Source organism: Rhododendron vialii, chromosome 10a (genome assembly GCF_030253575.1).
Source record: "Rhododendron vialii isolate Sample 1 chromosome 10a, ASM3025357v1".
In the NCBI taxonomy this organism is placed as follows: Eukaryota; Viridiplantae; Streptophyta; class Magnoliopsida; order Ericales; family Ericaceae; genus Rhododendron; species Rhododendron vialii.
The window spans coordinates 9165888-9226835 of NC_080566.1; the positions used below are offsets into that span (position 1 = coordinate 9165888).

At 37.8% G+C, this 60948-nt stretch overlaps 6 protein-coding genes and 2 pseudogenes across 10 annotated transcripts in view; 5 read left to right on the forward strand and 3 right to left on the reverse strand.

The window, feature by feature from the left end:
• LOC131302858 (ATP synthase subunit beta, mitochondrial-like) overlaps nt 1-943 on the forward strand; it is a 10066-nt pseudogene extending 9123 nt beyond the window's left edge.
• Nucleotides 1-943, forward strand: part of LOC131302604 (ATP synthase subunit beta, mitochondrial-like) — a 4244-nt gene extending 3301 nt beyond the window's left edge. Inside the window, exons 8-9 of the mRNA XM_058329323.1 lie at nt 63-374; nt 527-943. Of these exons, the coding sequence (XP_058185306.1) occupies nt 63-374; nt 527-637 (423 nt within the window). The 3' untranslated portion in view covers nt 638-943. The remainder of the gene's footprint in view (nt 1-62; nt 375-526) is intronic.
• A 25732-nt stretch (nt 944-26675) lies between these two features.
• LOC131302605 (uncharacterized) lies at nt 26676-28056 on the forward strand. The gene has a single exon (XM_058329324.1). It carries the CDS (start codon nt 27068-27070, stop codon nt 27563-27565), a length of 498 nt encoding a protein of 165 aa, XP_058185307.1. The 5' UTR covers nt 26676-27067; the 3' UTR covers nt 27566-28056.
• Nucleotides 28057-30847: 2791 nt separating this feature from the next.
• LOC131302607 (uncharacterized) lies at nt 30848-39032 on the forward strand. Its single transcript, XM_058329325.1, has 7 exons — nt 30848-31307; nt 32518-32643; nt 35044-35244; nt 35463-35559; nt 37772-37875; nt 38110-38161; nt 38498-39032. Exons 1-7 carry the CDS (start codon nt 31093-31095, stop codon nt 38720-38722), a joined length of 1020 nt encoding a protein of 339 aa, XP_058185308.1. The 5' UTR covers nt 30848-31092; the 3' UTR covers nt 38723-39032.
• LOC131305849 (small nucleolar RNA snoR100) lies at nt 36379-36478 on the forward strand (annotated as a pseudogene).
• Nucleotides 39033-41259: 2227 nt separating the features above from the next.
• Nucleotides 41260-42474, reverse strand: LOC131302608 (uncharacterized). The gene is made up of 2 exons (XM_058329326.1): nt 42115-42474; nt 41260-41637 (listed from the first exon to the last, which is right to left on the reverse strand). The coding sequence occupies exons 1-2, from the start codon at nt 42242-42244 to the stop codon at nt 41387-41389; spliced, it is 381 nt and encodes a 126-aa protein (XP_058185309.1). The 5' UTR covers nt 42245-42474; the 3' UTR covers nt 41260-41386.
• An 8666-nt stretch (nt 42475-51140) lies between these two features.
• LOC131302609 (uncharacterized) lies at nt 51141-52153 on the reverse strand. Its single transcript, XM_058329327.1, has 2 exons — nt 51818-52153; nt 51141-51646 (listed from the first exon to the last, which is right to left on the reverse strand). Exons 1-2 carry the CDS (start codon nt 51939-51941, stop codon nt 51390-51392), a joined length of 381 nt encoding a protein of 126 aa, XP_058185310.1. The 5' UTR covers nt 51942-52153; the 3' UTR covers nt 51141-51389.
• A 3650-nt stretch (nt 52154-55803) lies between these two features.
• On the reverse strand, nt 55804-60639 carry LOC131302611 (uncharacterized). Of its 5 annotated transcripts, none has more exons than XM_058329334.1 (2): nt 60388-60639; nt 55804-56211 (listed from the first exon to the last, which is right to left on the reverse strand). In XM_058329334.1, the coding sequence occupies exons 1-2, from the start codon at nt 60494-60496 to the stop codon at nt 55952-55954; spliced, it is 369 nt and encodes a 122-aa protein (XP_058185317.1). In that variant the 5' UTR covers nt 60497-60639; the 3' UTR covers nt 55804-55951. The 5 variants fall into 5 exon arrangements, with proteins under 5 accessions (XP_058185317.1, XP_058185314.1, XP_058185315.1 ...); XM_058329331.1 differs by lacking the exon at nt 60388-60639 and adding an exon at nt 56792-56921 and having other exon boundaries at nt 55821-56211; XM_058329332.1 differs by lacking the exon at nt 55804-56211 and adding an exon at nt 59367-59733 and having other exon boundaries at nt 60388-60588.
• Nucleotides 60640-60948: the final 309 nt, after the last annotated feature.

The following is a 60948-nucleotide window of genomic DNA, read 5'->3' on the forward strand; positions in this document are numbered from 1 at the left end:
TCGGTGAATCGAAAATGTTATATTCGGCTGTTGGTGAGCTTTGTCCGTTGTTGTTACTGCAGATTTCTGAGCTCGGAATCTATCCTGCCGTTGATCCGTTGGATTCAACATCCCGCATGCTTTCTCCTCATATCCTAGGACAAGAACATTACAACACTGCCCTTGGTGTACAAAAGGTTCTCCAGAATTACAAGAATCTTCAAGATATCATTGCCATTCTGGGAATGGACGAGCTCAGCGAAGATGACAAACTCGTCGTTTCTCGTGCTCGTAAGATGCAGAGGTTCCTGAGCCAGCCATTCCAAGTTGCAGAGGTGTTCACCGGTGCCCCCGGAAAGTACGTGGACTTGAAAGATACTGTCTCAAGTTTCCAGGTAATCTTACTAAACCGCAGGCCATTTAAACATTACTGGAACCGTACCTTTATCGGGTAGAAGCTTCTGTTTCTGGCTATCTATACAACTAATTTCCATTGTTTTGCGATTGGCCTTATGACACGAGAGGTTTTCTGTTCGTATTTGGGCAGGCTGTTTTGGATGGGAAGTACGACGACCTCCCGGAGCAAGCATTTTACATGGTTGGGGGAATTGACGAAGTCCTAGCAAAGGCCGACAAGATTGCCACCGAGAATAAGTGATGATTTTACCCTTTTTTGCCCTCTTTTTTTTACCCTTCCCCAAACCCGCAACGACGGGAGCCTCATGCACCGGGTTTGCCCCTATGCCTCTTTTCCATTATTCTGGTAAGTTATGTACTATGTAGTTCGTAGGGGAGCGATACGAACAGGGTGAGATTATCTTCAGTGTTCTTTTTTATGCTTAGTTTTTCATTGTTTTTTTCCTTGCTATCATGACAGTACAGTACTGGAAGTTTTTCCCCTTTCCAGTTACTTGAATTACTACTGGAGTGGTATTGCTTTCAGTTTTTCCTTCCACATTTTCCCCTTCGCCGACGTACAGATTGCTTAGTTCAACTATTTTGGTGAGATGCCATGTTAGGTAAATGATCATATCAAAATTGAAATTGCTGTTATCAAGTCTGGCTATCGGTTTTCACCCTCTTCTAGTGGTTTTCAATCTTCAACACTAAGCGTCCTGGATTCACCTAAGCTTTAGTAGTAGAAATTGCTGTGTTACCTTACGCAGAAGAATCATATCATCTGTTTCGCAGCAGCTATAAATTATTACCATTCGACGACTTAGATAAGATGTCTGTCGGAGATTAACCCACCATGAGGATAGGAGATCCTAGCTCGACTGAACATTAGACCCTAGGTTCCTTCACACGTTCTTTTGGTTTATCAATTGTCGCCTCACTTGTGACAGACAATCTATGTACATTGATATGTGTGGATAGATTGATACACCATTGCAACGCTCAAAATGAAATGAAAGAACATAGGCAACTTCAAGCGGAAAATGCTGAGATTTTAGTTGGTGGCTTTGCGGTTGAGAAACACAAGTCACAGAGCCTCTTGGTGGTGTTTTTCGTCGAATATTATGAACATATTCCATTGAAGTTTCTTGGCGAGACGATCAAACAGTCCCTCCAATGACTTCCCCGAAGTTATCCTCGACGAATCCCTCTATCATAGCTCCAGAAAGATTTTCTAGACAGTAGAGAGAATAAAGGTAGTAGTATTTTTTGTACCCCAGGTGGTTATAAGCCAACTTCTCGATTCTCCCAATCCGAAAATACCCATTTTCTTAGCTTGGTTCAAAAGCTTAACGAACTTTAAAAATATGTTCAAGCGGTAGGTTATTCAACAAACCGATGTGGAATGAACTTTTAACGAGCAAACACAATTATGGATTTAACACCCTATCACAAAGATTAAGTGGAGTTTTCTGAAACATATTAGGTACTCCTCTGTCCGCTTTTGTTTTGTCTCTTTTTGTTGGAAAACATGCATTTTGTACACAATAGAAATTATATTTTCATAGATTTATTCCTCTAAAAATAATACATCAATGAAAATAGCTTAATAATATCTTTTCATCAGTGTAAGTTTTCGAATAAGAAAAGATTCATGAGAAATTCTTTTTATTGGTCAAACAGAAGGGAGAGGAATGAAAGAAAACATCACGTACCCCCATGAATTTGACGTAAAGTTTAAATATTAATAGCAACAACTAATATACTGACTTTCGCCGAGGTCTTATAATCTCTGAGCACGGTTCCTAATAAATTATTATTTTTATTTATCTAACTCCACTCATTACTTTGAAAAACCTCCTCCAAAAGTTTAAAACCCAGACCGAACCGGGCCAATGTTTTCCATTAATGAAAAGAAGCTGTCAATAGATGTTTCTTCTTGGTTTGTACATTTGAATTTGAAGCATACTTTCCAGCCCCAAATTGACTGCCAACTCTAAGGTCTTCCAGCTTTATATATATAATAATATCGCCACATAAATACACTTGCGATTTGTATATGGAAGCATCTAGAAGTACGTTACGGCGTCAACACGTACATAGTTCATACGGGGATTAAGAGTCAAATGATGGAAAAAAACCAATTCAATAAATCATAATCTCAACCTATAACATGGAAAAAAGTATATAAAACCTCAACGACTCCAAATACTCTTCAGGACTGGGGACCATTTCTGTATATTATGCGATACCACATGTTGGGAAGGTTCGCGTTCTATAATCCTTATTGGTTGAGCATGCATACATGCCCTCAGGGTGGAGGTGTAGGGGGAATACAGCACATGCTGCCCCCGTTTAATTTTTAAAAAAAAATTATACGTCAAGGGAAGTTAATTAAATACTTATTGATATTTGAATAATTTGATTTTTACCCAAATATGAGAAAACAATAATTAAGAAAATAAATGGTCCGAATCGTAACGATATTCAGTATCTCAAAGAGTTCCATTTGAAAACTATTACTCCCTTCATCCCTAAATAAGTGTTTAGTTGCACTTTTTTATATTATTTTTAAATTAATAATATATTTCAATTTATACTGTTTTTTATAATTTTTAAAACTTTGTCTAATTGAATCAATTGAGATTAACAAGATCTATATTGCATATAAAAAAGCAATATATATTTTTTAAGAAAATAAATGGTCTGAATCGTAACGATATTCAGTATCTCAAAGAGTTCCATTTGAAAACTACTACTCTCTTCATCCCTAAATAAGTGTTTAGTTGCACTTTTTTATATTATTTTTAAATTAATAATATATTTCAATTTATACCGTTTTTTATAATTTTTAAAACTTTGTCTAATAGAATCAATTGAGATTAACAAGATCCATATTGCATATAAAAAGGCAATATACTTTAAAAGATATAAATATTTTTTTAAAATATCTGAAATAGTAACATGGACATTTATAAAGAGACGAAGGAAGTACATGATAGTTGGACCCAGGGGCGGAGGTATGTAAGGGCCCGGGGGGGCCCTGGCTCTCCGAGCGGCCTAGTTTTAAAATTTTTTATTTTATATATACTTGATTTTAAATATTATTGATAATTATTCGTGTATAGTTACTTATAATCTTAATAATTTTGCTTCGATTTGATAAAAGACTGGTTATTTTACATTCTCATTTCTCAATTTCAGTTTAAATAACCTAAAAAATCAATTCAATGTACAAATGTAATGAACTGAAAAATAAAAATCTTATGATATAATAATTATAAGTTCTGATAAAAAATATATGTCACTGGTTCTCCCGGTAACAAAATTCTGGCTCCGCCACTGGTTAGACCAATCCTCTAATTTATTCTTTTTCGACAAAAACCAAAACCCACTACGTAGCCTACCTCTACGTATGTATAACTTTTTTCTTCGTACTTTAAACGAACAACTTGCAACAAACACAACTCCGTAGTAAACTTCCATGGAAGAGCCCTGTCCCTATCCAAATCCTGCCTTCTCCAATGCATATATGGCCTGAGTTTAACCAATTTGATTGCAGAGAGTTGGCAGAGTCCTCCTCGCGGGGAGAGTTCGGACCCACCGTCGAAAGTTTTGACTTCAGAGGATCTGTCATCATCATTCTCCTCTCAGAAACAAACTTTCGTAATTTAGGGGTTATAGGAAAATATCCAGAAAAACAGGGGAGAATGTGAAAGCTACTCGAAACTGTGGCACAAATAATGATCTGGTGACGCGCCACAGAATATGATGATGAAGCTTGCTCATTTCCAGCCCACCACCGAGCCTCTATTTTGGGCAAATTTCACTGACCTCCCCTGAGGTTTCTGAAATAACACTGTCCTCCCCTCCTTTACCTGAAAATACCAAGGAACCCCCCTCTCCTTTAATTAGACGTTAGAAAACGGATGGAAAAGATTATTTCTCTCTCCACCCACTACTAAAACTAAACTAAACTCCCAACCAAATAAAACCATGTCATTGTACTATAATTTTTACAATACCTATACTATTCTCACCAGACTCTTTACCCCTCTTATTTATAAAATATAAAATACAAACATCACTATACTTTGTACCCGTTTCACTTTGAAATTTTGTCCTTATTTAAAAGGATTCACATTTGTTAATCTTCTATCAAATTTTTATGAATTATTAGTTCGTCTCGATAAGAGGAATTGAAAAAGTAAAAAATTAAGATTTTTTCCAAATATTTTGAGAAATTCAATATTTTGGGTAAAAATAATAATTTTTTGCTCTTTTAATTCCTCTTGTTGAGATAAGCCAATAATCCACAAAAATTTAACGCAAAACTTGCAAAATACGAAAAAATTCAAATATGAACAAAAATCAAAAAGCCTAAAAATCCTACAAACAAACCCCGTAAAAATCAAAAAGCCTAAAAATCCCACCAACAAACCCGTACCCTCCATTGCCAATAGTTTGTTTTTTGGTTTTTACAGGATTTGTTTGTGAAATTTTTAGGCTTTTTAGTTTTTATTCATATTCGAATTTTTTTCATGCGGACTTGTTTGTGGGATTTTTAGGCTTTTTTATTTTTGTCTATATTTGAATTTTTTTTGTATTTACTAGTTTTGTGTTAATTTTTGTGGATCATTGGTTTGTCTCAACGAGAGGAATTAAAAGAATATAAAATTATTACTTTTATCCAAAATATTGAATTTCTCAAAATATTTGGTAAAAGTCTTAATTTTTTACTTTTTCAATTCCTCTTATCGAGACGAACGAATAATTCAAAAAAGTTTGATAGAAAATTAGCAAATGTGAAACCTTTTAAATAAGGACAAAATCTCAAAGTGAAACGGGTACAAAGTGTAGTGATTTTTATATTTTATATTTTATAAATAAGAGGGGTAAAGAGTTTGGTGAGGGTAGTATAGGTATTGTAAAAAATACAGTACAATGACATCGGTTTTGTTTGGTTGGGAATTTAGTTTAGTTTTAGTAGTGGGTGGAGAGAGAAATAATCTTTTCCATCCGTTTTCTAACGTCCAATTAACAGAGAGGGGGGTGCCTTGGTATTTTCAGGTAAAGGAGGGGAGGGCAGTGTTATTTCAGAAACCTCAGGGGAGGTTTCTGTTCGTGTCAGAAACCTCAGGGGAGGTCAGTGAAATTTGCCCCTCTTTTTTCTTTTTTTTTTTGGCCCCAATAAATAATTAAACAAATCACGACAGATTACTTATAGGTGCAAATTTTTCATTTTTTTGTTGACGGTAGGAGGTGTCTGGATCAACTTATGCACATCTTAACTAATTACATCCCCAGTCCAATCATAGGCATAATACCGTCTATGCTGAGACTAGAGAATTTACAAGAATTATTTTAGATACTTTATTGGGGCATAACTATAAGGCTCTATTCTCTTAAGATTCTTATTTTTTAAATATTTATTTTTCGTTTTATGAGACAAGTCATTCTCTCATAATACATTTTCTTTAATTCATAATATATTTTCCTTGGCGGAACGGGGCCTAAGAATCGAATTCTAGTCAATTATGTAAGGAGTAACGTAATCCATCAACTAACCAGACTAATTATGGGGATTAATTAGGTCCAAATTCATGTACATGTGCACCGTACGTCCACGTAAAAGGCGCAAGAATGTTGGCAACGCAAGAATGAACAGTGTTTTTTTAGCATAATAATAAATAAATAAAAAGGGCTTGGTTTACATGTAAATTGCTATTCCTCTTACACACCCCCGGCCCCCCCTTTCCCAGATTTACCCCCCCCCCCCCCCCCCCCCCCCCTTTTTTTTCTTTCTTTCTTTACCGTTTGTTCTTTTCTTTTTCTTTTTTCCTTTTATTTTCAGTTTGGTTTTTTTTTTTTCCTTTTCTTTCTTTTCAGTTTGAATTTTTTTTCTCTTTAATAATAGGTTCAAGTTTAATTCTAGACTTTGTAAAGTAATTGAGAGAAAAAAAAGTATTTCAATTGATTATGTTTATCCGACTGTTTTATTTTTATTTTTTTTCCTTTATAGATTAAAAAATATAGTTATGAAAATAAATATTTTAATTTTCAATCCGTTTGAACTAATGCAAAGATGTTATTTTTCTGATCATTTCATCCTAAATGGTCGTAATAAATTTTTGCTCCAAGGCCTTTCAATGAACACCCTAAGAGAGTCCTTAAATTAAATAATGAATCTTAGGATGCTCGTTGAAAGGCCGTAAAGCAAAAAATTCATTAAGATTACAATTAGTGTTTGGGAACTAATTACGAAATGTATTTTGCAAACGACATACTAATTCAGAATACAAATGTTATATTTAGGATTACTTTTTTTTAACTATAGTACAATTTAATAAATTTGTTAACCATTATTTAGCATAGATCCTCTTAACTGATTCAGTAGTATGTTGCTTCAAATTACGTTTCTACTCCATATGATTGCAAATGGCTGGTTTCTATTTTTTTTTTAAACTAAAACGGAAACGTTTTAGGGGCTTCGTAGGGGCTACTGTACCAATGGGGACAGCAAAGTTCTCGGGCCCTCCTACTTTTTAATTTTTTATTTATTTAATTACTTATATCTTATTTATTTAATTTCTATAAATACACCATTTGTATATTTAAAAATATAATTCAAGAATTAAGTGCTTTAATTTTCAATTCAGTTAAATCAGAGCAAAGATCATTTTATTATTATTATTTTATTTTAAATGGTTATAATGAATTTTTTGGTTTAAGGCTTTTCAACAAACACCGCTCATTATTTAGTTTCAAGACTCTCTTAGGGTGTCCATTGAAAGGCTTTGAAGCCAAAAATTTATTATGACCATTTAGGATGAAATGATCAGAAAAACAACATCTTTGCATTGGTTCAAACGGATTGAAAATTGAAATACTTATTTTCGTAACTATATTTTTTAATCTATAAAGGACAAAAAAATAAAAATAAAACAGTTGGATAAACATAATCAATTGAAACACTTTTTTTTCTCTCAATTACTTTACAAAGTTTAGAATTAGACTTGAACCTATTATTAAGGAGAAAAAAAAATTCAAACCGGAAAGAAAGAAAATAAAATAAAATGAAAAAAAAAAAACCAAACCAGAAATAAAAAGAAAAAAAAAAGAAAAGAACAAACGGTAATAGGTGGAATAGCAGGTCTCGGTTTACATTAGAGAGAAATGAACAATGATTTTGGCCACTTAAGTTGTTTCATTCACACTCCATTCCACGTACTACAAGTTTAGTTGATAGGGCTCCACACGGATTGAACATAGGAATCAATTACAGCAATATATAAAGTGCCTTCATAATTAACGAATTGGGAGTTTACTTTTTGACTTTTCATTTTCAATTTTTTGGCTTTTTGAATTATAGTCAGTGTAACGCCCCCAAATTTTGGAAACGTTAAATAGGCAATTTTATTGAAAAACTAAATAGAGTCTGGCTCAATATTACAACATAATTCTCCCAAGAGTACTTTATTAAACAAAAGGAGGGTAGACTAGGGTTCCTATCTACTACTCCGCCTCTTCTTCCATTCTAGCCAGCTCCTCGGCTCCGAAAGCTTCCAAGGTATAATGTTCACCCTGTTCGTGAGGTCTGACACATTATACCGGCGTCGCCACCAATATAATATGTCAGGGTCACCAAAGGTAACACCGTGAGCTTACAAAAGCTCAATAGAGTAAACCCTACCCACTAACTCATAAATTACAAACAGTAAATCATATACGACGAATAGTAACAATCACACATCCACATTCACTATTCAAGTATCGTTGGTGTCCATGTTTCTCGGTGTTTCTCCTACGCAACTCATCGTAGACCGTGTCTCCATTTTCACTTTTCATCACCAAATCAACATTTTCAAAAATCCGTTTTTTTTTTTTAACACACCCAACCTCGGTTCCGCCGTTCCGGGTTCCCGAGTATCCTCACAATGGTTCCGCCGTCCCGGGTTCCCATTGGCACACATTTGCATTGGCTCCTCTCCGCGGATAACCAAGCCACACACCCAACCTCGGTTCCGCCGTTCCGGGTTCCCGAGTATCCTCACAATGGTTCCGCCGTCCCGGGTTCCCATTGGCACACATCCACACACACATTTCACATAATGCCATCAAAATCGGTCATTATGTAGTTTCAAAAATATTTCCTCCTTCGAAAACACATTTTCTTGTTAACCACACCCTAGGTGTCATGTTTCTATTTCCTCGATTTCCGTGTCTCGTTTTCATGCATAGACTCCGCGGTAGGACTTTTCGCATACGCAACCATAAATCATTCATTGTAATCTAACAAGATCATCCAATTCTATATTACTAAGCATGCTTGAAAAGATCAAAATATGAATACTTCAAATCAAGCGTTAAAATCTTATCTTTCGAAAATCGTTATATCTTACTTTTTGAGAAATTCAATACAACATATGTTTATTTAAGACAAAGTCATTTATCCAACATGTTCGTACCTCCATTAGTGAGATAAACTTATTGACAATCATGCATTTTAAACGATAAGCTTATTTACTTGAAACCAAACAATAGATAATCTTATCTACGATATTGATACTTTGAATCAAGAACATGCTACTTTCTAACGTAAATTCTATACTATGCGTAGAGTTATTGGACTAGGGTTCTACATATACTTAGGGAAGTGAGTAGAGAAAATCTACATGATCGTAATGTCATTTCAAGATTTTGTAAAACGAGCTTGCTATTTATTCCTAATACTTTAACTTGCCTTATCATAAACAAAAATAACTAAAGTTATACTAGGGAAAATGAGTAGAGATTTATCTACCTTGATCCGAAACTTAGTCGGGGCCGATCAAGCTAGTTGGAAGATTTTCTACGGGCTGTGAAACTTGCAAATCTGGACCGAACTTCGGATGGCAGTAACTCGGTCAATATTTGGCCGAATACGATCGTTCTTGGGTCGAAGTTGAAGTTCTTGAAGTGCTCTACGACTTTCGTGAAGGAAGTTGATCCTAGAAACTACTTTAGGTAGGAGAAAAATGGTGAGAAAGGAGAAGACAGTATGCTGTCTGGAAATAGGAATCCGAGATTTTTACTGAACTTCGGATGCCGATATCTTTGTCATTTCTTCACCGATTTGGATGGTTCTTGGGTCTAACTTGAAGGTTTCGAAGTGTTCTACAACTTTTCCGAAGGGAGTTGGTTCCAAAAACTACTTTAAGCAGGAGAAAAAGGAAGATTTGTGGAGGGCAGTAAGCTGACTGGAACTGGAAATGGTGTTTGGAGAGGAATGTAAGCAAGGAAGTGAAGGGGTGAGTTGAGCTTGGAGTGAGCTTGCTATTTATAGGCACAAGTCTTGACTCCCTCCTCTCTCCATATGGCCGGCCCCCCCCTCTCCTCTCTTTTCCCCATGGATTTGTTCCATAGTCTTGTCATTTCAAGACCTTAGTCAAAGTCCTAGCCTTTCCTCACATGTCAATCCAATAATAGGCCAAATCCTAGGTTATAATGAAGGTTCCATGGCTTGTCAAATCCTAGAATGGGTTGGCTTGTAAGAAAGAATAACATCATTGGCTAGGATCCTACTTAAAGTGGTCTAGTCATGGGTTGTCAAGTGGTAGCTTGTGTAAGTGTCCAAAATTTGCACACACACACACTTCTCCCTCTCTCTCCCCATCCGGCCTCCCCCCTCTCTCTCTCATTCGGATTCTCTCTCTCTCTCTCCCTCTCTCTCTTTGGTACATATATATATATATATGTATATATATATATATATGTGTGTGTGTACATGGATATATATGTGTGTCTTTAGGAAGAAAGTCTAGGATTAATAGGTTTTTAAGGCTAAAATCCTAGGGTTGCATGCATGCATGGCTAGGTTAACTAGTTTTGGAAGTAAAAAGATGATATTACATGGCCCATGATTTTGTATGGTCAAATCAAAGCCTTATTGGCAACTTGATAATCAATGACCAATGGTCAAAATTTTCCCTAGCATATATGGACCAAAGGGTAAGGAAATATTAGGGTTTGAAATGACTTGTCATGGGGTATAATGATTACCCCTAAAGGTCTAAGGGTTCAATTAGGGTTCGGGGAGTGTAACTAGGAGAAATGATAGTTCGGTCTGTTCAACTAGTCGGTTGGAAATTAACTCTACTAGTCAAGTAAGGCTTTTAATCAAAAGAAAGAATTTTAAAAGGACTAAAACTTAATTATGACGAATTAACGGAATTAAAAGAAATACTTAAAGTAATGTCAATTAATAAAAGGAAATAACAATATTTAAATGAAATTTTTATTTAATAAAAATTAGAGTCGTTACAAACTATCCCCCTTAAACAATTTTGTCCTCGAAATTAGGTGCACGCTCGGATTCGAACAGGTGAGGGTAGTTCATCTTCATGGTTTCTTCTCTCTCCCAGGTGGTCTCTTCGGAACCGCGATGCTTCCACAAAACTCGTACCAACTTTACGGTCTTGTTTCGGATTGTCTTCTCGCTTCGATCCTGGATTTCTATTGGTTCTTCTTCGTACGTCGCATCTTCTTCGATGGAGAGGTCTTCCCAATTGAGGACATGCGTAGGCAACGCGAGATACTTGCGGAGCATGGAAACGTGAAACACGTTATGTACTCTATCTAGCTGTGGTGGCAGCGCTAGACGATACGCAACCTTCCCAATTTTCTCCACGATGTCGAAAGGTCCAATATAGCGTGGCGACAACTTTCCCTTTTTTCCAAATCTGATGACTCCTTTCTTTGGTCGGATTTTTAGGAATACATGATCTCCAACTGTGAAGACCAATGGTCGGTTCCTTTTATCTGCATAACTCTTCTGTCGGCTCTGAGCGGTTTGGATTCTTTGCCTGATGGTTTTGATCTTTTCTGTGGTATCCCGTACTAAGTCGGGTCCAATTAATCCCGTTTCCCCAGCATCTGTCCAGCAGACCGGGGATCGACAGGGTCGACCGTATAGAGCTTCGTACGGTGCCATCTCGATACTTGTTTGGTAGCTGTTGTTGTAGGCAAATTCCACCAATGGTAAGTGCTGCTCCCAATTTCCGGAAAAATCCAAGGCGCAGGCTCTCAGCATATCTTCCAACGTCTGAATAGTCCTCTCCGTTTGTCCATCTGTTTGTGGATGGAAGGCAGTGCTAAGCCTCACATCCGTTCCCAATGCCTTCTGCAATCCTTTCCAAAAGTGTGACACAAAACGTGGGTCCCTGTCGGATACAATCGAGATAGGTACCCCATGTAGACGTACAATCTCTCGAATGTATAGCAGGCTCAACTGTTCCACGTTCTCTGTCATCTTAACGGGTAGAAAATGCGCAGATTTGGTGAGTCGATCCACGATCACCCAAATGGCTGTGTTGGACTTGGCGGATCTTGGTAATCCAGTTACGAAGTCCATCGAAATGTGCTCCCACTTCCAAGTCGGTATTGGTAGGGGTTGGAGGTCTCCTCCCGGTTTCTGATGTTCCGCCTTAACTTGCTGACACACTAGGCAGGTTGATACAAATTGAGCTACGTCCTTTTTCATTCCTTCCCACCAGTACGTTCTTCACAGATCATGATACATCTTTGTACCGCCGGGGTGAACTGCGAAGTTCGAATGGTGAGTTTCTCGGAGTACAGCTTCTCGGAGGGTCCCAATGTTAGGCACGAACACCTTTCCCTTGAATCTCAGACTGTTATCTTTTTCGATGGTCCATCCTGGTAGCGCCTTTCCTTCTCGGATTCGATACCTGATGAACTCACAATCCTGTTCAAAGGTTTGGGCTAGGAGAATTTCTCGGTGAAGTGCTGGTTCCGCGATGAGAGCATACAGACGTGCGTTCCCATTTTCGGATGATGGTCGCAGATTGAATTCGTTAAGGGTGTCCACCATCTCCCATTCCTTTATGGCTGTCTTGACCTTCTGTGCCCTATCCTTTCGGCTTAGAGCGTCAGCTACCACATTGGCCTTGCCGGGGTGATACTGGAGTGTAAACTTGTAGTCCTCCAAGTATTCCATCCATCGACGCTGCCTCAGGTTCAACTCCTTCTGAGTGAAAAGGTATTTGAGGCTCTTATGATCGGTGAAGACTTCGAATTTTTCTCCCCACAAATAGTAACGCCAAGATTTGAGGGCGAATACGACTGCAGCCAATTCTAGGTCGTGCGTGGGGTAATTCCTCTCGTGGGGTCGAAGCTGTCGTGATCCGTAGGCTACAACTTTTCCATTTTGCATCAGTACACATCCCAAGCCATCTTTTGACGCATCACAATATACGGTATAATCTACACCTCGCTCGAGAATGATGACTATTGGTGCACTGGTCAGCCTCTTTTTCAGTTCCTGGAAAGACTTCTCGCAGGCTTCATTCCAATCCAGTTTCACTCCTTTCTGAGTTAGCCTAGTCATTGGTTTGGCTAGGGTTGAGAAATCCTGTATGAATCTTCGGTAGTATCCAGCTAATCCTAGGAAGCTCCTGATTTCGAATACCGAGGTCGGCTGTTTCCAATTCAGTACTGCTTCAACCTTACTTTCGTCTACTGCAATCCCGCCTTTGGATACTACGTGTCCCAAGAACTTAACCACTTCCAGCCAAAACTCGCATTTACTTGCCTTGGCATAGAGTTGGTTATCTCGGAGTACTTGTAGTACTATCCGCAGGTGTTTCTCATGCTCCTCCTTGTTGGCGGAGTATATCAAGATGTCATCAATGAACACTACTACGAACTTGTCTAAGTAGGGTTGGAAAATCTTGTTCATGAGACACATGAATACTGCCGGAGCGTTGGTCAATCCGAACGGCATTACTACAAACTCGTAGTGTCCATATCTGGTGCGAAAGGCTGTTTTGGCGACGTCTTCCTCTCGGATCCGTAGCTGATGATAGCCTGATCGAAGATCGATTTTTGAAAAGCAAGTTGCTCCTCTTAATTGATCAAATAGGTCATCGATCCTAGGCAACGGATATCGGTTCTTGATTGTGACTTGGTTTAATTTTCTATAGTCAATACACAGTCGAAGTGTTCCCTCTTTCTTCTTTACGAACAATGCAGGCGCTCCCCATGGTGACGTACTTGGCCTGATAAATCCCTTGTCTAACAATTCCTGCAATTGGGTCTTGAGCTCTTTCAGTTCTGCAGGAGCCATGCGGTATGGTGCCATTGAAATTGGTGTTGTTCCTGGTTGGCGTTCTATAGAGAAGTCTATCTCTCTTTGAGGTGGTAGGCCAGGAAGTTCTTCGGGAAATACATCGGCATATTCGCACACGATGTGTGGTAATCCCAATTCCATTCTGTCGGTTTCGTCCATTTGGAGACTAGCTAGCCATCCAAATAGCTGATTCTGCCACCTAGATCTTCCCGTCGTCGAGCTCGTGGTTTGTCTATCCCCCTTAAAACGGAAACGAGTCCCTTCTGGGGTATAAGCCGTCACTGTCTTCTGGTGGCAGTCTATGACTGCTCGGTGAGCTGATAGCCAGTCCATTCCTAGGATTACGTCGAAATCCGCCATGTCTATCACTCTGAGGTCGCAGGTCAGATGTAAGTTGGCTACTTCTAACTCGCACCCTCTACACACTAGATTGACAGTTATACTCCCCCCCAACGGTGATGTGACTTTCGTACTCGTACTTAGGGGTTCTGTTTCTAGTGCTAAAGCAATTAAGCAAGCAGAAGATATGAATGAATGTGATGCGCCAGAGTCAAACAAGGCTTGCACGCAGGTACTGTACAGTAATAGCGTACCTTGGATCACAGAGGGATCCTGTTCCTGCTCCTCGGTCTGTAGTGCAAAGATCCGCCCTCCAGTACCCTGCGGTGCTCCCACGGGCTGCTTCCCTTTGTTCTGCCCATTCTGTTGCAGTGCTGGGCCTCCAGGGTTTGGTTTCACAAGCCCCGCCTGTCCAGGTTGTTGAGCTCTCTGATTTCCAAAGTTCCCATTCCTTTCTCTCGGAGGCTGGGGGCATTCACGCTTGTAGTGGCCCATGGCCTGGCAGTTGAAGCATTGAACCGATGCTCTGTTTTGGCCGACTCTCTGCGGCTCACCACGCCCTGGTGCAGTAGCCCTCCAAGGTTGGTTGTTCTGAATCGGGGTAAAGGACTTAGTAGGGTAGGGTCCACGGTTGTTGCTGGATGGTTGGGTTCGGATTGGTCCGCCAACGTTGCCTGTCGCCTTCCTCCATCGAGTCTTGAAGTCATTCTCCTCGCTTTCCAGCCGAAGAGCACACTTCACGACATCGGCATAGGTGGGGAAAGCTTGAGCCACCACAGCTCTTCTGGCGGTGGTCAGCCCCCATTCGAACCTTCTTGCTTTCTTGTCCTCGGTTGCGATGGCAGTTTGGGCGTAACGGGATAGTTCCTCGAATTTGGCCGCATACTGGGTAACGGTCAGCGTTCCCTGTTTCAGATTTAGGAACTCTTGTTCCTTGGCCAGACGAAGGGGCGTGGGGAAGTACTTGTCAAGGAACAGAGCTTCAAACTCGGCAAACGTCATGGTGTCGACGTCATGAGTTGCCTCCATCAGATCCCACCAGTATCGGGCTTCTCCCTTTAGCTGGTAGGTGGCCAAGGCCACACGGTCTCCATCCCGGGTGATTGCCAGGGTTCTGAGGATCATCTTGACTTCATTGAGCCATGTCTCGGCGATGACAGGGTTGGTGTCTCCATGGAAAGTCGGGGGTCGTCGCTTGCAGAACTCGTTCATTGCTTGAGTTCTGTTCATTGGTCCGTCGTTATGATTTTGGTTTGGCCGGTTGGCGTTCAGGGCAGTTATGAACGCTTGCATGATCTGGGCTAGGTCGGGGTTGGCGTTTGAGGGTCCTCCGTTTTCGTGTCCTACTCCGTTGCGTGTGTTCACCATCTAGGAGTAAAAATTGAAAAAGGGAGTTTAGTCTACTTTAACATTTTTTTTTTTTTTGCAAATGTATATCTTAGTACAAAGTTAAAAGCAATTTATCCCATAGTGTGCAACGGTACTCTTTTGCTAAAAACAACTTTTTCATAGATAAACAAAAGGTTACATTCAAGAGCATAGAGTTCTACTATAAAGCAAGTAGACTTAAGACAAGATTTCCCTAATACAAGATGAAACGATCCTACAAGGCTTCTACTACACGGCCTTACAGCTTACAAAGCTTTATTCTACTCCGTGGCCTCGATTTCTAGGGTAGATTGATTCCAAAGATTTCTCTCAGCCACATCTTGTAGCTCCTCTCAGCAGCGGTCTCCTCTCTAAGAAGACGCTCACGTTCTTGTGCGAGCAGTTCTTCCATGGTCGGGATAGTTGGTTCCTCCACTGGCTCTGGGTAGTACTGGGAGAGGTTCAGCATTGCAGTCTGCAATTCGGGGTCAGATGTGAAGTAGTCGTATGGTTGTTCGAAGTGCTGTATGGGTGGTGTAGGAACTTGCACAGGTAGTGCAGGAACTTGGGCAGGTGGAGGGTTCTCGGGAGCTGCAACTGATGGGGGTATCTCCCAAGTGATTGGGACCTCATAGAGTTCCATGTCATCCTCCGGTGGGGGTGTTGGTCCCGGGTACTCTGGTGCTAGCAGTGACCGATAGTTGGCCAAGGCTCGTGGGGCGAAAGGTGGGCATCCTCCTTGTGGTCTACTTGACATCTATCAATAAGGAAAATTATATATTAGACTTAACAGTGTATCGAGTAGATGACATATAAATAAGAGAAACAAGTACACATAAGCACATGGTAGAAAAAATATGCGATTTTCATTACTTAGGGAAACGAGTACAACATAGCTGGCTTGTAATAGCCTAATCTTCTTACAGCGTTTCGATTACAACAAAAAAGGCCTAATCCATATGCTAAGCCTTCTAAACAAGTCTAGAAGGTGTCTGGAAATTCAACCTTAATTGCACCTACGTCGGTTTCAAAAGGTGGGGGTGGTACATCTCCCGAGTCAGCGGTTATGTCCATGAAGTCGGGCATGACCCATGCCGGATCCTCCTCTAGAATTTCTAGTTCATTGTCCGATCCCCACTCTATTGGATCCTCCTCACCGGGATCTTCTTCCTCGGGATCCTCCTCAACTTCCTCAATCATGTTGTCGGGGGGTGCTATTGGAGCGGGAGCAAGTGCTACTTCAGCATCGTCTCCCTCAATTAGAAACTCCACGTCATTGGGGGGTGCTATTTGGACAAGGACGGGTATTGCCTCGGTGTCGTCCTCCTCATTTACAGGGAGTATGAGGGTGCCATGCTCCTGGTAGTGATCATAGGTGTAGGGGAAAACATAGGGGAAATAAGGATCCCCTACGAGTTGGTTCGTCATTGATCGCATGGTGCTAGCAAGTTGGTGAGCTTCAGCTAGGAGGTTGATTTCGTAGGGATTCATCTACAAGAAAAAGTTTAACTTCAATTAGTAACATCTTAGGGCAAGGTTTACTAATTCCTAACGAAATACTTTGAATCTTTAGTTCCACATTCGATTCTTGATTTAAGTCATCATCCAATTGTTCGGGAATTCTCAGCTCGGCTGTACTGCCAATTCCGCGCCTTGCTTCAATCCGAAGATTGTTTTGACAGAATTCCACCCAATTTGGGACGGTAAACTTAAACTCAATTCACGTTTGTGCAACGGTCAATCTATCTCATGGTTCTACCCATTCTACCCATGGCCGAGGTTTTGAACCTAAAGCTCTGATACCAAGTTGTAACGCCCCCAAATTTTGGAAACGTTAAATAGGCAATTTTATTGAAAAACTAAATAGAGTCTGGCTCAATATTACAACATAATTCTCCCAAGAGTACTTTATTAAACAAAAGGAGGGTAGACTAGGGTTCCTATCTACTACTCCGCCTCTTCTTCCATTCTAGCCAGCTCCTCGGCTCCGAAAGCTTCCAAGGTATAATGTTCACCCTGTTCGTGAGGTCTGACACATTATACCGGCGTCGCCACCAATATAATATGTCAGGGTCACCAAAGGTAACACCGTGAGCTTACAAAAGCTCAATAGAGTAAACCCTACCCACTAACTCATAAATTACAAACAGTAAATCATATACGACGAATAGTAACAATCACACATCCACATTCACTATTCAAGTATCGTTGGTGTCCATGTTTCTCGGTGTTTCTCCTACGCAACTCATCGTAGACCGTGTCTCCATTTTCACTTTTCATCACCAAATCAACATTTTCAAAAATCCGTTTTTTTTTTTTAACACACCCAACCTCGGTTCCGCCGTTCCGGGTTCCCGAGTATCCTCACAATGGTTCCGCCGTCCCGGGTTCCCATTGGCACACATTTGCATTGGCTCCTCTCCGCGGATAACCAAGCCACACACCCAACCTCGGTTCCGCCGTTCCGGGTTCCCGAGTATCCTCACAATGGTTCCGCCGTCCCGGGTTCCCATTGGCACACATCCACACACACATTTCACATAATGCCATCAAAATCGGTCATTATGTAGTTTCAAAAATATTTCCTCCTTCGAAAACACATTTTCTTGTTAACCACACCCTAGGTGTCATGTTTCTATTTCCTCGATTTCCGTGTCTCGTTTTCATGCATAGACTCCGCGGTAGGACTTTTCGCATACGCAACCATAAATCATTCATTGTAATCTAACAAGATCATCCAATTCTATATTACTAAGCATGCTTGAAAAGATCAAAATATGAATACTTCAAATCAAGCGTTAAAATCTTATCTTTCGAAAATCGTTATATCTTACTTTTTGAGAAATTCAATACAACATATGTTTATTTAAGACAAAGTCATTTATCCAACATGTTCGTACCTCCATTAGTGAGATAAACTTATTGACAATCATGCATTTTAAACGATAAGCTTATTTACTTGAAACCAAACAATAGATAATCTTATCTACGATATTGATACTTTGAATCAAGAACATGCTACTTTCTAACGTAAATTCTATACTATGCGTAGAGTTATTGGACTAGGGTTCTACATATACTTAGGGAAGTGAGTAGAGAAAATCTACATGATCGTAATGTCATTTCAAGATTTTGTAAAACGAGCTTGCTATTTATTCCTAATACTTTAACTTGCCTTATCATAAACAAAAATAACTAAAGTTATACTAGGGAAAATGAGTAGAGATTTATCTACCTTGATCCGAAACTTAGTCGGGGCCGATCAAGCTAGTTGGAAGATTTTCTACGGGCTGTGAAACTTGCAAATCTGGACCGAACTTCGGATGGCAGTAACTCGGTCAATATTTGGCCGAATACGATCGTTCTTGGGTCGAAGTTGAAGTTCTTGAAGTGCTCTACGACTTTCGTGAAGGAAGTTGATCCTAGAAACTACTTTAGGTAGGAGAAAAATGGTGAGAAAGGAGAAGACAGTATGCTGTCTGGAAATAGGAATCCGAGATTTTTACTGAACTTCGGATGCCGATATCTTTGTCATTTCTTCACCGATTTGGATGGTTCTTGGGTCTAACTTGAAGGTTTCGAAGTGTTCTACAACTTTTCCGAAGGGAGTTGGTTCCAAAAACTACTTTAAGCAGGAGAAAAAGGAAGATTTGTGGAGGGCAGTAAGCTGACTGGAACTGGAAATGGTGTTTGGAGAGGAATGTAAGCAAGGAAGTGAAGGGGTGAGTTGAGCTTGGAGTGAGCTTGCTATTTATAGGCACAAGTCTTGACTCCCTCCTCTCTCCATATGGCCGGCCCCCCCCTCTCCTCTCTTTTCCCCATGGATTTGTTCCATAGTCTTGTCATTTCAAGACCTTAGTCAAAGTCCTAGCCTTTCCTCACATGTCAATCCAATAATAGGCCAAATCCTAGGTTATAATGAAGGTTCCATGGCTTGTCAAATCCTAGAATGGGTTGGCTTGTAAGAAAGAATAACATCATTGGCTAGGATCCTACTTAAAGTGGTCTAGTCATGGGTTGTCAAGTGGTAGCTTGTGTAAGTGTCCAAAATTTGCACACACACACACTTCTCCCTCTCTCTCCCCATCCGGCCTCCCCCCTCTCTCTCTCATTCGGATTCTCTCTCTCTCTCTCCCTCTCTCTCTTTGGTACATATATATATATATATATGTATATATATATATATGTGTGTGTGTGTACATGGATATATATGTGTGTCTTTAGGAAGAAAGTCTAGGATTAATAGGTTTTTAAGGCTAAAATCCTAGGGTTGCATGCATGCATGGCTAGGTTAACTAGTTTTGGAAGTAAAAAGATGATATTACATGGCCCATGATTTTGTATGGTCAAATCAAAGCCTTATTGGCAACTTGATAATCAATGACCAATGGTCAAAATTTTCCCTAGCATATATGGACCAAAGGGTAAGGAAATATTAGGGTTTGAAATGACTTGTCATGGGGTATAATGATTACCCCTAAAGGTCTAAGGGTTCAATTAGGGTTCGGGGAGTGTAACTAGGAGAAATGATAGTTCGGTCTGTTCAACTAGTCGGTTGGAAATTAACTCTACTAGTCAAGTAAGGCTTTTAATCAAAAGAAAGAATTTTAAAAGGACTAAAACTTAATTATGACGAATTAACGGAATTAAAAAAAATACTTAAAGTAATGTCAATTAATAAAAGGAAATAACAATATTTAAATGAAATTTTTATTTAATAAAAATTAGAGTCGTTACAGTCAGAATGTATTTTGAATATGATAGAGTGTTTGAAAGATTTGTGCAGAATGTATTTTGAAATTGTAGTAGTGTTTGGTAGATGATTGTTGAAAATGAATTATGGGTTACATTTTGACCATATTGTCCTTTGTCCAATAGGTGTAAACATGCCACTGCCACTTGTGTTTTTTTTTTTTTAATTTATTATTCAATAGTTTAGAATACGTTTTTTTATTAAATTTTTATTTTGATTTTTTTTTTTTTGCCTCTGGCCATTATTTTTGAACAGATAAGGAATAAGAGGAGGGAGGGGCAAAACAGGTAAAATGAAGGGAGGAATGTGGGTATTTTGGTAATTGACCACAAAATGGGAAAAGCCAATAATCCGAAAAACTCCTCCAGGTCTGATTTTGGTTTTTTGCTTCTAAACCCAAAAACCCAAAATCCAATCTCCCACAATCCATTCTCAAAATGGGATGCTAAACACCAAAATGGGAAAATGAGAATCCGAAAATACAAAAATCAAGTTGCCAAACACCCCCTACAATAATATCACCACATAAATACACTTGCGATTTGTATATGGAAGCATCTAGAAGTCCGTTACGGCGTCAACACGTACATAGTCGATACAGGGATTAAGAAAGTCAAACTACATATTTAGAGTCAAATGATGGAAAAAACCAATTCAACAAATCATAATCTCAACCTATAATATGGAAAAAAAGAAAAAAGAAAAAGTAAAGACTCCAATATACAACCTCAACGACTCCAAATATATACTCTCCAAGACTGTGGACCATTTCTGTATATTACGCGATACCACATGTTGGGAAGGTTCGCGTTCTATAATCCTCAATGGCGTAGCCAAGAATTAACGACAGTGGAGGTACTTTTTAAACACACTTCAACAAAAAAAAAATCATAATTAGCAACACCAAAATAATAAAAGAATGCTTATGATAAAAAGAATTTAAAAAAAAAAACTAACACATTTACTAAGGAAGGTAGTAATTTCATAAACTATCAAAACAAATTAATTGTCTGAATTGTCTCAATGGACCAAGTCTAATAACAGTTAGATACACAATAATTAAAATGTTAATATTCAGCAATCTTGATCCAATCAGAAAAATTTGCTTTTCTTTTCAAATTTTATGCTTAAACCTCTATTTCATCACACGTTGTGAGTTTTATCGACAATGACAAGATTACTTTTAAAATTGTGAATAATTAATGAAGTATAATGCATATAACCCATGGTTTAGCCACTTACAAATTTGGACATTATGTATTGAGGAGTTTCAAATGATGAGTGATGACTCTCTTTTTATTCATTAAAAATCTCATTTCGCAAGTGTAGTGGAATTGTTGTAATATTGAAAACAAAAAAGTTGAGAATGAAATATATACAAAATGTATTAAAGTGATTCAACAAAAAACAATTTAAGAAGCCAATTACAGAGAAAAAAAAAATACAAAATCTGAAAAAAAAAAAAAAAAAAAAAAGAGTATTCAGTGGGGGCGAGTGCCCCCGCTCGTCCTCAAGTGGCTCCGCCACTGATAATCCTTATTGGTTGAGCATGCATACATGCCCTTAGGGTGGAGGTGCAGGGGGAATGTAGCACATGCCGCCCCAGTTTTATATAAAAAAATAAAAAATTATACGTCAAGTCGATTAAATACTTAATGATATCTGAATAATTTAATTTTTATCCAAATTTGAGAAACCAATAATTTAGAAAATAAAAGGTCCGGATAATAACAATATTCAATATCTCAAAGACTTCCACGTAAAAACTAATACTCCATCCATCCCTAAAGAAGTGTCCAGTTACACTTTTTCATATTATTTTTAAATCAATTATATTTTTTAATTTATACCTTTTTTATAATTTTCAAAACTTTGTCTAATCAAATCAATTGAGATCAACAAGATCCATAATGCATATAAAAAAATAATATACTTTAAAAGATATAAATAATTTTTTAAAATATCAGGAATAGTAACATGGATATTTTGTTATTTTAAGGAACCAAGGAATAGTACAAGATAGTTGGACCAATCCTCTAATTTATTCTTTTTCAACAAAAAGCAAAACCCACAACGTAGTCTTCTTAGGCCCCGTTTCAAAACGCCTTCTTAAAAAATAAGTATTCATTTCATATTTTCAAACTAAAAATTAATGTAAATAAAAAATAATTTTTTAATTTTTTTTGCACCGTATAAAACAAAATCCATATTGATAGAAAAGTATTTGCGTAAGCACATGATTTTTGAGTTTGAAATGGTTTTCTTAAAAAATAAGTACTTATTTCTCTTTTAGAAACGGGGCCTTATACGCTTAACTTTTTCCTTAACTTTAACGAACAACTTACAACAAATATTATTCCCTCCGTTCTACTTTACTTATTTCAGTTCTATTTTAATTGGATAAAAGAACTAATAATATCTTTAAATTGGTAATAAATTTTATATTCAATATGGATCTTATTTGATAGATTTCGATTTGTTCTAAAATACAATATTTTTGAAATTACCTAAAATATTATACAGTAAATTAAAATATATAATATAATCAATTAAAAAGTGACACAAACTCTAGAAATGACAATTAAATTGGGACGGAAAAAGTTGTAAACTTCCATGAAAGAGCGCTGTCCCTATGAAATCCTGCCTTCTCCAATGCATATATGCCCCGACTAACAATTTGATTGCCAGTAATGCTACACGCACAGCAACTATGCACAAATTTTGTGCACAGATTTTTTGTGGGGCCCACTACGGGTCCCACACAAATAATCCGAGCTGTTCATTAAATGTAAAACATTTTTTTAAGGGCCCTCGCAAAAAATCAGCTTAATCCGATACTCATAGATGCCTGATTCAATCATTTAACTCTTCATTTGAATCTCAGAATAATGAAAAGTTAAATGATTGAATCAAACACTTATAGATATCGGATTGAGCTGATTTTTTGTGGAGGACCTTGAAAAAATGTTTTACATTTAATGAACGGCTCGGATGATTTGTGTGGGACCCGTAGTAGATCCCATAAAAAATCTGTGCACAAAATCTGTGCACAATTGCTGTGCGTGTAGCATTACTGGAAATTGAGCGCTACGGAAGAATAGTAAGCGTAGAATCGCTGAGTGGCTTTCACATTCTCCCCTGTTTATCTGGAGTATTTTTCTATAACGCATTAAATTACGAAGTTTGTTTCTGAAAGGAGAATGATGATGACAGATCTGTTGAAGTCAAAACTTTAGACGGTGGGTCTGAACGGTCTGAACGCTCCCCACGAGGAGAACTCTGCCAACCCTCTGCAATCAAACAGTAATGCTACACGAACAGCTCGGATTATTTGTGTGGAACCCGTAGTGGGCCCCACAAAAAATCTGTGCACAAAATTTGTGCATAGTTGCTGTGCGTGTAGCATTACTGCTCAATTTCATTGTCCGTCTCAATAATTAATAGTTTGGATTAAAATATTCTTCTTAACTCTTCCTTGTAAGAGTCGTTTAAAAATTGAACCTTTCAAAACATTTTTAAAACGATAAAATTGAAAGTGGCGAAGACAATCATGAAACAATGAAACGGAGCGGTGGGTAGACTTTCTCCTACCCACTCAAAACTGTGGCACAAATACTCCGTAATGATCTGGTGACGCGCCAGCTTGCTCATTTCCAGCCCACCACCGTGCCTCTCCTTTAAGGCCACAATAAATAATTAAAGCATATCACGCAGATTACTTAGGAGCAAATTTTTCTTCTTTTTTTCGTGGACTGTCAGAAGTGTCCGGATCAATTTACGCATGCCTCAACTAATCACATCACCAGTCTGGTCAAAGGCATATCTTCTATGCCGGGACTAAAGAATTCACAATAAATTACTTTTATTGGGGCATGACTCTAAGGCTCCGTTCCGCTAAAATTTTTATTTTTTGAATACTTATTTTTCGCTTTACGAGAAAGATCATTTTCTCATAATATATTACATTTAATTCATAATATATTTTCCTTGGTGGAACGAGGCCAAAGAATCAAATTCTGATTAATTGTGTAGAGAGCAACCCATTAACTAACCGGACTAATTATCGGGATTAATTAAGTCCAAATTCATGTACATGTGCACCGTACGTCCACGTAAAAGGGGCAAGAATGTTGGCAACGCCAGAAATGAACAATGTTTTTTTTAGCATAATAAAAAAAATAAAAAAAGGCTTGGTTTACATTAGAGAGGAACAATGACTTTGTTCGTTTTGATACTGTATTTAATTTTATTTTCTAATCATTACTTTATATCTTTCTCTAATCATTACCCTATTTTTTCAATTATTATTTTTATTTCTTTCTCTACTCATTACATCTCTCTTCAATCATTACTCGATTTCTCCCTCTATCCATTATCAAAACTAATGATTTTGGCCACGTAAGTTGTTTGATTCACACTCCATTCCACGTACTACATGTTTAGTTGATAGGCTCCACACGGATTCAACATAGGAATCAAATACAGCAAGATATAAAGTACCTTCATAATTAACGAATTGGTCCTACTAACGTCGGCTCAATAGTAGTACTGTATAATAATATGTTGAAACTTTTTTTTTTTTGAATGCAAGATGTCCGGACCAAATTGCGCAAACTAAAAACTAATTCCTATAGACTCGCCTACAGGCCTAGTGCCAGAATTTTTGATAAGAGGGAGTCAAAAATTTGAACTGTGTCCAATTTACTTTTTCTGATTGCTAATTGAAAGAAACAATTAAATTAACAAGTTAATCAAGATACGCAGTGAGCTTCCACTGAGGGATTTCATAACTTGCTAAGTTAAGGACCTCTATTTTTTTCGATCCGAACCATTCAATGTGATAAGAACATGATTTTATGAGGGTAATCGAGAAATCGACAAAAAATATGATCGGGAAGGATTTGATCCAAACAATTATTCAAAAAAATGCATTTATAGCGTTTTTACAAAAAGCTGCTCAGATCAAGCCCTTTCTGGTCATATTTTTTGCCAATTTCTTGCGGGTACCCTTAAAATCATGTTTAAACACATATTGTGTGTGTGTGTATATATATTTATTTATTTATGACTTTTGTTAATATGTGCCCTAACACGGGGAATAGTGAAATCAGGAAATAGGCTAGCTGAAGGATTGGGCAAAGGGAAAAACTAGTTTTGGTGAGACCAAAATACCCTTTACAAAACCTTCAGGACTCTCTTAGGGTGCTCATTGAAAGGCCTTAGAGCCAAAAATCCATAATGACCATTTAAGATAAAATAATCAGAAAAATAAGATCTTCGCACCGGTTCAAACAGATTAAAAATTGGAATACTTAATTTTTTAACTATATTTTTTAATATGTAAACGATGTGAAAAAATAAGTGCTCTAATTTTCAATCCGTTTAAAACCGATGTGAAGATCATATTTGTCCGATCATTTAATCTGAAATGGTCATAATGGACTTTTGGTTCTAAGGCCTTTCAATGAGCACCCTAAGAGAGCTTTAAAATTAAATAAAGAGTCTTTGGGTGCTCGTTGAAAGGCCTTATAGTCAAAAATTCATTACGACCATCTAGGATAAAATGATCAAAAAAATAAGATATTCACAAGAGTTCAACCGGATTGAAAATTGGAGCACTTAATTTTTAATCATATTTTTCCGTTAGTTTCATTAACAATGTTAACGATTTTACCAATTTGAAACGTAAAACAAACTACAGGGTTTATTTGGTAGCAATTGAAACTAGAGAGACGAAATTGAGGCAACCGTAAAACTAGAGGGACAACAACGAAAATTTGCCTAATAGAAAAGGTGGCAATTTGGTTAACCTACTTAGGGTGTGTTTCAGTTTCTTAAAAAAAGAACTTTTAGAAAAGGAATATAATTTCAAGCTCAAAAATTATGTGTTTACGCAAATAATTTTCCTAGCAATATAAATCTTATTGAGATTTTTTAAACGATGCAAAAAATATTTTTCATTTTTATTATATTTGAGCTTGAAATTATATTCTTTTTGAAAAAAAAGATTTAAAAAGAAAGCGGAATAACACCTTAACATAAATTGATCTTTTCACGAGGGAAAAAGTTAGAATCAAAATGAGGACGCAAAAGCTAGGTTTATGCGTTGTGTGTGCATACATGAGGGTAAAGATAGTAGTTGGTCGAAAATATGTAGTCGTCTTTTTAATCCTTATGCGTAATGATAATTCAAACAGGAAATGCAAAAGTTATTGAGAAAGTTAGAATAGTAAGTGTAAAATATATATATTTTTAAAGATGGAAAAAAAACAGAGGTGCTAGCTTCTTCAAGGTTGATACGGGGAACTGTATTTTTAGAGTGTGTTTCATTAATTAAAATAAATATTTTTTTTGAATTAAATATGATATTGTTAGATAATGATTTGTCTCGTAAAACGAAAAATAAGTATTAATATTTAAAAAATAAAAACCTTAGTAGAGCAAGGCCAAATTATCCCTCAATTTCGAGAATGCATTTCTCCAAATGCATACAAGCCTACCCAAACAGTTGAAAACCTTTGCGGAACGGGACCTTATACCTCAATTTTGGTGCTCCCGGACTATAGAATTATTAGACGTGGTATATACAAGAGGAGACTATTTGCTTTTTCCTCCTCAATTCTTCCTGCTTAACCGGACACAGACGCGGAATCAGCCCCATATTGTCAACCCAGACAAGTCCCTTTATTTTGTCTCACAACATGCATCCAGCTTTCCCCGATTCTTCTCTCTCTCTCCCTCTACTTTTCTCTCCAATTCGAACGAGTCCTCTTTCCCATCCTATTTTATGGAGTATACGCCTTCCCAAACACCCATATCCACTTCCCCCCAAACACATTCGAGTTTCGAACACAAAAACCTCCCTCTCTCTCTCTCTCTCTCTAACCACCATCTGCTCAACCCTCAACTATTATTCTTCTATCCCCGATCAATTCTCTCTCCTCTCAAACTCACCTCCATCTAAACTCCCCAATTCCCATGATTCCAAACAAATTCTCGTAATCTGGTCAGTTTACGCACACCTCGACTAATTTGAAAAGCATAAATCTACCGTCCACTAGCGGGAGATTCTCTCCCTTTGATCAAAGAAAATCTCTCTCTATCTGATGGGAAACTACATCTCCTGCGCCCTCTCAACCCCACAATCCAAACACTCCGCAGCGAGAGTAATCTACCCAACGGGGGAGATCAAGCAGTTCCACGAGTCCACGAACGCGGCCGAAGTCATGATGGAAGCCCCCAACTTCTTCCTCGTCAACGCCAAGTCCCTCCAGATTGGCCGCCGGTTCTCCGCCCTCGGCGCCGACGAGGACCTCGAGCTCTCCTCCGCTTACGTCATGTTCCCGATGAAGAGGCTTGGCTCCGTCGTCACTGCGGCCGACATGGGCACCCTGTTTCTGACGGCGAATTCCAGAAGGGTGGCGGCCGGAAACGTCAGAGTGTTGCCGGAACCGCCGGGGGTGAAGGAGGCGGTGGTGACGCCGAAGCTGAATTTGGACGATATCGAGGAGTTTTCGTCGTTAGAGTTTAAGCACAGGTTGTCTATGTGCAGGTCTAAGAAGCCGTTGCTGGAGACAATAGCAGAAGAGCCAATTTGCTCATGACGATATGTTTTCAGGTGTCCGAGTCAATATACACAGCACCTTAATTAATTTTGAAGACCAATCCCATCGTTTGCGATGATGATATGGTCCGATAAATTATTCAATGTTCTCGGGACATTGCCGCGTGGTGCCCCAAACTCTTCCTTCACTACACATTTGTGTGGTTCTTACAACAAATGTAATGAGCGCACACAAATGCGAGATCGAGAAGAGTTTGGGCACCATCACATGATTCCTTGAGCCATAGAATAATTAATCGGTATGTTCCTATTTTAGTAGTATATACAAAGTGTTCCTAGTTGTATGAGATGTGTTTGTTGTGACGATTCTCTCTTTAGATTATAGTAGTAATTTTTGTTTTTCGAGTGGACATGTGGAGAAACTACCCCCATGAATTGGGAGAAATTGGGAAGAGCAATGCTAGGTACCCCGAAATCATTCTGACCATGTATTTTTTATGTCGCTAATAAAAACTTATTAACAGTCAAAAATATTTTTAAAAGTCTATTCTAGATAATTTCGGAGTATATTTTTTTTTGAATACCTAGCACTTTACAATCGGGCAAGTGTTTGAACGCCCAACAAGAAGGAATGGGCACCTAAATATTGTTATGGTGCTGGTCCTTAGATTGGCAAAAAAGCACAAATACATATTGTATGATAATTGAGGAGGGGGAAGTTTTGAATTTAAGTAAGTAGTTTGAGATTTCCCACATATGGTTCACTGCTTCTCTACCAGATTTGGGAAAGGCCCCCCCCCCCCCCCCCCCCCCCCCCCCAACACACACACAAAATTTCTCTGTATTGAATTTAAGCAAGAGCCAAGATGAACCCCGCTCCTCTATCGTAGTTTATTGTTCATTCAAGATGTTAATTTGCAAGGTAAATGTATCGCGATCACACAACTATTGAGGTTCGACTTGTTTTAATTGACGAGCCCAACAAAATAAGCGTTTCGGCGACAGTTGAGCACAATGCTACTACTCATAATAATCGTAAATAGTCTAGATGCTCGTAAGGAACAAATATTGTACTTTGCAGCCGCGACCCTATGTGTACGTACTGGTACCATTTAGGGTAGAAATCGTTAGATCTAAGTATAATTTTTAGTATCAAACAAATAAACTACTCCTAGAAAGTATGCTCCAAACTTTGACAAACTTGAAACAGAATACACAAAAGTACATAAAATAAAGATAAAAAGAAAAAGAAAAAGAAAAAGAAGCTGTCTCCAGCCCATTTTCTCGTGGTTCGGGCTTTTCGGCCCATTATGCTAGCTCACTGATAATCCAGTCCATTCATCTTTTGTGTTCATGTGAATCATGTGATCATTTAGCCAAAAAAATGGATATCGTTGTGATCATTTTGTGTTCATCGTCTTCTCGAGACTTGTTAATTTTGTCTTTGGACGAGTGTTTCGTTTGCAGATCGGGTTCCTTTAGAGATGATGTTGCTTTAACAGTGATGTCTGTGCCAACAGTGCTCTTACCCTATATGATGTTTTTGGTGTGACAACTTGTGGTGACTTGTCCGCTATGTAGATTTTGGAAAGTTTATTGGTGTGTTCATTTTTTGTTGGAGTCCATCTGATCGTCTGAGTATTTGTTGTCTTTTATCTTTAGCCAGCACTTTTTCTTTTTTGAGACTGCTGATTCTAGGTATGAATCTATGGCAAATTGTAAGTGTCGATGTTTGCTTCAAACTCAATGTTTGAGTTAGAGTGAAAGACATCTATTGCTTTGTGTGTTTCTAGTTTCGCATTTATATGATTAGTTTGGATTTATTCAATGTATTTGTAATAGCTCCGTTATGTAAGTGCTGTTGAGCTATTATTCATATTATCTTTCTCCATTTTGTTAAAAAGAAGAAGAGGGAAAATGACTTTCCAGAACGTGTTTTGATAATTAATACCAGCCAAATGACGGGTATTAATTATCAAAACACGTCCTGGGCCGTCATTTTCCAAAAAAAAAAAAAGTGAAGGAATGATCTGAAAGGCCGAAATGAAACCAAACAGGATCCAACCCCTAAGACCATTTTGGGCTCCAAAAGGCCCAAACAGCAAGGATCTAGTCCGCATGTGAAAACAATCCAACCCCTAAGCTGAAACTAAACAGGATTTGTTTAGAACTTATCGAAAGGAAAAGAGAATTAGTATTAGCGCTCCATTTTTGATACAGGTGCTCCAGTTTGTTCATGAAATTACTAGTAACTTCACGTTGAAAGTGAAACGCTTACATCAAAAAAAAGAGCGCGAATATCAATTTCCAAAGAAAATTACAAAAAAATTATCTTTCTCTCCCATTGTTTAGTTTAGAGAGAAAGAGGAAAGAAAATAGCAAATTCAGGTATCACGCACAGTGAAATTTTCCTCCCTTTTCCCTTCCATTTTCCTTCCACTTTCTTTTCTTTTCCTTTCATTTCTCTCATTTTGCTCAAGTTCCAAACATAGTGTTACATTGTGTTTGAATGTTGGGAAAATAAGAGCAGAAAGAAGTAGGAAATTTGGAGGAAAAAATGTGTTGTTTTTTGGTAGGTTTTACACAAGAAAAATAAAAATTAAGAGAATTACAAGAGAGAAGAGAAATGAAAAAGAAAGGAAAAGCTCATCAGTTACACAGTCCACTAGTACTTCTTCCCTTCCCGAATTCGCTTCAATTTTACGAATTGGGGAAACGATCGGATTTCCAATGTGACACAAAATGATATGCACTAGGGTTTTATTTCAGATCCGAGCGATTTCTTTTGCAACTCCCGATATTTCATTATTCATATAAAAAAATTAGGTTGATTATACACATCAATACTAATTTGGTATAAGAGCATCTTAAAATAGACAAAGATACTACAATCCTACAGTCCTCAAAGAAAAATGAGACCATGTTTTGCTTTGTATGCAGATCACATTATATACATATATATATATCATGACATGAGAGAATTTTGAGGCCTAATTTCCAAAAAAAACTATTTTAACTTTTGTTTTACCTTTATTCAATTATTTTTTTTGTATTTGTTAGTTTGCACCAATTGTAAAAAAATTATAAGTTTTATCATTTTTTTTTAGAAAAAAGCCGAAATAGTCCAAAAAAAAGTAAAAAAAAGTTGAACTTTCTGAGACTTTTTCTTTGATATTTTTAAAAAACTTAGATAATAGTCATAATTTTTTTTACTTTCCCAATTCCTCTCGCCGAGAGATTCAATAATACGCAAAAACTTGGGACAAAACTAACAAACGCAAAATATTTCTGAATAAAACAAAATAGTATAAAAGCCCAAAACACCAAATAACTCTTTTTTTGGAAAAATGGCCCTAAATTCGAATTGGAGCTTCTGTTTCTTTAATTTCTCTTCCTTTAATCCTAAATCCCAATTTCCAAACAATCAATATTGACAAAATAACGAGCCACAGAGGAAGTGCACATGCTCTCTCTCTCTCTCTCTCTGATCTTCCCAAATCCTTCCAAATAAACCATCTCTTCAGGGGTTTCCAGCTCTAGGGTTCTCTCTCTCAGTCTCCCCGAAACATGGCGGCGATCCGTTTGCAGCCGGAAGAGCCTGACGTCTCACAGGCGCGAGCGATAGCCGCAGCCGATCTAATCTCCGACGACGACCGCTCCGTTGCGGCCGACTCCTGGTCCATAAAGAGCGACTACGGTAGCACTCTCGACGACGATCAGCGCCACGCCGACGCCACCGATGCCCTCTCCGTTGCCGCCCTCCGTGCCGCCTCCGATTACAGGTTTGAATACTTGCCAAACATTTCTCGTGCCTTTTCCGATACTGTCTAATATTTGACTTTTTTAGGATATTCAATGGCCCAGGGGTTCTGGACCACACATTGGCGTGGGATCCACCCCAAGTGATTAGGCCCCACACCAACGAGTGGTCGAGATTCGTGTTCAACCTTGCCCAGGGGCATTGAATAATTTCTCCTTTTAAAGTGTTCAAGCATACAACGAAGCAGATGAAGAGGGTTTATGGTTTGGGAAATATAGCTTGTTATGTGGATTTGAGTATTTGACCATATTGTTAGGGCACGTGGGGCTCACTATGGGGTCGGTTTTGTTGATCGGTCCGCTTGATTTGTAGCCTCCGGGATTTAGATCATACGGATTGATCTGGCAAATGTACTTTGTTATTCCATCACATTGTTAGATTTATATGATTTTGCAAATAAGGCCATCGAATTATTTGTTGACAATGTGATTGAATCATTATTTGGGCATGTGGGGTTGACCACGGGGTGGGTTTTGGTGAGGGGTTCGTTTGATTTGTAGCCTCCGGGGTTTAGATCATACGGCTTGATCTGGCAAATGTGGCGTTATTCCTTGACATTGTTAGATTTATATGATTTTGCAAATAGGCCATCGAATTAATTGTTGACAATGTGACTGAATTGTTATTGTATGGTTACTCGATCAAGTGATTTTTTCGTGGATGAATGGAAATGAGGATACGGATCAGTATAATGGAGCCACTGGTGGAGTCCAGGAGTTGATCCGAATGCCTGAAAATTTAGACTTTCGTTGAGGGCGGAAGTTTTTCAGTATATCTTAGGAGTTATGGGCATCCTCTGATAAGAGACTATGCAGTGAGATAAGAGACTTTGAGAAGCTGATTTGTGTTATGTTCAGAATCATGATAACTGTCAATGTCTGATCTGGTAAATGTGATTCGTTTTAGTTATGTTGGGCACCCATGTTCTTGAAAAGGGCCAACTTGATTTATTCTTTGATGGTACTACGAAGAGGTTGATGTAGATGTATGTCTTTAGATAATAGAGGTCATTGAAGATCGCTGAGCTGATGTGAGTTTATGGTGCTTTTGAAAGTAGAAAATTTGAGTAAATACTTGGAAAGTAGTGTTGTTTTTTTGGGTGCTTCGGCATTTGAAAGTAGTGTTGTTATGACATTAATATTGCCCCTTACAATTAAATGTTGTATGAACAGTTCGGACAAGGAGGAGCCAGATGCTGAAGCAGTGACATCAATGTTGGGCTTCCAGAGCTATTGGAATGCAACATACGCGGATGAGTTGTCCAATTTTCGCGTACATGGCCATGCCGGGGAAATTTGGTTAGTTTTAGTTCGACTTGTAAATTCTCTCGTTCTCCATTGTATTTGGATGAAAAGAATGAAATGTATGAAAGCACCACGGCAGCTTCTACGTATCAGTTCTTGTTCTCCATTTTATGTGGTTGAGTCTATGCGGAGAAGGAGACTAGGCCGTGATCTTATTTTGCATGCGTGTTCCACTTCTGCACCATACCTTCAAATATTTTGCCTCCTACTTTGTACGATAGTTGTCACCTAACTAGTGGAAAGGGCCATCCTATATGGCTGTTATAGTTTATACATATACACCTTGGTATATATTTTTTCCCAATTGGTTTTTTTTTTTTGCAAAAGGGGAAGTTATATTGCCTCCTTTCATCATAAATATTGCACAATTAGGCAAAAAATTTGGTTTATTGGTTTTCCTTCTCTAGTCATATTGGGTGTTCTTAAAGATTCCTAGGCATTTAAGAGTTCGGATTCTATATTCCCTTAATCCTTTTATACTTGGGATTAATCACGCTAGTAGTTTCATCCCTGCCAAACTCCAGCTGGAGGCTTCATTATTTGAAGTTAGAAAGTGTGAGGTTGGTGACGTGGTGGAAGGAATCGGTTTACTAATGGTTTGGTGGTTGGTTGTAGTCCTTAAGATTAGGGATCTGAAGGGTTGAGTTAAGTATTTGGGATTTTCATGAATGAGGCTTAAATTTTTTAGGTTCCTTTTAAGTGATTGCTCTTTTGGATCAGTATATGACAGCTGGAAATTCTGCTTATCAAAGGTAAAAAGAAAAAGAACCAAGGTTGCTTAGAATCCCGCACCTATTGTTTGAATGTTAAGTTGAATTTTAAAGACTAATGCTTTGTTTGCTTTACAACTCAAAAAGAATTTTTCAAAAAATTCCCCCTAGATTCCCTTTACTTCCAACATTTCTCTCTCTATCTCTCTCCACTTATTACCCCTACTATTTTTCAAAAAAAAAAATTCAAAAACCAATCCATACAAGGCATAAGTAAAAGAATTTAGAGTTATGGATTAGGATTTGAGTTGAAATACTCAACCTCAACGGAGTAATAGATAATTCCAATATAGCAACAAATTGGATCATAGAGCAGATGAAACCTTAAGGAATTATATTAGCTACATTGAATCAAAAGAAGGCTACTTTGAGCTTATTTGGTACTAAACAGGAAACTTTGCATCCTTAACTATTGAGATGATTTTAGACCCTTTGCGGACCATGTTTCACGTGCCACAAGCTTAGCCCAAATTTTAGAACCGTAGCCCATAACTCTGCTGATGTCAAACATAAATGAAATTACCAACTTAGTGTTTGGCTCATAAAACCTAAATAACAACATTCTAACATTCTAGTAACACATTGCAGAGCCCGTTCCAGAAACCTTATTTTATAAGTACTTATTTTGGAGCTTTGTTCCACAAAATCAAAATAAGCAGCTTATTTTCATATTTTCAAACTCAAAAATAATGTAAATGAAAAATAATTTTTCAATTTTTTTTGCACCGTATTAAAGATCTCAATGAGATCTATCAAACAAGATCCATAGTGATAGAAAAATTATTTGCGTAAACACATGATTTTTGAGCTTGAAATTACCTTTTTAAAAAATAAGTACTTATTCACCCTTTTGTGGAACACACCTTATTATTAGACAAAAAATAAGTTCTTATTCCGGTTCTGGAACGGGCCCTGACTACATTTTGTGCATAGATTAAGTACTCTCTATCCATAAATTTAATGCAAAACAAGATTTCCCTAGTTTCGCAGAGCCCAACTTGAAGTTAGAGATTTGCCTTTTTCGTGTCAGTATGGTATGCATCAGTTGTCTAATGTCTACACTACAAATTTTAGAACATAAATTAAATGGTCTGCAACAAATCTTTAATTTTCTGTGTGTTTGCAGCATACAAGTATCTGATGATTTTCCTTCCGTGAATTTCATTTTGTTTTTCTTCATATTGTATTTCTTTGTCAGATCTATGTAGTATTTCCTTGATATGATATCATGGCTTTGGCAGTATGCAAATTGGAATCTTTTTGTTTCCTTGAAGCAGCCAGATGAAAACACTCTTAGAGTTGCGTGGATCTTCATATAGGATTCGTGGTAATGCTTACATGAATTGTGGTAATATGTTGTTAGTGAATCTCTTCATGTAAATCCCTTGGAAATGTATTGTTGGTAAAAATGTTTAGCTGTAAGGTCACGGTTATGTCTTGTCAGTCGTTCTTATGGTGAATCTATCGTATTAATGTGCTTTAGTGTTGTAAATTTCCATTTTTCCGAGCTAAGTAGTTAAAGAAACTGGGATCATAAAAGGTTTTTGTACTATTATCGTAGTTTTTTCATCCAAGTCTACTTACTTGAAAGTCAACTATTGAATTTTATCCACTGTTTCTGTAGGTTTGGGGCTGAGGTTATGGAGACTGTAGCCTCTTGGACCAAAAGCTTATGCACTGACATTTGTCAAGGCCATTTGCTGAATCCTGTTGATGATGAAGAATTAGGGTCCGTTGAACAGAGTTGTAAAGATTTGATCAGTTGGAGTGTACTTGACATTGGGACTGGAAATGGTCTGCTACTACAAGAACTCGCTAAGCAAGGGTATGCTAAATTTTGTCTGCTGTACTTTTCTTCTGTACAAATTTCAGTTTTCAGAATAGTTAATTCTTAGTAGCTGAGGTTGTTAAGCTCCAAATTTATGTAGTTGGTCATCATTTATGATGCAATATAGGTGATAAGAGAAGCTGATCTTATGGGATGACATAGGACCATCACCTTGGTTAGTTCAAATCATTTAGACTTTTGATTTTTTGTATCAGGTTCAATGATCTTAGTGGAACTGATTACAGTGAAGGAGCAGTTGACCTTGCTCGAAGTCTTGCTGATCGTGATGGATTCACCGATATTAAATTTCTGGTATGACGGAACTTTGAACCACATTGGAATGATGACCTTTCTATATATGTTATGTCTTGAATTTCTTTCCAGGAGTGTTATGTAATCTTGAATTTGAGGTATCGGCAAGTCCACCTTGTTTTTCTATCGGCATTGCACTAAAATGCAGTTGCTCCAATATTAGACTAATCTGGAGTGAGCTTCATCTCATTACAGATAACCTTTAGGCGTGGACAATAGGAAAACCACCCAAAATACAGTTTCAACCCCAGTAAAAGGCTCTGCGAGCAATGTTGGATAAGAATAAATTGATATCAAGTAATGAAGGATAATAAATGACTCCAGCTTAGGAGCTGTGGATAAGGTTTAATTCTTGTTGCAGCTTTTTAAAAAGTGGTTGAATAATTTTTTATCAAGTGAATGTCTAGATTGTCCTTACAAAAGTTTTAAAGAGGCACTCTGGCAACTAAGTGTGATTTTGTCCTTAAGTCTTAACAGCTCCAAACAAATAGAAAATCTGCAAGTTGTAGCTCAAATTTGTATAACTTCTTTAGGTCCTAGAAAAGAAAATTGAGTATAAGAGCAAGTCCACCCATACATGCCAAAATGGCATTGATAAATGGCAGCCCTGACATGCGACACGACACGAACACTTTGACACGTAAATGTCCAAAACTTGGACATGACACGTGGGGGACATGTTCAGGACTATATATGTGTAATTTATTGTATAAATACAAAACAAGAAAACTAGTCTCTATTTACCTTCAAAGTACCATATATACTGTTTTCCTCCCTTATTTGTACATAATTGTTGTGCATATTGATGCTGTGGACTATCAATGAAGGAAGCGTGGTAATGTGCATAGAAATTGAATTGGGTCTCTAGGCTTGTGATGCTAGTGGCTTTGATTTGGGGGCAAGGTTGGCAGCAAAACAAGTATAAGAACGGGGGGGGGGGGTGTTTGGGTGGAGGCGGAGGCGGCACTGTTTAGTGGTATTCTGAGCAGCCACTTTATGCATATTGCCAAAGGTTAGGTGTGTGTCCAATCCTCCCCCGCCCATACCCCCAATGATTGGGGAGTACATGGGTTCTGTTGTTGTTGATCTGTACATAATTGATCAACAATAAGTGTTTGATCACTCAAACATACATTTATAGTTATACTGAATCATCCATCATCTACCACACAAAAGAACACCCTTGCGAGTGTTCATAGAGTGTGCTAAGAGTTTCTGTAGAGTATCCTAGAGTGTTCTCGAGTATCCAAATGAAAAAGTTCAGGAAAAAAAGAAGAAGACATTTCTGATTTGAGTGTCGAAATGTGTCCGGAGAGGGTCTTTGTCCATCAAGTGTCCGACACCGGTGCAGGACCTCCAGTGAAGTGTCCATGCTACATAAGGTATTACATTCTGGGAAACATGAATTGATATTACCAGATTTCTTGCCTCAAATACACGAGACTATAACTCCCCCGTAATTTTTGCTCTTTGAACCTGTTAACTTTGATAATTCCATTGGTGCTTTAGAGTAACTTTGTAGGGAGAAGAAAATGACAAAACTAGATGACAATACTTTGCATTCACAAGATAGTGAAGCTACTCCTTTCTTAGAATACTCATGTAAATAAAATGGGGGAAATTGCTGAAAGGTCCCTCTAAACAGCTTAATCATTAATCAAGGACATTCAAAAGGGACTAGAGGGACACAGGGCTCAGGAAGCAGTCAAACAATAGGCATGGAATCCGCTAGAAAATTCTATCCATGTTAGTGAGTTATTTATGAAATTATAATCTTTATCTATTATAGAAATATACAGTGCATGTAGTATGTACATCATGCGTCATTGTGAGATGGTAAGTAAATCTTGTATATCGACTCTAACAAGAAAACATAAGTAATATACCATGCATGAATAGGATGGCAAGTATACATAACTGCATTATACCTTTCATCCTCCTCTCTCTCGTTTAATTATTATTTTTGAACAGTCTCTTCTGCAATTATTAGTTTCTTAGTCCTAGTCACCCAAGCAGTATTGCACAAGGTGTAAAAAAAGTGTCATTGTGTCTGTCATGTGTTCGAATTAAGATTTTTATTTCTTTCTTATGAATACGCGTCCAAGAAGTGCTGCTCTCAAATGCAGACACGGGAATCATCTTCTTCTAACTGTCCATTCCTTTTCTGATTGCTTTGCGAGTTAATTTTTGTTTAGCCCTGATTTGGTTCCAGGTTGACGATGTTCTTGAGTCAAAATTAGAAAGGAAGTACCAGCTTGTCATGGATAAGGGGACTCTAGATGCGATTGGTCTGCATCCAGATGGCCCTATCAAAAGGTGAGTGCCATCCTGAACTGCATTTGCTCATTCATTCAAAATTTGTGATCCAGAATGCCCACTTCAATAACTGATGTACGCTATCAAGTACTATTTTTTTCTTCTTCACCAGTCCCCTATTTTCCATGTATTCTCAATCAATAGTTTTTTTTTTTGTTTGGCATTTCTGTTCACTGACCTGAACACGTGATCGTTGTGCATTTGTACTGAATGAACTTCATTACTCTTGTTCAGGATCATGTATTGGGATTCCGTCTCGAGGTTGGTGTTGCCTGGTGGAATATTGGTAAGCATCTCCATTGCTCTTGTATCCCCCTACTTTGAATTCAGCCTCTCCTACTTGCCATACTTTTTCGTTGACTTGTGCTTAGAGTTATTTTCTTGTGAAGTCCTACCCTCCTACGTGCTACGATAATAAAGGAAAAAATCATTCAAATGTAATTGTATCTTGTGCATATTGAAGCTTTTTTCTGATTCGTTATATCCTGATTTACTCGTGTTGCCTCCTTGCGAATATGTGTTGAACTTAAATCCAAAATTCTAACTCTTTAAGTATTTCCTGGACAAAATGGCATTTTCCACTGCACTTAGTTATCTTTCATTCTTATTGATTGTATGGCAGGTGATTACATCGTGTAATAGTACAAAAGATGAATTGGTTCTAGAAGTGGATAACTTCAACCAGAGAAGTATCGGTACCTCCCAAGAACCTGGGACGGTCGGGGATCAAGAGGTGGGCAGAGATCCTCCGTTTCGTTACCTCGACCATGTCCGTTCATACCCAACATTCATGTTTGGAGGATCCATAGGATCACGTGTTGCAACTGTAGCATTTCAGAGGAACTGATACCAGTAATTTTCAATTGTGGCTAGGTCATCTCTGTCAAGTGGGGTTTTTGTTGTTGGTGGTTTTAGGTTTTATTTGGGTGCGCATTTGTGGTCAAGGAAGTGGAAGCAACTGATCTTTGAAATGTACGAATCTACTGAAAAATGCTTTCCAAGCCGATCTGTGTAAATTTGACCTTGTTCTGGATTTGAAGTACTGCCCTTGAATCTGGACCCTGAACCATGGTTTATTGCTTGCTTAATTTCCACAGTTCTGTTTCAGAGGATTGGGTTAACATAATGAATGTAATTGTCCTGAGATTTATTGACCAGCAGACTTGCATCCGAATGCAGTATCAATTATTATCTAGGGTTGAGGCTTCTGTTTGAGAGGCATGGATTCATACATTTGCCGAATTTCCAAACCAGACTTGTAATGGTGAAATTTTCTCTTAGCCATCATGTTAACAGTAGAATACATTCACCACCATTCTTGCCATTAGTTCAAGAGTAATTATTCAGCATTCCCGGAACCATTTACGTAGCGAAGTGACATTATCATTCACTTTTGTTGGGTGGCTGAGAGACAAAGAGTGACCTACATTGTGTGATGACGATATTTTATTTGCAAGGAGTATCACATGGCAATGTCACATGGTACTCACAGTTAAATGCCTATAAAACTTAGTTTAGTAGTTGTGTTAATACCGCCTTCGGACTGGATTTTTCTTCCTCATCGAAGTCACATTCCCTAGGCAACAGCAGTCTGTTCTGTGTAGTTTTTCCTTCCATTTGTATTTGAGCATTGAAGGAGGCAACAACAGTTTGTTCTGCGTAGTTTTTCCTTCCATTTGTATTTGTGCATTGAAGTTATGATAGTTGGTAGAGGTGTTATGGACGGTTCATGTTTAACGTCATGTCTAGTCTGTACAAGTTGTTCGTGCATATATCGATGCTAGTTCAAGTTGATTTTTTCAGAAAGTCATTTTGAGCAAGAAGTGCGGGATGAATGGTTTGGATCACTGTTGTAGACCCATCATCGGACCCAAAAAATTAGTAAAATTCTGAGGATGGATTAATGGAGATGAGCTAAGCCCTGCAAAATGGTAAGAGTAGTAGTTGACTGCTGATTTCATGTCTCTGTATTATCAAACATATATGGCGACTTCAGCTCTATATTAAATCATTTTTCTATGCATCTACTGCTGGCATTCAAAGGTTAGCACTCTACTGTGATAGGAATTGATCAACAACTTCAACAGATCACGACAGAAATGCCCTTCCGTTATTACTTTTAGATTAGAATTGTATACAAATTTGTTTCATCAGAAAGTCTTTTCATTAGCTTAATATGAAATTGGTTACATATTCACGTAACAGTGACATTTAGATTAAATCAGGGGCGGTTCTAGGATTCGGTTTAGCGGTGGTGACAAGTACTAGAAAGTTATTATATACATGTACGAAATACTATATGAAATAAAAACATTTATTTCGGTTGAAAATCTATCAGGTTTAGTTTACATTTGTTTTGTGGAGCTATATTATTATCTTTTCTTTTTGAAAGTGGTACCATATATATATATTATCTACTTACACACAAATCTAAGTTAATTTTTTCATTTTCTTTGGCTTCATACCCAATTGATCCAACGATATAACAGAAAAATCCGATTAGGCGTAAAGAAATATGAAAATTAGTGTATTTTTCAAACCCGCGGAGTTTGCTTGAACCGCTCGTACCGGTAAAGCCGGCCATAGATATAATATAGCCGCCCATGAATAAAGTATCAAGGGCACTTGTAGATATTACCCTATCAAAAATAAAAATAAAAAACATATATAAATGTTCAGTTCGGCACTCCTTTGAGGCAACTCTAAGATTTAAGTCCGGTAATTAATACCCAATAAATACATGTGGGTAGAAGGGTCATTTGTACATCGATTTTTTTTTTTTTTCAATTCAAAATACCCTCATGAGGGCAAAGTTATAAGAACAAAAAGATACAATACAAGGTTTCATATTTCAAGCTCCAAACATAATATAGGTGCAGTAGAGTCCACTAAAGATTGATGTGCGATGGCGGTGACAATGCTGCTATCCAACGCATATGTGGAGTCCGATTTATCTATTTCTTCAACCAAAATAGAGCTCCATAAACCGGAGCTAGAATCATCAATAACTCGTTCTTTTCTGAGATAGCTAAGAGCAAGTTTGCTCTTAACTTTTACGAGCGCGCTACTTCGAAACTGCTAAAGTCAAGATCTCGCAAAATATAATAACATGTGACAAGGTGGTGCTCCACTTGATAAGAAAAAATTACTCCCAAAAAATGACTTAAGTCATGCATCTTGGTGCCAAATTGGCAACATGTCACATCATCTAGGCCCAACACTTTTGCATAATAGAAGTGACACGGGTTTGATCTAATGGCCAGTCCGGATTTTGAGGTTGATCTAAAATGACACCAAATCGATGTATCAACAATGTAATTTTTCGACCTTTCGACATAATGTCTTTGGTGAAGTACACCCATAGGTGCAGTTGCTCTAAAATTCTAGTCAACAAGAAGCAATGAAAACCCCTAATATATTAGTAAGGAACTTTCATTCTGAAAGTTATCTATATAGTATATTACAGATAGGAGAAAGGACTGCATGATCTAATGCTTTAAGCCACTTTTCTTCATTGGCATAAATGAGCCAAGAGGGAAAAAAGGCAAAGGCAAAGAGTCCCAGTACCAATGGTGAGGCCAAGAGTTCCAAGAGCCATTCCAGAAATTTCAAAAAACTTGCTAATGTTGTGCTTGGAATGGTAGCCAGTTGCATAATTCCATCCATTTTCACTTCTGAAACACCTTTCCAATCTCTCTTTCATCCTAACTTCTTCTATCCTCTCCCTCAGAATGCTCATATTTGCATCAATACCTGATTTTCCTATAAAAGCAAACAACTATATATAATTAGCAATTTAGCATACTAACCGAAAAAAGTAAAAAATAGACATAGCGAAGAGCCTGCATGGTTTAAATGATCGTATCGGGATAGATATCGGGTGAGATGATCAATTACATAACGACCGTTGGGTTGATAAATCGCGACGTTTTTGGAATTCACAGGACTTCACACCAGATCAAAGGGATACCCATATAAAAAAATAATAGGGAAAGCAGTTGAAAAGCACGTATAACACACAAGAGCATGGAATCACATGGTGCAATTAACCAATGTGGGATACGTTTGTAGTCGCTGCTATTGATCCAACATAACGGAACGACACTCCTCGGGGACATCCGATAAAATTGGAACGACACTACTAATATAAGAGGTCAAAAGTGCCTAGCTAAATATCAACAAATACCATCCATATCAGCCGATATAAACACATTACTTCTCTTTCTTAAATGGACTTACCTTCATCTCTACAGCCCTCAGCTCTTGTTTGCAGGGACGACGGCCGGGTACCGATTTGCTTCCCAGGTGGCATAGCTAGAAGATACCGGAAAGCAGGTAGAGAAGAAGCCATATTACTGTAGCTTCTCATCGAGTTTTGGTGTGATCAAACTCTTCTAACAAATCAAAGTTCTAATAAGAAACAAAATGTTTTGACAACAAATTAAGGTTAGTTTCAACAGATTTTGAGCAATCTGAGGTGGGTTTTGCCAGGTGAGGTTTCTGTCTCGGTTCCTCTAATAAGCCTTGTTGGGTTTTCTTGTTTTGTTTTTACGTTTTGGTAGTGATAAGATCATGGTTTGTTGTCCGTTTTATAAGTGCCAAAGAAGTTTCAACGTTGAACTGGTTACTATAAAATTGGGTTGGCAAAAAAATAAAATAAAAAAGTTCTGGTCCAGTTTGTAGTATCCTCCAGTATGGTCCAATTTCTGGCTTTTACGGGCTCATTCTTGCCCGAGTGTAATTTTGTTCACCCTCCTTAAAAGAGGGTGAACATTACCCTCGCTCTCATTGGTTGAAATGGTGTGAACTCCACCACAAAGTGATGTCATGCTTACCATGCAATACACCTTTTGGTAAGCATGACATCACTTTGTAGAGGAGTTTATATCATTTCAACCAATAGGAAGGAGAGTAATGTTTATCTTCTTAAGTGGAGGATGAACAAAACTCAACTCTGCTTGCCCCCAACAATGATCGGAACGAGTAAAAATTAACTTGATCGGATACCGATAACTATGTCAACAGCTTACGTTTGTTAAAGACAAATGAACCGTTTAAATTGTCATTGTCCATTTTTATAGCCTACATAAGTGAGTTGTTGACATATGGAATGTGTTCGATCACACCAAAGTTTTACAGGGACATACATTTGTGTGAGATCTAAAATATGAACCGTTTCGATCATTGTTGTAGACCTGGGAAGAGCCCAACGACCCGAAACTGGACCGTACTAGAGGACAAAAAATTGGACCAGAACTTGGTCCCCCTATCGACAATCAAATGGAAGATTAAAACAAGTCCAACGAGGGCAAATAGTACTAATAAGTAACAACCAACTAGGTTTAGAAAAATGAGAGGATTTGGTTAGGTGACGTCAGAATATATGTGAATGCAGATTTTCTCAAGTTTTTTTTTTTTCCAATATTGTATACATTAGTGGAAGTTAGTGGGGTGTTAGAGTTAGCTCAGGGGGTCCAAAGATTATCCATAGCCTGGCCCCAAAGCCCGCCCCTCATGGGACTCGAACCGAGGTCTCCACGGAGGGGGAAATGAGACAACCAACTGCACTAAAGGTAGGAGTAGGGAGAAGTTTTTGGGTGCCGAGCGGGTACTACGTGGCGGTACCCATCCGCGATCCGAACCGTCCAAACATGTTTTGGACAGCTCAAATTTATTCCCCCTCTCTCCTCTCTCCCCTCACCCCACACTCTCTCTCCTCTTTTTCTCTATCTAAAATTCGAACAGTTCAAAACACGTTTGGATGGTGAAATTATTAGTGTTTACTATTGAGTACTGTTGTTGTAAATTATTAATCAGTAATAATGTTGTAATGATATATATAGTACGTAAAGGTTTGTAGACTAGGCTAAAAGTCCATGTTAGTCTGGCACCAATTATATGTAGCAGTACTATTTCCTGATGTCATGCATGACGCATCTGGCTGCCTCCTTACGCCTATAAAAGGAGAGCATCACCCCTGTAAATTAATCAAGTTAGAAAGCCCGTCTAGATCGCCGACGGGATACCACGTGTGTGATACCCTACCGGCACCCAAAAATTTCTCAGGAGTAGGACTTTAGCGGTGGAGGAATCTTGGCCGTTCATACAAATTAAACTTTTTTTTTTTTTTATCACTTTGAAATTATAAGCTAATTTGTTTTGTCTAATTAGAAATTGAAGTTTTCCCCATATTTTTAAACCCTTTTTTTGGGGGGCTGTAAAACAAAAAATAGCGTCGGAGGGGCTGTAAAACGAGCAATTCTCAGGACGCACGTGGAACTCAAACAAAGTGGTGGAGCCATGGTTTAGGTTCGGGGGTGGCGTTGTTTAATAAGAATCTGCTAGTATTATCGTATATTTTAGCTAAAATACGAAGAAAAAGATTACGTGTACGGTTGCTAGATTTAGTTTTTGTTAAAACAAAATTAAGAGCTTGGTTCTATTCTCATGTGGTCCATAACGAAAGTCATTTGAGATATTTTTTTTAATCATATGAACCACACATCTTTGAAATAGCTATCTTTTCAATATATGTTTAAAAAATCAAGTGGTTTGGATGCTGGTAATTACCTAATCCTGTAAAATGAACTTCTTTTGAAACCGGGGGTGCCCTATGCTGCAACGCCCCACCAACGAGCTCTGCTCTACTCACACATTGAACGATTTCAAATATGTCTCTATCTGGACATTGTGTTCCATTACTATAAAATTTTAGTATATTTTTTGAACACAAGGAGTTCACTTAAACCCGTCAAACCCCGGTGAAGCCGCTCATGAGAATAGGATATAGCCGCCCAAAAATTAATAAGGGCATTTCTAGATATTACAGTATCCCATAAGAAAAAACACACACATATAAATGTTCAATTCCGCCGTCCTTAGAGGCTACTCTGAGGATTACTTGTATAGGGCATAGGTCAGAAGTGAAAGGCTACACTTAGGTTGTCTGGTAAAAATTTTGAAGTAGATTTTTAGAATAATAATTGAAGAGAGAGATTATATAATACAAAATAAAATGTCTGGATATATAACAATTCAACCACAATTCCTTCACACACACATGGGACCCACACATTAATGTGTGAGAGAGTTGTGGTTGGATTGTTGTGTACATAGTTGGATTGATATACAAACAAGAATGATAGGCCCTCGGAAAAAAGAAGTGTTAGGAACACACGTGGCAATGTCTCATTGTGTAAAGACCTGATACTTTTTTTACAAGAAACAAAAATATTATTTTTGTTAGTTAGTTTATTTAATGTGGAATTTTTTTTTTGCACGACATCACACAAATTTTGTTCCATAATCGATTGTGTGCGTGCGCGCGTCCGACGAGTAAATTCCTTAAGATGTACATGTGTGTACACTTGTGTTACACCGGATCATTTTATCCAAATCCTAACCTAACTCAAACCAAACCCTTCTCCATTTCATATTTTCGGCTGAAGGGAATTAAAGAAAACATTTTTCTCATCCTTCTCTCAATTCTCGACAACTCACCTATGCTATGACTAAGCCTCCACAACTCACCTATGCTATGAACCAACTACCATTTGCTTATCCATTGGTCATTCCACTCCAAAAATCAAAAATTCAAAATGGCCTTATTCGTTTCATATTTTATTTTTGTTTTCTAATTATTATTATTATTATTTTCAATTATTATTCTATTTTTTCAATTATTACTTTGACATCTCTTTATATCTCTCTACTTATTACTCATTTCTCCAATCATTACATTTTTTCTCTCTGCATTCACTATCAAAACTAAAATACCCAAAAATACAAAAACGAACATAACCAATTGCAAAATGAAGTTCCTCTCTTTTCCCATTTTTCTTCCGGAAAAACAGAAGAGGGAGAGAGAGAGCGCAGTAGAGAGAGACAGAGAAATGGCAGAGAGTTGAGAGAGTGATACACTTCCCCCTTCATTTCTTTTCCACCACCGACCATCCTCACCACAACCGGTCACCAACATCACCACCCCACCTCTCACCTTCCGTCACCACCAGCCGGGTCATCCACCAACCGAGCTCCACCGCCTCTCCGACCCGCCACTGACACGCTCCGAACCCCGTTTCGCCGGATAAGAGGTAGTTCGGAACTCACCTCCCTATCTATATATCTCGTTTATATATTGATTTTAATGTTTTGGTATGAAAATAATCAAACCTGACGTCACCGATCAAGCCCGGCCGAAATCCCCTGTTTTCCCGAAGTGAAACAGTAGCCACTGGAAATTTTGAAAACTCGGTTGAAATAATCACAGTTTAAACCCTCGAGTTAGTTTATAAATCCACCCTAGGTTTTAGAATCCAATATTAAGCCCCAAAGTTAATTAGTTTCCGGTTCGATCCTAGTTTTGTCACAAATACGAATTTTTCTAATACTGGAAACACACCGAGGTGATTAAGAGTAAACGTAGATTTTTAGCGTGCAAAAGAAAAGATAAAATAATAGGAATCAAATTATTTTTTGTATAATTTCAATTGCATGATTAGTTCTTTTTATCACATGATTTAATGTTACTCCCTCCGTCCCCTTTTTAATGTCCAATATTTCATTTTGGGCTGTCTCTTAATAAGTGTCCATTTTGTAAAGTTAGTTGGTAAAAGTTGATACATTTTCTATTTTGCCCCTAAAAATAAATTTCATTTTGAAAAGTTAGTGAATAAAAGTGTAATGATGATGTCTCTATAGAGGAAAAGTTGAGGCAAAAGTTGATGTGAAAGGTGTAATGATAATGTTTTCTTAATAAGTTGGAGTTACGAAGAGGAATACTAAAAAAGAGGCGGAGGGAGTATTAGCATGTTAGCATGATGCGTTGAAATGTTGAATTGCTGGTTATTTTATTTTACGAAAATCCTATGTGTACCGACCATTTTTGGACCGAAACCGTACCGACGGCCGCGCGCGGCCGTCTCCGGCCACCGGACGGCCGATCCGAGCCGTCCAAAAATTTTAAAAAAAAAAACCGAGGGGCCCCACGCGGGAATTAACGTCATCCGATGTGTGTAGGGTGCTTGATCTAAACACCCTATTTTTCGTGTATACTAAAATTTTTGGACGGCTCGGATCGGCCGTCCGGTGGCCGGAGACGGCCGCGCGCGGCCGTCGGTACGGTTTCGGTCCAAAAATGGTCGGTACACCTAGCAGTACTCTTTATTTTATCGTACTTGTAGATTGGATAAATAGGTTCCCAAGGTTGGTTGTGAAGTATGGACTTATCACCTTAGACGTTGAAATGGGATTAACTGAAAATGGAATAAAGTGAGAGGCTGTGATTTTGATTCTTGGTATGGAACCTGTGGTAAGGTATTGTTGGAGGTGAATTGGATGATTTGGTTTGGAGTTACGAAACCTTGGGTACGACATAATGGTGATCGACTCTTGAAATGTGGGACAAGACATAAGGATGGTATTGTACTTGTGTCACAACCCAAGATAGAGTGTGTTTGTGCGCATCCGGTGAAGTTTTATCCGAACTTATGGTCACGGATGGAATACCCGGGTATATAACTTAGGTATTTTTTCATCCGGATCTAGAAAAGGGGAGTTAGATCACAACAGTGTCTTGTGCTGGAGGTTATGGATAGGAAAGGATATGCGGATAAGATCCGAGAATTCACATAGGTGGAAAAATAGTAATGAAATAATTAATTGTTATCTTTTTATGTTGTTTTCAATGCATATTTCAATTATATATATCATGTTGCTTGTAAAGTTAAGGGTTTTCGGGTGGATTTTGGCTACTGAGCGTTTTCACTCACGGTATTACGTTGCCCTGGTTTTCAAACGCTAGGTACCGAAGAGGGGACAGAAGTGCCCTATAAGCAGATTGAATTCAATCCTGGTGCGAACGAAGGCAGAGAACCTTGGTTGCCATATGTTTAGTCGCTCTAACAAATGTTTGGTCAACTCTATTTTGAAAGCTAAATGTTTAAATTGGAAATCGTGATAATCTGACTTATTCGAAACTTTAAATTTAATTCGATATGGTTGTAATATTAAGACTTATACTTTTGAATGGCTGACGCAATAAATCGAATTAATCTTTTGGGAAAAATTGTCTTTTATTAATTACTTAACGTTTTCGAAATTCGGGGCATTACACAGTGGCTACTAGATGGCTTGTTAGATTTTAAAAACCAATGAGACTCTGCCACATAGGCATGTTGTATAAAATGTTGTGCACAATGTTGTGTTCCTACACTTTTCCCTTCAGAAAGAGAAGTGCTAGGAACACGACAAAATGTCTATGTGGCAATACTGTCTCTCATTGGCTAATAGATGGCTTGTTAGTTTTTAAATACCAATGAGACTCTGCCCCACATAGACATGTGTAAATGTTGTTCATGATGTTGTGTTCCTACAGTTTTCCAAGGGAAACTCAAGATATCCTCAAAGGGAAATTAAGAAGAAAAGATCTATGGGCCTTGCATAGCAACTACAAAGTTTCATAGTTCAAGATTCGGACAAAATATAGGTGCCACGGGATACGTCCACTAAAGATGGCTGTGTGATGCTGATGGCAATGCTATCCAATGTACATGTGGAGAACCCATTTTTCTATTTCTTTTTTAACCAAAAAAGAACTCCATATATATACTGATCCAACAAAGCCTGTCCATAGTTCTTTTCCCTCCAGCTTGGAAATTTTTTCAGTGCCAAGCGGTACCACGTGGTGTCCATTCGCGCATTCGAGCCATCTATTGCGTGTTTGAATGGCTCAGATTTGGAGAGAGAAAAAGGTGAGAGAGTATTGGGGTGAGAGAAGAGAGAGAGTTTCAATTCGAACCGTCCAAAAATATATTGGATGGCTCAAATGCGCTGAGCGGGTACCACCTAAAATATATCCACTCGATACTGAAAAATCACTCTTCCAGCTTAGCTAAACTAAGATGAGAATAAAGAGAAAATTTTAAAAAAGCCCCTGAGCTTTCTGACAACTCGCAAAAAAACACTTGGACTTTCACTATTAACAAAAAAATATCTAAACTTAGCATTCCGTTAACAATTAGGCCCTTGCCGTCCAATTCCGTCTAGTCCTAACGGATGAAGCTAACAGAAGGCATTAACTTTTTATTTTTTTTACTTTTTACATTCAAAAATTACTTTTGCCTCTTTTTTTTTTTATTAGTAAATAAATATGCAATAAAAAAAATTTTCTTATTATTTATCGAAAATTACTTTAACACCATTTTTTATTTTCAAATTTTACCTTCCCCCCGCCCTCCCTTTTTTTTTATTTATTAGAATCGACTCCACACCACCAATTAACCCCATAAACAACCGCCAAAGCCTTAGCCACAATTTCAAAAATTTGAAAGTACTTTTAACCCCAAACCACCAATCAATCCCATAATCAATTGCCAAAGCTCTAGCTCTAATTTCATTCAGAGTGATGCTACAGGTATCGACTCCGTCGGTACCGAAATCGTAGGGACGGCCGCGCCGGGCCGTCTCCGGCCACCGGACGGCCGATCCGAGCCGTCCAAAAATTCTATAAAAAAAAACATGGGGACCGGCGCGGGAATCAACGGCATCCGAGATGTGTAAGGTGCTTGATCCGAGCACCCTTTTTTTGTGTATATATGTATATTCGCTGGCCCGGGAATCAACGGCATCTGAGGTGTGTAAGGTGCTTGATCCGAGCACCCTTTTTTCGTGTATATATGTATATTCCCGCGAATATACATATATACACGAAAAAAGGGTGCTCGGATCAAGCACCTTACACACCTCGGATGCCGTTGATTCCCACGTAAGCCCCCTCGTTTTTTTTTTATAGAATTTTTGGACAGCTCGGATCGGCCGTCCGGTGGCCGGAGACGGCCCGGCGCGGCCGTCCCTACGATTTCGGTACCGAGGGGATCGGTACCAATATCATTTCTGTTTCATAAATTCAAAATTACTTTTAACCTCCTTTTTTTTAGCATTCCTGTTTTTTATATTTTTTACTTCCAAAATTACTTTTAACTCTTTATTTTTAGTAGAAAATAAATATGAAATAAAGTTCTTTTTTCCTTACTCTTTTCCAAAAATTATTCACCCCCGTTTTTAAACTATTTTCGAAAATTATTTTAACACCCCCTGCTTCCCTGCACCCCGCCCCGTTTTTTTGTTTTTTGTTTTACTTTCAAATTTAACCTTTCCCTCACTCTATCTCCCTCTCTTTTTTTTAGAAGTCATACCACCAATTAACCCCACAACCAACTGATAGAGGAATTTTGGGTTTCTCCAAACTGATTGGTGGAGAGAAGAGGGGGGAAGATTTCATCAGTGGAGAGAGAGAGAGAGAGAGCATTTGAAAGTAAAAATGGGTCTTAAACTCTTTATTATAAATAGTAAAGATTAGAGTTAAAGTAATTTTTGATAAATAGTAAGAAAAAAAACATTATTTCATATTTATTTACTACTAAAAATAAAGAGTTAAAAGTAATTTTGAAAGTAAAAAATATAAAAAACAGGAATGCTAAAAAAAAGGAGGTTAAAAGTAATTTTGAATTTATGAAATTAGAGCTAGAGCTTTGGCAATTGATTGTGGGATTGATTGGTGGTTTGGGGTTAAAGTTCTAAGAGAGAGAGAGAGAGAGAGAGAGAGGGGTAAAATTTGAAAGTAACAAAAAAGATGGTGGTTAAAGTTATTTTTATAAATAGTAAAAAATAGAATTAAAGTAATTTTTGATAAATAGTAAGAAAAAAAGAACTTTATTGCATATTTATTTACCAATAAAAAAAGAAGAAGTTAAAAGTAATTTTTGAATGTAAAAAGTAAAATAAAAATAAAAAGTTAACGCCTTCCGTTTGCTCCATCCGTTAGGACTAGACGGAATTGGATGGCAAGAGCCTAATTGTTAACAGAATGCTAAGTTTAAGTGTTTTTTTTGTTAATAGTGAAAGTCCAGGTATTTTTTTGCGAGTTGTTAGAAAGTTCAGAGGTCTTTTTGAAATTTTCTCGAGAATAAATTCTCAGGGGAGGAAAAGTGGGCTTTTCCTCCAAACCAATACCCTTCTGCCACGTCAGCCAACAGTACAAAACCAAAGCAAACTGTACAAAATCAAGGGGAGAATCACGTTTTGTGCTTTGAAACTTGGGTTAAACCAACGCTTCTTCCACGTCATCAAACAATACATAACCCCTTCTTTCTTTCTTTTCATGGTTATGAATGTCCGAACTAGTTTACGTGTATCTCTACGATTTCCCTCTAACGACAGGTCAGCAACATTTTGAGCCAAAATTGTTATTGATCAACAATACACTTTTTCAACTTTACCTTCTTTAATCTCATACCAATACACTCTAATGTTCTAGTAGTCAACTAAAAGTAATAAAAACTCGAAATCAAATGAATAATACAAGACTACACGAACATTAATTACAATGAGGAAATCGAAACTGATTGTTCAAAATTAAAAGAAGTGATTTTGCCAAGGCCATCAAATTGCACAAACTAGGAACTTAACAAATTTTGAAAGTTATCTACATGATCTAGGCATTAAGCCACTTTTCTTCATTGGCATAAACGAACCAAGAGGGAAAAAAGACACAGACAAAGAGTCCCAGTACCAATGGTGAGGCCAAAAGTTCCAAAAACCATTCCAAAAGTTTCAAAAAACTTGGATGTATCCATCTTGTGCTTGGAATGGTAGCCAGCTGCATAATTCCATCCATTTTCACTTCTGCAACACCTTTCCAATCTCTCTTTCATCCTAACTTCTTTTATCCTCTCCCTTAGAATGCTCATATTTGCATCGATACCCGATTTTCCTGCAAGAGCAAACAACTATAATTAGCATACTAACCAAAAAAGTACAAATTAGATACAATGAGGAGCATGCATGGTTTAAATGATGGTCAAAAGTGCCCAAATATCAACCAATGTTATCCATATCCGGCGATATAAAAGCATTACTTCTCTCTCTAAAATGGAGTTCTTACCTTCATCTCTGAAGCCCTGAGCTCTTATTTGCAGGGACGGTCGAATACTCTGCTTCACTGATGGCACAGCTAGAAGATACTGGAAAGAAGGTAGAGAAGAAGCCATATTACTGTAGTTTCTCATCAAGTTTTTGTGTAATTTTCAGTTTGATTACTTCTAACAAATCAAAGTCTAATGAGAAACAAAACGATTTTGGCAACGACAAGGTTGTACGTTTCAACAGATTTTGAGCAATCTGAGGTGGGTTTTTGTCAGGTTAGGTTTCTGTCATGATTCCTTTAATATAGCATAGTTCGGTTTTCTTCTTTTGTTGTTTTTGGTAGTGCTATGATCATGGTTTGTCTCATGGTCTGTTGTTCTTTTTATAAGTGCCAAAGGAGTTTCAACTTTGAACGGTTACTGTATTTTTGGACAATCTAAAAGCCCTCGACAACCAAATGGAAGATTAAAACAACTAAAAAAGTGCACTTCGGTGTCCCACATAAATTGATCGGAGTCACTTAATTTGTTTAAAATATGTGTTTAAGAGTCTCTGTAAAAAAATCAGCCAATTCGGATATCGGTATGGACTTGATCGATTTTCGTCCTTAAATTCGCAGAGACATAAATTGAATGAATTAACCCAAGTGGTTGGCATAGTGGTCAAGGTTTGAGACTTAGGGGTTAGCTTCTTCTTAAGGTCTCAGGTTTGAAACCTTTCACGTGCTATAAACTCCTTTGGGGCTAGTACATAAGGAACATTTGCTTTGGCTTCTAGTAGGGCCCCGTTGGATGGTAGGTTTATGGTCCCCTGGGTTTAGTAGATGTGTGTGTAACCTGGACCCGATATACTAGGTTATCAAAAAAAAAATTGACTGAATTGATGATTAAGTCCTAACCGGTCGATATTTGAATGAGCTGATTTAAAATTGATTTTTTATATAAACCCTAAAAAATAAGATTTTACAAAAATTAAACGGATTAGATCATTAGTGTGGATTCCGAAATAGATCTCACGCAATCTGGTGTACATTTGTTGCATAGCAAATGGTATATACCCATAGTTGGGCTGGACAATGTAGGAGCCCTTGACAACCAAATATTGGAAGATTAAAACAACTAAACAAGTCCAACTTGGGCAAATAATACTAATAAGAAAAAATCATCTAGGTTTAGAAAAATGGGAGGATTTGGTTAGTGGACGTTAGCATATAAAAATGGATGCAGATTTCCTGAAATTATTATTTTTTTACTATCAACTTTAGTGGTGGAGGAGGAATCTTGGTTGTCCGTACAAATTAAAATTTATTTTTTTCTTTATCAACTTGAAATTTGTTAGAGACTCCCAATTAATGGAAATGGAGGTCATTTAAATATGTTTCTTCTCTTTTGTAAAAGGGCAATAATGGAATTGGTGGCGAGTAAGAAATGTTAAGGAGATTTTCTTCTAGGATTTGGTGTGAGAAAGCAGGGAAAAAGACGTGTAAAGGTTTGTGCTTGTACACAAAAATGCTCTTTATGACGTTCTCAATCACATTAGCTAGAGCATGCCGTTTTCGGTAATTTTTTCAAAAAATACGCACGGGACGTGAAAGCAAGATCGATTGAAGCCAAACGAGGAGGGTGCAATTAATTAAAATCGTAGTAGAACTAAAGCAAGATCGATTGAAGCCAAACGAGGAGGGTGCAATTAATTAAAATCGTAGTAGAACTATTATGGAGCTGTCTCACACGAGAATTGATAACACCTAAAAGAGGAGTTGAACTCGAAATTAAAAGTTTCACCGGTCCTGATTGACAGGTGATTGCAAAGCGTTAGTAACTCCTAGGATACTCGTTTTGGAATCTCAAAATTTTTGGGCATGATTTTCAATAAATTTTCTCTATGTATCTTTTTCCACTCATTACTCTCAAAATCCTCTTTAAAAACCCAAACCGAACAGAGCTATTACCTGAAAGAAAAATTATATCTCCAATGACACATTAAGAATACCCAAAAAAGGGAGGAGGTTCTCATCTATTAGCTCTTGGCTCTTAACTGCAGAAAAAAAAACAGGCCGCGCGCATCAGGAATATGCAAAATATTGAGCGAATGGGAGATAAGTGGCGGTAAGATTGAGCCAATGGAAGACAAGTAGCGGCGACCGTCACTGCAATAGAGTTTAGAAAATTGTATAACTATATGAGTATCTCAGCTATTTTTTTTATTTTATTTTATGGAAACCTCAAATATCAACCTTTTAATATTAAAGCATTTTGAGCTATGAAGTACTGTATAGTACGAGTTATTCCCCGGAGTCATTCCCTTTACTTATTTCATAAAACAAGGTTCCCATTTTCAGAAAAATCGACTTCTCTTACGTAACAGGATTCCAGGAATGGTTGCTATCACAGTTTTTTTATTTATATATATATATATATATATATATAATACCTCTTCATGTTGTCGTCACATTTTAGAACTCAAATACAAAAGGTCAACCTGTATATTCCATATCATAATTTTTTTTTTTGGCAATAAGTTAAGTCTAGGAACACTGCTACCAACCACACCTATAATTAAATATGTGGGACCCACACACATGTGTTTCGATTCTGGTTTCCAAAACAACATAATTTCCAATTTCAATTCTTCGTTTTGGCTATAAAAAAGGAGACCTGTAAATGTTATTGACAATTTTCGGATATGACAAACCGTTGGAGTCTGTATTTAATCCTTTTTCCATTTGGATATGTTTATTTTTTCTAGACTAGATACTCCGTTCGTTGGTTCAAGAGTCGATTGTGGAGGCCGTGCCATGCATTTTGTTTGAAATATTAATTTTTCCATGCATCATTGAAGTTTTTCAATGTCCTAATCTTTTGTTCAATTTCATGTGTGCATTTGTCACATTGTATTGGCCTTGTTTTATTTGAAGGGAAATCTTGTCTAAGGCTTTTTAAATGCTTGCACCTTAGCAACGCCTTAACGGACTAAGGCCTTTGCACGCGTGTTAAGAGCGCCTTACTAGTGCCTTAGCAGACTAAGGCCTCTTATATGCGTGTTAAGAGCGCCTTAGTATGGCTCTCTTGCATTTTCCTTGCCCAGTCATATATCAGCATGTTTTCCTTCATTTTAGGGCACAAGAGTGACCTAGCCCACTTTAGAGAGAGAAAGCATTTTCCTCTTCTACTCTTGTCCCTTCATTATGCATTTGGATGAATTGAATCTTGTATTCAATTATCTTTATTCAATCTAGAGAAATACTCTTATAATCCATGTATTCTTTCTAGGTTGATTTTTTTGTATAAAAACCTTCACTTTTCAAAATCCGTACTTTCATGTCTATAATCTACATGGTCGGATGATACCGAAGCCATTCTAGAGCAGAGATCAAGACAGTGTTGCTCGAGGAGTCCATCGAGAAGGGGCACAGGGTGCTAGGCAAGAAGCCGAGTTAGGTGTAACTTGGGGTAAAAGTTGGTAATTCCTAACTTGTAGTCTTTTTGCCTAACCTTTTGATTTATGAAAATTTGAGTAGATTAGGCCATTATTTTATGCTTAGGATGCGTTGACCCTAAGTAGTTTATCTCGGTGTTTGCGTTGTTTTATCGCTTTTTACTTATATTGTTAAATTGAATTGCTTGGCATGGAGATTGGATAGTTGTTTGAGTTGTTGGTTGCTTTAAATTTAAATCGGTAGTCCTATTCACCCTCCTCTGGGACTTTGTAGCGCATTAGATAATTTCAAGACCTACTGCATTGTTTTACTCACTCCAAGAGTCGATTGTGTTTTGCATTTACCGGCCTTCTCCCGTGCATAGAAGATCGAGACACAAGCTATTCTAGGCTGTTTCATCCAGGGACGACGTGGCTATAGAATGCTTGCACAAGAGAGGACAGAGCGCCGGAGCCACGAAACGTCTTAAAGATAGCGACTAGTCTGCGACTCAATATCCCTGAACAACAACCATAATTCGTTTCGGTAGTTTCATTGATCAGTTTGCAGTATCGAAGTAATCCGTTCCAAAGACTCTCTGCGACAATCGTTCCAACAAAACCTACTAAAACCAACGCATTATTTCTTCAAAGAGAAGCTTCCATTGAAGTTCACTACGAATCTTTTCTGTTTTCCAAGAGGACTATATGATCTATTTCGTAAAGCGAAATTTCTTCATTGGTACAAGTGGATTAACAGGGAAACAAGCCAAAGACAGAGACTTCCAGTGACAATGGTAAGGATAAAAGTCCCAAAAACCATTCCAAACAATATTTCAAAAAACTGCGATGAATCCGCAGACCTTTTGTGCTTGTAATCACAGCCGGTTGCGTAATTCCATCCATTTTCTTTTCTGCAACACCTCTCCAATCTCTCCTTGATCCTAACCTCTTCTATCCTCTCCCTTAGAATGCTCATATTTCCATCAATGCTACCTGGTCGATCTCCACACAAAAGCAAAATAGAAGTAATGTTAGCATAATTGATTTTACCAAAAATTCGACAATACAAACAATGCGCAGATAGTGGTATCGGGAGATGTATTGGACAGTACTATATTATGTATCAACCGATATAGGACACTCCATCGGTAAATCTTGATGTGTAACAAAATTGCAGACTCGTAAAAAGCAGGATCACGAGGATATACGAATGCAAAAAATGAAGTTATTGAAAACGCAGACACACACGGGCACCAAATTATGTGGTTCACCCAACATGGGTAACTTAGTCCCTGCAACTTGTTCAATAAGATGGAGAGAATAGTACAAGAGTATCGGAATTCTCCTGCTCAGACAAATATAGTTAGGGCTACCATCAAGTTATATGAACGGTATCATGTTGTTCGTGCTAGCTCCACATTCTTAACTGGACGTCCGTGAGTCCTATAAAAGTAGTCGGCCACTACGATACGATACACATGATCTGCCTATCATTGAAAACCTTGAAGTGGAGTAGGGGAATGGATGCATAGTTAGCTGTGAGTATTACTTTATCCCTCTCAAATGCACTAACCTTCATCTCTAAAGCCCTGAGCTCTTATTTGCAGGGACGGCCGAGTACTGGTCTGCTTCACCAATGGCATAGTCGGTACGTACCGGAAACAAAGCAGAGACGAAGCCATATACTATATCTTTGCAGCTTCTAATCAAGTTTTGGTGTTTTCAGTTTCGAGAGTGGTAAGAGAAGTTTAGGTGGAGGGAAAGAAAGAAATAGATTCTGAAACCATAAAAATGGGTTCAAAACTATATAGAACAATATAAATATATATATATATATATATATATATATAGACACACACACAAATCAAGCCCTTCCTGGTCTTTTTTTTTTCCTGATTTCTCGCGGGTACCTTTAAAATCACGTTTTGAACACATTGAGCGGCTCGGATCATCGAAATTTGGTCGGGAAAAGGGAAAAAAGAGGAAGCCCTTACCGTAATACGGTAAGAACGCCCTTATAAGAAGTGGACTGATATATATATATATATATATATATATATATATATATATATCTGAATTCTAAGGTGGGTATTTTATTATGATCCCTCTAGAGTGAAGTGGACAGCCGGCCAGGGGCGGCGGTACATACAACCGAGGGTCTTCAATTGAACACCATAACCTCCCAAATTTTGAGTACACTTGTGTCTGAACAGCTAGGGGCGAGCATGGCTCGGATTTAAACCAAGAACCAAACTACTTACCTACGGATTGTGAATTTGAAAAACCAAACCAACCCGCAAAATGTATAGAACTAAACCAATCCAAACCATTAGAATACGGTTCAGTTTCAATTTTAAACTACGATTTGCTTTGAACCAAGCTATCATCTTCAAAAAATATTTACAATACTAACATCAAAGATAAATTAAAAGAAAACTTATTTTTAAACCAATTCCATTCAAATTACCAAAATACACTAACATCAACCAACTAATTAAGAGTAGAATACCAACAATCGTCTTAAGTTTGTAAACTAAGAAAATGAAATAATGGCAAGTCACTAAAATGAACCATGGAAGTTGATTCATCTGGTGATCCCATGTGCTTTTTATGTATAATAAATTAATAATCATAGGAACTTGGGATTGAGTTGTGATATATAGAAGTTGAGAATAAATTATTTCCTCCACCTACTTTTCCACCACCGCCTTTTTCGATCCTACTGTGTATTAATTCTTAATCTGAATCATTCATCTTGTAGACCCCACATAGTAATGTATCCACGCAAAAAATGAACTTGATCGAACATCGATAGAAATATCAAAAATAGAATTTTATTTTGCAAAATGGACAATTTATCTTTATTATTATTGACAGAATGAAATCGTACATTTTATAAACCAAGATTCAAATTTTGATATATCTATTGACTTCCAATCAAGCTAATTTTTTGCATGGTAATATTAGACTACGGGTCTTAAAATATGAACGGTTCAGATTACAACAATAGACGCTCGGTAGGGCCCAGAATGGACGGTTGTGGAAAAGTGAGATTTTACACCGGCGGTGGATAGAATTTATTCTCCTTCTCATAGATGTTTAGTCTAAATTATCTTAGTACAAAAGGAAAACTAAATATTGCAGTGAATTTAATAGGATCGATAAATTATGAAAGTAGTTGTCTAAGGCTCCCATATTTATTTGAGGAATCATAATTAAACTATATATATATATATATATATATATATATATATATATATATATTATGCAGTTCGGATTGGTTTGGAGCCATAACCGTGAACATAAATTCACAAACCAAACTGTATAACGCGGTTTCTAATTTTTAAAACCATGACCAAACCATACTACTAAAAAATTGAACCAAGCCTTCTGTTCGGACTGGATTCGCGGTTTGGCAGATTTTTTGCTCACCCCTGACGACAGCTACTCTCGTAATAAGCTAATTTAAGGTTTTTCCAACACCCAGTAATAACCTTTGGTCTATAGGCAAGACAATGTGACAGGAGCTTTGCATACCCCCGTCATGAATTTTTAGTCCAAAAGAAGACCTTCTGATATCATATCCATTTTAGTATTTTACTAGTAAAATTGCACGTGCTACGCACGTGAACGATTTTGAGAATTTGAATATTAAAGGTGAAATGAACAAAGTAAGTTTTTCCTTTATATGCTTCATTCTTCTATTATTATTTTTTGCAGGGATGCTTTTGTAATTTTTAACTCCAAACATTCTCATTCAATTTGTGTACAATAACTTGCGCTATGCCAAAACCTTCTTCTTGGTACTCATTATCTAAAAGTTAACAAAGAAAACAATGCGTCATTCTTTTTCTTTGTGGGTGTACTGGAATGAAATAAGATAAACTATACTCAATGATAACAAAGTCCGGCCAAAATCAGCTCAAAGAAGTTCTCTAAACTTTCTTTAGAGGAATGACAACCCTTTCCAAAAGTGTATCTTAGTAGACTGCACCCATATTTCTCTCCCGCAGAATATAGCTAACAGTGCAATTCCTCTCTCTGTTTTTTCTTTGTTTTTCTATTGATCTTGAAAGTGTTACAGAGGGATTGAAAGGATAGAACAATGGAAGCATTCAAGCATTGCTAAGAAAGGTGCATCCAAACTATATTAGCATTCACTCTCCTGCCAATCATATGCCTTTATTAACATTCACTATGAATCTTTTTTGTTTCCAAGAGGACTATATGATCTATCTCGTAAAGCCAAATTTCTTCATTGGTACAAGTACTGGATAAACAGGGAAACAAGCCAAAGACAAAGACTTCCAGTGACAATGGTAAGGCCAAGAGTCCCGAAAACCATTCCAAACACTTCAAGAAACTGGGATGAACCCGCGGACCTTTTGTGCTTGTAATCGTGGCCGGCTGCGTAATTCCATCCATTTTCTTTTCTGCAACACCTCTCCAATCTCTCTTTGATCCTAACCTCTTGAATCCTCTCCCTTAGAATGCTCATATTTCCATCAATGCTACCTGGTCTCCCCACAAAAGCAAATAGATGTAATGTTGGCATAATTTTACCAAAAATCGGACCATAGACTTACAATGAGGTGCATGGTTTCATATAGTGGTATGGGGAGATGTATCGATGTTGGGATATACTATGTATGGACCAATATAGGACGCTCCATCAATAAATCTTGATGTGCAACGAAATTGCAGAATTGTAAAGCAGGATCACGGATACGAATGCAAAAAAAGAGAAGTTATTGAAAACACAGACACAGGAGCACCAAATTATGCGGTTCATCCAATGTGGGGTAACGTAGTCCCTGCAACTTGTTCAAGGAGACAGAGAATAGCACAAGAGAAGTATCGGAATGCACACAAGAACAGCAAATTATGTGGGTAGCGTCTACGTCGCTGCAGCATGTTCAATTTCAATAAGACAGACAATAGTACAAGAGGAGTATCGGAATTCTCCTACGCGCCCCATATATAGTTAGGTTTACCATCAAGGTATGGGAATGGTATCATTGTTGATCGTTCTCCACGTTCTCAACAGGAGGTCCGTAATTCCTATAAAAGCCGGCCACTATGCTACATATCTGCGCTTATAACCTTGAAAGTAGAGTACTGGAATAAATGCGTAGTTAGCTGATGTTACTGATCCCTCTCAGTACTGACCTTCATCTTTGAAGCCCTGAGCTCTTATTTGCAGAGACGGCCGAGAACTAGTCTGCTTCACGGATGGCATACTCGGTGCATACTGGAGAGAAAGCAGAGAAGAAGCCATCTCATTGCAGTTTCTGATCAACTTTTTGAGTTTCAAGTTTCACTTCTCACAAACCTAAGTGCTAAGAAAGTGTAGGGAGAGAAATAAATACATTCTGAAACCACAAAAATGGTTTCAAAAATATATATAGAACAATCTGAATTCTAATTAGGTGGGTTTTCCATTATGATTCCCCTAGAGCCATGTTTGGCAGAATATTTTCACCGAATCGCCAGCCAGCCATACCTGTTTGCCAAATTTTCGAATGGCCATTTGTTGAAATATTTGCTGGCAGCAAGGTTGGCTTGGCCAAAAGTTGACAGTCCAACTACAGTCAGGTTCTTGGAGAGTCAATTCTCAAGCCAAACCACCAAACCATCGTTATTTTCATATCCTAAACAAACAAACAAAAAAAAGAAGGCAAATCCAACAACCGGCCACCACCAAAAAAAGAACCCGAATTCCAAAGATTA

Coding starts and splice junctions, on each gene's coding strand:
- LOC131302605 (XM_058329324.1), top strand. CDS start 27,068: ATGGGAAACTACATCTCCTGCGCCCTCTCAACCCCACAATCCAAACAC.
- LOC131302607 (XM_058329325.1), top strand. CDS start 31,093: ATGGCGGCGATCCGTTTGCAGCCGGAAGAGCCTGACGTCTCACAGGCG. Junction 31,308..32,517: donor CGTGCCGCCTCCGATTACAG/GTTTGAATACTT, acceptor TTGTATGAACAG/TTCGGACAAGGAGGAGCCAG. Junction 38,162..38,497: donor TGTTGCCTGGTGGAATATTG/GTAAGCATCTCC, acceptor ATTGTATGGCAG/GTGATTACATCGTGTAATAG.
- LOC131302608 (XM_058329326.1), bottom strand. CDS start 42,244: ATGAGAAGCTACAGTAATATGGCTTCTTCTCTACCTGCTTTCCGGTAT. Junction 41,638..42,114: donor TGAGGGCTGTAGAGATGAAG/GTAAGTCCATTT, acceptor TTGCTTTTATAG/GAAAATCAGGTATTGATGCA.
- LOC131302609 (XM_058329327.1), bottom strand. CDS start 51,941: ATGAGAAACTACAGTAATATGGCTTCTTCTCTACCTTCTTTCCAGTAT. Junction 51,647..51,817: donor TCAGGGCTTCAGAGATGAAG/GTAAGAACTCCA, acceptor TTGCTCTTGCAG/GAAAATCGGGTATCGATGCA.
- LOC131302611 (XM_058329334.1), bottom strand. CDS start 60,496: ATGGCTTCTTCTCTGCTTTCTCTCCAGTATGCACCGAGTATGCCATCC. Junction 56,212..60,387: donor TCAGGGCTTCAAAGATGAAG/GTCAGTACTGAG, acceptor GAGATCGACCAG/GTAGCATTGATGGAAATATG.